Raw genomic sequence first — 72,089 nt, 5'->3', positions numbered from 1 at the left:
CAAAAGAGCACCTTAAGATTCAACTATCCTGTTTCTCAACTACACACAGAACTCAAGCATCCAAATTGAGAGAGCTTTCCTGGGGCCACTTTAAACACTCTAAGGGGCCATTTTGGCACGGCCCCTGTCTCAAAGAAGTCAAAAGGTGATCCCTTTCCTTTGGGATCAAATCCACAACCTATAATCCAGATACTACAACTCTCAGATCACTGCTTATTAGTGCGCTAAGAATACCTTCCCTAAAGCTAGGATTATGGTCCCTATAATTAATTACTCTGCTCTTTACCTGATATTGAAAAGGAGAACCTTAATGCGCTAATGACCATATCGTCTGTTATGACGATATTGTCCCGCGCATCTCTCCAGAAATAGATTCTCCACAGGAGATGATTTGGTGCACTGGACTGAAGAAACAGCAGAACATATACTGGATCATTGGATGCGCCCATTTAAACGGGTCCTCCCCGTAAAGCCAATCAGGACACGGGGCTCAAAACTGTTGTAAGACCGGTTTCAAAAGTTTAAGATTACGACTGCACAAGCCATACTGTTAAATAAAGGTTTTACATTTATTCCATCTTTTAAAGGGGCAACCACAAAGGAAATTAGAGACACCCTCAGAGCTGATGTTCAAGATTACCATAGACAATTAAAATTGGCAGTTTATTATAAAGATAGGCCTCAGGCGCACACAACCCCTTTCACTTCCAAATCAACCTGGTCTCCAGCTTTGGCTTCATTACCTCCAGAGGTCTCAAAGCTTATACACTTAGACTTGGATACTTTCCAAAAATTATAGGGTGGGTTTCAGGAAACCCAACCTTTCGGATTCGGAAATCACAGCATTGCAACAGCTTAGTAGGAACAATGACGTAGTATATAAACCCGGCTGATAAAGGGAGTGCAGTCGTAATAATGGACAGGGAGGATTACCTTTTGAAGGCCACAGGCAGTTGAATGACTCCAACTATTATTCCGTAAACTGGCGGCCCCTATATAAGGACACAATCCTCCTGAAGTAGAAAAAATTGTTACCTCGCTCCATAACAAAATTCATAAACAATAAACAGAAAACTTACCTTCTCAGCAGCAGGGAACCTCGAGGCCAGCAGATTTTATTTGCTTCCAAAGATACATAAACCTGAGTAAAATGGACACATTCCTTCTCAAGGTGCCCCTAGGACCGATCGTCTCTGATTGTGGTAGTGGGACCTACCATACAGCCAGATTTATTGGAATACTATCTCAATCCCCTTTCAATCAAACACAATAGTTATATAAAAGATAGCGTACCATTTTTACGCAAATATCCAGGGACTTGTGAGTCCCTCCTACAGCCTTTTTATTCTCCATGGATGTCTCAAATTTGTATACCAACATTGAGACTCCGGCGGGCATTTTGGCAGTAAAGAACATCTTTCAAAGTACCCTGATAGCAAAAAGACCAGAAAAGAGATATTGCAGCTTCTTCACATCAATCTTACCAGGAATGACTTTGAGTTTAATGGTCAGTTTTATCTTCAGGTAAAGGGACCCCTATGGAAAGGTGTTTTGCCCCTCCTATGCTAATATTTACATGTCCCAATGGGAATCTAGTGCACTGGCTTCTTGTCCCAAACAGCCTTTACATTATTACCGTTATCTAGATGACATATGGGGTATCTGGGACCACTCAGAGGAAGGAGTTTCCACCAGTTCCTGGACCAAGCTTAACTCATATTGCACTTCAATTCAACTTACAGCTACTCTTAGCCAGACCTCTATCGATTTCCTGGACACATCCACCTATAAAAGGGTCCTACAATTTAATGGAACACATAAACTTGACATAAAATTTTTTTAAAGAGACGGACAGCCACCGCTGTTATACAGGTCAAGCTACCATCCAAGGCACACTTTTGCCGGCTTGCTTAAGTCTCAGCTTATCAGATTCAAAAGAATCTGCACCAGGGATGCTGACTTTAAGAGTGCTGTAAAATCCTCTTCTCATCTTTACGCCAATAGAGGCTACACTTTTTACTATGCTCGCAAAGCACTGAGAACCTTTGAAAATACTAAACCCATATGCTTGGACTCTATCCTCCCTATTATTGTTCAATATTCGAAGACAATGTTAAGTTTGTCCAGAGGCTGAAGAAGAACTTTCTGCTGCTCGGAAGGTAACACTTTCCTCCCGGATTACAGGCTTATAGCGGCCTATAGGAGGAATAAAATTTGCAGGATATATTGGTCAGGTCTAAACTTAAACCCCTAATCCTCCCAAAACTGAGGAGACTGGATGACTTTTTACAGACATTATAAGACGGTCAGAATCAGACCACAAAGGAAGTTTTTTAGAACACAAACAGGAGTCAATGCCACAATAAAAAGCGCATTTATCTTATCAGGTGCCACCAGTGCTCCATTCAGTATGTAGGTGAATCAGGAAACAGTCTTTTGACCCGTTTACGCAACATAGATATAATATTACAAGACAAAAGAATCTTAATAACCCCTTAGTAAAACATTTTGTGGAGCATAGTGGTCTAATCTTAGAGCAACAATCCTTGAGGCTGATCCAAACTGGGCCGGTTAGACTCAGAAGAAAAACAGAACCGCACCTGGATTAAGAAACTGGGCACCCACATTCCTAGAGGTCTCAATGAGAAGTAGGTTTGAAACAAAACTACTTTTTTTTCCCATTCCTCCCCCCTCTCCTTTCTCCCCCTCCTCTCTCTCTCTCTTTCTTTCCTTCTCTTTTCCTCTCTCTCTTTCTCCCCCTTCCTCTTCTCTCTTCTCCCTCTTCCCTCTCCCGTGGGTCTCTCTCTCTCTCTTTCTCTCTGCTTCTCTCCCCACACTCTCTCTCTTCCCTCTCTCTCTCTGTTCTTTTTTTTCTCTCTTTTTTTTTTTCCTTAGCTTTCCGCCGTCTCCCTCTTCTTTTTTTTTTTTTTTTTTCCCCCTTCTCTTTTCTTTTCCCCTCCTCCTTTCCCTTTCCCTTTTTCCCCCTTTTTTTTTTCCCCTTTCCTTTCTTCTCTCCCTCTTTTCCGCTTCCCTTCATATTTCCGGCTTTTATTTTTACTTCTTTTTTTTTTCTTCCCCCCTTCTTTTTTTTTTCCCTCCACCTTTCCATTTTTCTTTCCTTTTTTTCCTCCTTTTTTTCCCCTCTCTTTCTTTTTTTTATTTTTTTTCTTTTCCTCTTTTTTTCCTTTATACCCCCCTTTTTTTCTCCTCCTCCTCTCCTTTCCCACCAAACTCCCCCACACCCCCCTCATGTTTTCTTAACCCTAACCCAGTGCTCTATCCTCTAATCTTAACCTCAGTCTTCTTATTCCTAATCCTAACCCTAGACTTCTATTTTCCTAACCCTAACTCTCTCCCAGCCTCTAACCTTAACCCTGTCTCTTGTCCTTCACTCCTAACTCGTTCTTTTCTAATCCTAACCCAGTGTCTCTATCCTCTAATCTTAACCTCAGTCTTCTTATTCCTAATCCTAACCCTAGACTTCTATCTTCTAACCTTAACCCCTCTCCCAGCCTCTAACCTTAACCCTGTCTCTTTTCCTTCATTCCTAACTCAGTTTCTTCTTTCCTAACCCCTAACCCAGTTTTCTATCCTCTAACCTTAACCTCAGTCTTCTTATTCCTAATCCTAACCCTAGACTTCCATCTTCTAACCTTAACCCTCTCCCAGCCTCTAACCTTAATCCTGTTCTCTTGTTTTCACTCTTAACTCAGTTTCTTCTTTCCTAACCCTATCCCAGTTTCTTTTTCTCTAACCTTAACCTCAGTCTTTTTATTTCTAATTCCAACCCTAGACCTCTATTTTCTAATCTTAACTTCAGTCTTTTAGCTTCTAACCTTAACCCAGTTTCTTATCTTTTAACCCTAGCTTAGTTTCTTCTTTCCTATCCTAACCTAGTTCCCTTGTCTCTAATCTTAACCTAGTTTCCCCCTTTCTCTCCTGTCCTATTCTCGGGTCCTTTATTCTCTAACTTTAATCTTAGTTTTTAGTTTCTTATTTGAATTCAGTTTCTTTCCTATATCTCTTTCTCTCTCTCTCTTCTTGCTTTCTCTTTTCTCACCTTTTTTCCCCTTCTTTTTTCTTTTTTTTTTTTTTTCTTTTTTTTTTTTTTTTTTTTTTTTTCTCTCCTCCTCTCTTTCTTCCCTCTTTCTTTTCTCCACCTCCCTTCTTTTTTTCTTTTCTCTCCATATGTATGTGTGTGTGTATGTATGTGTGTGCATGTATATATGTGTGTATAGGTGTATGTGATGTATGTATCTATGTATATGTATGGATATGTGTGTGTGTATGTATGTATGTATGGGTGTTTATATATGTATATATATATATATATCTTCCTCTTCCCTCTTCTCTCCCTCTCCCCTCCTCTTTTTCCCCTCTTCTCTCCTCCCCTTGTCCATTCCCTCCCGTAGGACTCTAAACTGACTTACCTCTATTTGTCATCCAGTCTCCTTCAGCTGTCCTTGATGGGGTGAGAGGGGGTGGGGACCTGCCTGGGATCCGGTGATTGGGCCGGAGTTCCGGACCTCCCGGTGGGAAAGGACGGGGCTTCGACGCCTTCGGCGCCGAGACTTCCTTTATATCTCCCCTAACCCCCCTAACCCCTAACCCTAACCCTAACCCTAACCCCTAACCCTAACCCTAACCCTACCCCCCACCCTCATCCAAACCCCAACCCTGACCTTAACCCTTATCCTCACCCCAACTTTCATCCCCATCCTAACCCCAACCAAACTCCTTTTCTGATCATTCCGTTTGTATCCACTTACTCCCAACAGACCACCAGATTACATCACTACATTAAACACAATTACAACATTTTGCAAAACACAACACCAAGCATTTACCAACCATAAAACTATTTCCGCCTATCGGAAAACATAAATCTTAAAGACATACTTGTTCATTCCCAATTCACAGATCATAGACCTCCCGTTAACACTCAACACAACACTTTTTACAAAAATAGAAAATTTATTTTTAACCCACATAGCCGTACATCCCACCCAATCCTCCAGTCTTACTCCCTTCATACAAGCAATACCGTCTACATTATTACATGCACTGTCTGCAATAAACACTACATAGGTGAAACCAAGCATACAATACTCATACGCCTTAAACAACATCTTTACAATATTGAACAAGGTAAACTCACCACACCATTAGTTGCACATTTTCAGCAACACTCAATCAATCACCTCATCATTTCCGGTTTGGAATCCAACGACTGTTGGACTGTGGGCAGAGGAAGAGGGCAGAAAAAAATTTGGATTCACCTTCTCAGGACCATCACACCCACAGGTTTAAACGACAAATAAATTTCCATGTACATCCCTTCTGTTTTCTATTCTCTACCCTAACCCCCTTTTTTTTTGTGGTTTATTTTTTCTGCACTGGATTTTATTACCAATTATTAGATGTGTTTTGCATGCTTCTCTTTGAATTTATTACCAAGCACTTATTTTATCTCCTTTTTTTATTATATTCCTAAATTATGTATAAATTATGAATTATCTATGAATTATTTATGTATTTATTGTTTATCATATATTTATTTTATGGCCAGTTTTATATGTGATTGCATGCTTTTCTACTGACCTTTTTATCCAGCACTTATCAATTTATCTCTCTTTTGCATGATCTCATTGTATGCATTCATTTGTGGTCATTTTTTTTTTTCCCAACATTCTCATTTGCTTCCCTTCCTGGGGCCTTGCACCCCTGTCCCCCGGATTATGGGTTAAGAGAGCTGCCTCTATACCAAGAACCTAGTCTTCTCATCACACCCCTTCCAACTCCCTCCTGTTTGGTTCAGATCAATAGGCCAGTGCCAGAAAATTAAAACTCTTAACTATTAACTCTAACCCTACCCCAACCCTAACCCTTTCCTAAACCTAACCCTTACCCCTTGACCCCTACCCTAACCATAGTCTCGTCCTTACTCCTGCCTCTCCTCTTGAGTCCCCTTCGACACACAGGTTTGTGCAGCCTTTAACGCATTTTTTGCTGGGGGGTTCGCTGCCTGGAGGGTGCGGGGGGGCCCCCGGGGTCTTGTTCCCGGCCAGTGGTTTGTGCATTTAAGACTTTCTTTTTTTCTTCCCTAACCCCCCTAGAGGCCCAGAACCTGTCAAATGAGATCCCGCCTACGCCTCCACCGGGAGTCCCACCAACCTCCTGACCTGTTCCAATCTTTGATCTGGAGACCGATTCTCCTGAGCTCTCTAAGCTGAGGGAGCAGTTTGGCGCCCGCCGACCAGCTATTCTAATCTTTACAAAAAAAAATCATACGAGCACATTACTTACCTGGGTTCTGTGGGTTTCCCCTCTGGGGGGGCTTTGATCCGCTCGAGTTGGCTCCGACTGGTGGTTTGCGCATAAAGTCTTTTTTATCCTTAGCCCCCTAACCCTAACCCCTCACGTATTCCATCTTTCACAGATCCAGACATACAGGTTGACAGTTACCCCGGAGCAACTTTCCATCACATAACAGCCATTTTAAAGAAACTACAGCCACAAACAGACACACATGTCATACTCTCTTTTGGACTCAACTGCTTATCAGAACACGAACAGACTACCATACTTAAACAGCTACAGCAGATGGTAAAAACTGGTCATACTACCTTTCCTAACGCCACCATTTACATCCCTGTAATAAACTTCTCCACCAGGTTGAACAGACGCCAACAGGCAGCACTACTAACCACTTTGAATGAAACAATAACTTCAAAATACACCTTTCTTGCAGAAATTAATCCACTTCTTTTTCAAACAGCCAGAGACAACATACATTGGACTGCAGACACGGCCGAGATGTTGTTGAAGTACTGGAAACAACAATTAAACTACGAAGGGGGACAAACTGTCATAATACAACCCCCATTCACTCTAACATAACAAATCTTTCTGCTGTTTTCTCCCTTACGCCCACACAGCTGGAGATACTGGAAAAGGGACTCACCTTTATTCCAACACCAAAACCCCCCACCCGGCCAGAGCTCAGGGGGGACCTACACACCTTTCACAGGAGGCTGAAACTTCTGGACCATTTTCAGGGAACGCAGAGGCGGGAGCCTGTGCTCTTTACCGGGCCGTCCTACTGGGAACCACACAGACACATTAACACCACAAATTGCACAATTAATCAATAAAAACAACCAAGCACTCACATATTGGCGCCCCTTACCACACAAAACACCCAACATTAGTCAGGAACACAAAGACATTATTAAAACATTGGGTAATAACAAATACATAGTCATAAAACCAGCAGACAAAGGGGGCCAAATAGTCATACAGGATAAAAACAACTACATTTTAGAAGCCAACAGACAATTAAATAACACATATTACAAACCACTAACTCACCCATTACAGTTAGAAACACAAACACTTATCAAGGACATTACAGACAACCTTTATCAAAACAAATACATTAACTTTAAACAGTCCGGATGAGCCCAGGCCTCGCCTCTTTTACCTCCTCCCTAAAATCCACAAGCCTCCTGTGACTTGGACGGTCCCCTTTGTTGTTCCGGTCGGCAGACCAATAGTAAGTGACTGCGGATCAGAATCATACAATATCACAGAATACATAGACCATTTCATTAACCCACTTTCTAAACTTCACCCTAGCTATATCCAAAATACACATGAATTTGTTAATAAAATAAAAAACCTCCAGGTACCCGGTCACACACTCCTTTTTTCAATAGACATAGACTCATTATACACTAACATAGAAACACCACTTGGCCTCGCTGCAATAAAACACATTTTTGATAAACACCCAGACCCATCCAGACCTGACAGCCAAATTTTACAGTTACTCAATCTCACACTTACCAGGAATGACTTCACCTTTAACAATAAACACTATCTCCAGCTTTGTGGGTGTGCTATGGGCCGGAAGTATTCTCCATCATACGCAGACATCTACCTGGCCCATTGGGAGGAAACAGCTTTCCACAAACTCATCATCAAACCTCTGCTTTACTTCCGGTACTTGGACGACATCTTCGGCCTTTGGGACAACACCGAACAGACCTTTTTTACTTTTCTGGACATCCTCAACTCGCATCACCCTAAAATAAAACTCAAACATAACCTACAACCCGTTACAGTGGAGTTCCTGGACACACAGGTCTTCTTCGCGCCCTAACCGGACCGGACCAAAACACTAGCCACCAAAGTTTATTTCAAGGACACCGACCGCCATGCACTTCTCCATAAGACCAGCTATCACCCCAAACACACGTACAGAGGCCTCATTAAGTCCCAGCTGATACGCTTCCACAGGATTTGCACCTTCCGGAGCATGTGGAGGAGGCCACTAGTACACTTTTTGGTGCGATGAGGTTGAGGGGTTACTTTCGGGCTTTCCTTAGAGGTATAAAGGCGGAGGTCATCGGCAAGTTTACAAAGAAAACCAAAACCACCATCCAGGCGCCCAATTCCGCCCTCGTACCCCTGGTCATTACATACTCAGAAAATCTTAGGAATTTTTTACCAACTATCAGAGCGAATTTCCAGGGGGCGGGGGTTGGTTGTGACGTCCTGAGGAACTGCCGTATGATCTCCGCCTACAGGAGGAATAAAAATCTGAAAGACATTTTAATTCACACAAACCTAAACAAGAATAATGACCCTAGGGAAGCGCTTTGAGGCTCGGATGTTGGTTTTATGAGTCTTCCCCACATTTTTAACCCTTACAGCAGAGTTGGTTTTAACCCGACGCAGGCCCTGCAGCACACAACCATCAATGTGGTTTATGCAATTAGGTGCAGGGCCTGCCACAAACTGTATGTGGGGGAGACAAGAAATGCACTATACTTAAGAATTAAAAACACCAGTATGTTTTAAATAAGGGCGATGGCACAACTGTTTTATATGCACATTTTAAACTCCATGGTTCTGAAAATGTTCAAAGCATGGGCCTGGAGAGTAACAAGGCCTGGACGCGGCTCAGCGTCGGGCGGGGGGGAAAGTGGATCCATCTTTTAAAAACCATAGACCCTACGGGTCTAAATGAAAAATATTAAAATGGATCCACTTCTTTTTTTAACCCAAGTTTTACAGGGTATTTTTAGAAATATTTCCTCCCACTGCTCTGGTCTCTCTCCTCTCTCTCCCCAGGTTTTATCTGGACCTCCTCTGTAGCGCATTATACCCGACCTCTCTTTTCCTTTCCTGCTTTTTCCATCTTTTTCTATTTTAAATGACTTTTTATTGTTTATGGTTAATAACTATTTATTGTAAAACAATTTTTATTATCTAATTTGCTTTATTTTTAATAATTTTTTTTAATATATTTAATTCCTTTATGGCAGGTTTTTTCCATTTTTACTATTCTTCCCTTTTGGGGGTTTTAATCTATTCCTACAGAGGAGGTCCTACCCAATACCTTTGGTTTTATTTATTTTAATAAATATTTTGAAGATGCCTTGGTTGTCCTTTTATAACTTTTATTCTGTGTTACTTACATTTTAAGAATTTTATTGGATTTTTTGTCTGTCTCTAATATATAATCTATATTATTATTATTATTATTATTATTATTATTATTATTTATTTTTACGTGGTAAATTACTTGCCTCAAGATTTTAGCATAACTATACACATGCCATTGGTTTTATGCATTTTACTAACAGTTTGGTTTTATTTATATGATGTATTTTAAATTATGTTATTTATTGTGTGGCACTTTTTTATTTAATTATTTTATTTACTTATTTTTTTACTTCTTAAAGCACTTTTAACATAGCACTTATTATTAACCCTGAATGGTATGTGTATGGATATTTTTAACCTCAAGAGCAAATGCGTGACCAGTATTTAATTTTTCAATTTAAATAACATTTTTTTAAATTATATAGTTTATATTAAGGAAATATTTTTTTTATAAGGGTTTTATATTTATTTATCACACGTTTATTTTTTTATATATTTATAAATAAAAATTTTAATTAAATTTTTATAATCTTTGGGGCTGGGAGAACACAGGGAGTTGTTGTGGAATTTACTTATTCAACCACTGTCCTTCCTTTCCAGTGGTTTTCTTTTCCTACTTCTTTAAAAGCCCCCCTTTTAAAACCATTTTATTTAACCTTGAAACCTGGTTTTTAAGGAGTTTTTGAAGTGTTTTTTTTCACCCCAGTGGTCTCCTACTAACCCTAACTATTTCCTTACCATAACCTCTTTGAAATGCCCCACAGAGATGCAGCTGAACTCAAGAGGACCCCAGGTTCACCTTTCCCCCTCCCCTCCCCCTTCTTTCCTCTCCCTCCTCCCCGCCTCCCCCTCCCTCCTCTCCTACCCCCCCTGCTTCCCTTTCCCTCCTCCTCCCTCCCTGTCCTCCCTGGACACCAGATGACAAGCTGTTCCAGTTCCCACTGCGCACACCATTGCTGCCTTCCTCCTCCTCCTCCTCATCGGAGCTACCTATTGAGCCTCCTATCCAGCCCCAGGAGACCCCTGTCTCACCAGAATCCTATGCTCGGGATTTGGAAGCTTTGGATGGTTTGGGCTTTCAGCGTCCCCTCTCCACACAGTCCCAATCCACCTCCTCTCCAACTGGCCCTTTGACCGATCACAAGGACTTACCTGTCACTCCAGAGTCTGTTACCCAAGATGAAAATCAGAATAGGGTATTTTCTGTGCCTGACATACACACAGGTAATTATTCACATAAACTACGGTCACACTCCAAGGTTTATCAGACTCTCGTTTTCTAACAGGAAAGTGCCTACTGACTTTTCACACCCACAACTACTCCTATGCTCACATAGATGTTGATTTTCACCAGAAAGCAAGTCTGTAACATTCACGTATTTTACACCTTCTTTTTCAATACATAACGATCTAACAATGTAATTTGATGGCATTAAGAAAATAATATTCACTTGAAATCTACAAAGACTACAATTGGTTGGGTTGTTTAATATTTTATTCACCAATAAGGAGCGTTGTTCTCCCATTTATGAAAGTTGTTCAATTTAACATTTCATTTTTGGTTTGAAGACATTAATGCTGTACCTACCTGTTGATTCAATTCATCCATCCTGAGGCCTACTGAGTGAGGGAAATATAGGGATTTAGTGTAGATCTATGGTGAGTGCATTTAATTCTGCTGCCTTTGGCAGCAGAATTCTTTTTCTTTATTCCTAATCACAGGACACCCACAGAAGACCAACCAATACACCCAAGACCCTGAATTTGCACTCAAGACACGCACCATACACAAAATCTTGAAAGCCTAACACCACTTAAGTAATGTCTCCTCTGAGAGTGTCCCACGAGCTATTGCTAAGATAACGGACATGCTGACAGATACAATTAGACCTGCTGATTCCAACCCAATGACAATTTTATTAAGGATAATGCTTTGGCTTGGGAACACACCACACTTTTGCTTTTACGCAACCATTACACAGACACAGTTAATAACAATATACAGATTTTACTACAACTGAAACCGAGCGCCTGGCAAAATAACTTCCAGGTAGCTGTTAAGTGGGCACGTAACCATTACGGCAGGAGAATCACACAACACACAATCAGCACTGTCCACACCAAAATAACAGAGGCCATTCAGTCACATACTTCCACTGCCACCTCATCTGACACACAAAACCACACGCCCACCTTTCCAGGGGAAGAGGACAGGTATGCAGAACTTCATCAGAGGATCACAGAGACCGGGCTGTCTTCACACCCGCCCCAAAGCAGGACGCCACATCCCACCACTTCGGCCCCCCCGCCGCCACCAACTACAACAGACCCACCACCGCAGTCTTCTCTCCATCCCCACCACCCTTCCTTCCCTTCTCTCTCTCCTCTCTTCCCTTCCCCCAATCCTCCCCCCCACACCCATTCCCACCCCTTCTCTCTAACCCTCCCACAGATGCCACGCCACAGGCCTGCACCACGGAACCCCAAACACCAGCCGGCTCATCTGACTTCCTCACAGCCCCCTGGGCTGAACCTTCTACTCCGACACCCTTGAGGATAGTCCTCTCGGACAGTGACACACCAGAAAAAAGCTCCCTTTCCACAACCAAGCAGGTAACTGTCACTGACCATACACTCACCCATCACAGACTTACCCCTTACATATACAAAACTTCTTTTCTGCAGCAAAGTCAATCTTTTTGTCAAGTAAGAGTCACAGTAGTGTAACACCAAATCTAAATCATTTTTCAATCAATTCAGCCACTCACATGTGGTCCTGAATCCCGCCAGATCTGATTTTTTTCAATGCACCGCAGTGTGAACAGCCAAGGCGGATTTGATGTGACTTTTACCTCAAAAACCCTTGCTGCGGCCACTCTCCGGCGGGGGGCGGGCCCACTGCTTTAGTGCGGCTGTTAACGGGCGGACTGTCCTCAGTGTTCCCCAACCGCGTCGCGCTCGCCAGGGCGGGGATAGGCTCACGTAAAAAGGTTATGTCAGCAACCACTCCCCGACCCGTCTGTAAACACGGACCAAGAAGTTTAACGCTCGCGAGTCAGTGTCACCCCGTGGTGCAATGAAAGTGAAAGCCGGCGTGCGCCAGCTGAGGTGGGATCCCGGTCCCTCGGGGTCGGGCGCACCACCGGCCCGAGCCGCCGCACCGCCGGGGAGGTAGAGCGTGTGCGAGGGCGAAGCCAGAGTGGTGGAGGCCCGTAGCGGTCCTGACGTGCAAATTGGCCGTCCGGTCACACAGACCTCTTTAGTGAATTTGCAGCCATAACCCCGCAAATTTGTCTCTCTCTCTCTCTTCAGTCTTCCCCTCCTCAGCACCCGCGCATTAATGTTATGGCTGCCATTACACAAACATTTTAATAAAAATAAAATAAATAAATAAAAGCGAAAATGGTGACTTTCTCCATAACCTCCCTGACTTTAGTGCAACAGCGTGCTGCGTCTGATATCATTGTTAGTGTTCTTTTGCGCATGCAGGTCATTTCAAAACCGTAAACAGTTCACACTGGAATCTGATATAGGACACATTTTAAAAGGTCATGTGAACAGCCAAACAAAAAATTGGATCTGAGCAAAAAAATCTGAATCAGGCATTAAGACTTGCGGTGTGAACGTAGCCTAAGTCACACCAGCCTCTAAGCGTGTTGAGTTCGCACCACACAGAAACCCAAGGTTACAGGATAAAATGAAAGATTGGACACTAGTACCAAATAAAGAATTCATTGTCCTTGGTGATTCCAATGTCAGCAGATTTCCAACGTACACTGATAAAAATGTACAAATTGAGAGTTACCCAGGTGCAACCTTCCGACACGCTGAGGCCATCCTGGCCCGTACTCCGGTTACCCCAAGTGTTGAAAGGGTCATCTTATCTTTTGGTATCAACAGTAAAGCTCATAACCCTGAGAGAGTCTCGATCCCTCAATTTGATCAGATGATAGACATGGCTAAAATAGCTTTCCCACAAGCCAGGATCTTGGCTCCCATTCTGAACTATTCTCGAGCTTTACCACAACATGAACAGAGGAATCTAGCCGACCTTAATGACCATATCGTAGCTTATGATGATATCATCCCTCAGCTCTCCTTAGATGCTTTCTCTACAGGTTCTGACCTCATACATACACCTCATACCTCATATAAAGGAATTGCTCTGAGTTGGTTTAGGTCCTATTTCTCTGATCGATCTCAATTTGTGAATGTTAATGATAAATCCTCCAAGTACGCTAAAGTTAGCCATGGGGTTCCTCAAGGCTCAGTGCTTGGACCAATTCTATTCTCCTTATATATGCTTCCTCTAGGCAATATTATTAGAAAACACTCAATTAACTTTCACTGTTATGCGGATGACACCCAATTATACTTGTCAATCAAACCAGACGAAACCAGTCAGCTAGCAAAATTTCAAGAGTGCATTAAGGATATAAAATCCTGGATGACCTATAATTTTCTGATGTTAAACCCTAACAAAACTGAAGTTATTGTGCTGGGCCCTAAACACCTCCGAACTTCATTATCTAGAGATATAGCTACTCTGGATGGTGTTGCCCTGGCCTCCAGCACCACTGTTAGAAATTTAGGAGTTATCTTTGATCAGGATATATCCTTTAATCGCGAACCTAAAACAAACCCCCAAGAACAGCCTTTTTTCATCTTCGTAACATTGCCAAAATTAGGAATATCCTGTCTCAAAACCCCCGCTGAAAAACTAGTCCATGCATTTGTTACTTCCAGGCTGGACTATTGTAATTCCCTACTGTCAGGTTGCTCAAATAAGTCTCTTAAGACTCTCCAGCTGATCCAGAATGCTGCAGCGGTGTTCTCACAAGAACTAAGAAAAGAGATCATATTTCTCCTGTATTAGCTTCTCTGCATTGGCTTCCTGTTGAATCCAGGATTGAGTTTAAAGTCCTTCTCTTGACCTACAAAGCTCTAAATGGTCTAGCACCATCATATCTAGAAGAGCTCCTAATACCCTATTGTCCCACTAGAACACTGCGCTCCCCAGAATGCAGAGTTACTGGTGGTACCTAGAGTCTCTAAAAGTTAGAATGGGAGCTAGAGCCTTCAGTTATCAGGCTCCTCTCCTATGGAACCAGCTCCCGATCTGGGTTCGGGGCAGAAACTGTCACCTCATTCAAGAATGAACTTAAAACTCTCCTATTTGATAAAGCTTATAGTTAGGGGTGAGGAGTTGCAGTGTTCACCTAACTGGCCCAACTGCTTCTCTTCATAATTGTTAGATTAATAATACATAACAAAGTAGGGGAGGCAGGCCAGCCAAGCCAGATCCCGGCAGGGGAGAGTTCTAAGCCCGAAAAGCTACCTCTCCTTATGACCTGTCTCTCTTAGTTACCTGTTATAGTTACGCTGTTATAGTCCTAGACTGCCCGGGGACTTCCTTCCTTTGACACACTGAGCTGCTCTCTCCTCTTCCCTTTCTATTACTGTTTCTATTACTGTTACTATTACTAACTATTTGTGTGCAGCCCGTCCCAGAAATGCTTGTTACTAATCCTAGCTTCCGGGGAGTTTACTCCCGGAGTCCTTATGCTTTTTTCCCCAGCGTATTTTCGCCGAGAACGTTGGCACCAAGACCCTGGTTGCAGCTGTCGCCGTGGTCCTGCTGCACTCCCTGCTGAGCTCAGCGCGTGCCCTGCAATGTCATGCTGCGTCCTGCTGAACCCTGCAGCTTCATGCGCCCTGCAGCTTCCCGCTACATCCAGTCACTGTTCCATTATTAATGTGACTACTATCGCCACTGTTCATCACACCCCAACCGCGTTTCGGTAGACCGCCTACCAAGAGCCTGGGTCTGTCCGAGGTTTCTTCCCAAGAGGGAGTTTTTCCTCGCCACTGTCGCACTGCTTGCTCTTGAGGGAATTACTGGAATTGTTGGAATTGTTGGGGCTTTGTAAATTATAGAGTGGTCTAGACCTACTCTATCTGTAAAGTGTCTCGAGATAACTTATGTTATGATTTGATACTATAAATAAAATTGAATTGAATTGAATACACTGGACCGAGAGTACGGCAGAATGCATTCTGGACCATTGGCTTTACTATTTAAACGACCCAGCCCTTTAAAGGCCGTACAGGTCACAGGGCTTAAAACTGTACTCAATCTATCTAGGTCACTTAAACTAACCGCGGCACAGACCTCTCTACTTAATAAGGGTCTCACCTTTATTCCGTCCAGATTAACTCAATCCAACAAGGAGATTAGGGACACAGTTAGATCAGACGTCCAGGACTATCCTAGGCACCTCAAACTTGCTGTATATTATAAGGACAAGCCAGACAGCATACAACTTCCTTTCACGCCTAAGTCCACCTGGTCTTCAGCCCTCTCTCAACTACCATCAAAAGTCTCTAAACTCATTCAACTCGACCTAGACTCCTTTGAGCATAGCTACAGAGTGGGCTTCACCAAACCAAATTTATCCAAATTTGAAATTGAAGCTTTGGACAAACTTAGGAACAATAACACCATTGTTCTCAAACCAGCTGATAAGGGCAATGCGGTCGTAATAATGGATAGACAGGACTATGTCCTAGAGGGTCACAGGCAACTTAGTGACACCAATTATTACACTAAACTTGATGCTCCTATTTACAAGGACTCCATACCTGTAATTGAAAAAGTTGTCACTTCCTTGTATAATAAAAAATTCATTAATAGCAAACAAAAAAACTACCTCCTGAACAACAACAAGATTAGACCACGTAGGTTTTATACGTTACCTAAGATCCACAAACCTGGGGATACGTGGACGGTCCCTTTCATAGTACCACCGGCAGGCCCATAGTATCCAACTGCAACAGCGAAACCTACCATACGGCCAAATTTATAGATTTCTATTTGAACCCATTATCAATTAAACATCGTAGCTTTGTTAAAGACACTTATGATTTTGTCAACAAAATTAAAGCTCTTACCATTCCCACTGGCGCTTTCTTGTTCTCCATGGATGTCTCTTCGCTTTACACAAATATTGATACATCTCAAGGCATGGCGGCCGTTAAAAAGGTTTTCCAACTATATCCTGACAGCAAGAGACCTGAAAAGGAAATCCTTCAACTTTTAGAACTCAACCTCACCAAAAATTACTTTGAATTTGAAGGTCAATTATATTTACAAGTCAAAGGCACAGCCACAACAGTAATTGATTTTACTTACCTGTAAAATAGAAGAATAATTACATATACTGGGAAGAAAAAGCCTTAGCAGCATGTCATGAAAAACGTTACATTATTTCCTCTTTTTGGATGACATCTGGGGCGTTTGCAAACATTCAATAGAAGATTTTGAACAATTTATGGTCACCCTAAATGAGCAGAGGGACTCTATTAAACTGACCTCGACCATCAGTCAGGACTCCATAGATTTCCTGGACATGACCACCTTCAAAGATGCAGACTGTTCCGCCACACGCAGACTGGATGTCAGAGTTTTTTTTCCAAAAAACAGATACGCATGCGCTGTTGTTCAGATCCAGCCATCACCCACGGCATACTTTTGCTGGCCTAGATAAATCCCAATTATTAAGATTCAAAAGAATATGCACTAGGGCAGAGGATTTTAAAAGTGCAACAAAAACTTTATTTTCCTCATTGGTCACAAGGGGGTACTCTCACACCATGCTGTGCCAGGCTTTGAGGACATTCACTCAGCCTAAACCAATTTTTTTCATTCCTAACCACACCCTCCCCTAAACCTTAACCCATACCCTTCCCCACTCCAAATCCCTACCATTTTACTCCCATCTCTCTATCTTCTCTAACTTTTAAACCTATCCCTAATTAGATTTAAAGTAGACTAGATTCCAAACGTTTAGGACCCTTAAACGTGAAGAAAAAAACCTCAACCAGGAAGTGAAATTCCGCCTACTTGCGGTTTGCCCACGGATATGTGACCCACACCAATTTGAGCAGAGGACTTAAAGATGCTTATCAAACTTATTTCCAAGTCTTCAGCACCTTCAGAAGCAAATTTATAACGCAAAAAGCCTTAGCCACGCCCATTTTGCATATATTATATATATATACTGACCTGAGCCGTTTCTCAATGTAAAGGAAGGATCCTCCGAAGCCAGAATTTGGAGGATGCTACGTCATCGACATCCGTCGAAGGACCGTTCCAATGTCGAGGATCCTCCGAATTCCACCAAGGACTGAGTCCTTCGTTCGGAGAATTTCCCATAGACGGCAAAGGATGCACATGTGTATCCTTCGCGCTCCCAGATCACCCACAATCCTATGCGCGGCTTTGTCAGCTCGTTAAAAAAAATTCAATGGCGGACCTAAGCGAGGGAAGCGGACTGAGGCAATATGCTTTTAAATGTAAGTATCTTTAGTATTCAACGTTACCGTAGATATGTTAAAACGGTAGTACATAAAAAATAAAGTTTAACGTTTAAATGCCAGTACAAATTGCTATTGATAATTAGCTAGATACCTCACGAGCTAACGGTAGGTTAGCTAGCTAGCTAACTGAACCAGACCTGTCATTTAGCTAACAGTTGTTAGCTTGGTTGCCGTCACCGGTATTTCTTTTATAAATCACTAGATAAGTTGTACAAACTAATGTAACGTTAACATTTTACCATCCACACAGTTATACTGATAGCGTTCTCGTCTTTTTTAACAGGGACTAAGGAACAAACGGAGGCGTTTAAACTCCCCTAAACGTTGTAAACTGTAAAGCTGTTCACCCGAGGTAGGGACACCGCGGCGAACGGATATCGGTGAGAAGCTACACGATTGTTTAATGTTCAGAAGTAATAGCTGTGTAATCTGTTTTTTTATTCCCCCATTCACACAGGGTTATTTTGGAGAAGATGGGGATCGGAGGGAGGGTCACCCACGCCCAGGCCAAAAAGAAGTGGGACAACTTAAAAACTAAGTATAAGGTGGGAGAGATTGTACTTTTGGGTATTAATGTATGGACATAATTGTTTATGCACATCTTAATGTAACTTGTGATTTTTGAAGTTAGCCTTGGATGTAAACATGACAGACTTGGGCCTGCTGACAGTAAGTTTAGATGCAGTGTTGTGTACAATAGTAGTAATAATCATCACAACAACCTCTTGATCTTCACTGTTTAGGAATGCAAGTGTCCTGCCACAGGTCAGGGGACAGAGGATGGGAAGGTAACGGCAGCAACTTGGCCCTGGTTTGCCCTCATGGACGAGGCATTAGGGCAGTCTGCGGCAGTCTCGTCCCCCTGCCTTATTGCCTCGATCCAGGAGGACAAACCAGGGCCAAGCACTGGACAAGAGGTAGAGGAAGGGAGAGATGAGGAGGAGGAGGAGGAGAGAGGCACATGCAGCAGAGAGAGAGCAGGGAACAGAGGAGAGAAGAGGAGAAGGGAGAGAGAGGATCCATTCCTTAAACTCATTAAGGAGGACATCCAGTACCAGAGGGAGGCAGATGAGAGGAGGGAAGCAGAGGCCAGAGAGAGGTCGAATCGTTTTGTTTTTTTTGTTGGAGAGGTTGGCGGAAAAATTAAGTAAATTAAATTTAACTGGTTTTGTCTTTGCCCCTTTTTTATTATTTAATATAAACTCTTATGTCTATTCTTTAAAAACATTATTGTTCTTTAGACTGCAATATAAACAACTTGGTAAGTAACAAATAGCTAGCATGTGAAGCCTAAAACAATGTATTGAACAAAAATATCTTCACCGTTATTTACAACGTTTTGTGGTTAGGTATTCTAAGCTACAACAAATATTTCATTTCATTTCATCTTGGTTACAAAATTATTTTTTTTTAACATTTCAATATTGACAACTATATACATGAAGCAAAACAATTCAAACAACAGTCAAACATTCTCATATCTACAACTATATACAACAAGAACCGGCCATCAGCTGCTGGTGCAGTTATATTGCTTCAAGGCTGCAGACAGAAGAAGAAAGTTTAGGTTAGTCAAGTGGTAATCCAATCAGTCCTGCTGTTGCAGTATATTTAATATTGTATCAAGAAGGTAAATTAAATGTACTTAATGTACTAGTAATGTACATTCTTGACTGTGTATGGGTGTTTACCAATGGTGTTGTTAAATGACTTCATATGTTGGTTACAGTAGTTTAAGGATAATTGTCAACTGGTAACTTTGAAATATGTTATATCTTAATAGTCATTGAAACAAAAAAACTTTATTTTCTTTTATGTACTTTGATGTGTCAACTTCCACACTTATAATTATTCACCTGGGAAAAATAATCGTGGTCCAGAGGTGCCTCATGCAGTGCAGACACCTTGTTGGTCAGCACGGCCCGCCAAGCAGCGCCACTCCGGCTCTCCCCACCATCGCGCTCCAGAGGTGGCTGGTCCTCCTCCTCCTCCACAGCCTCTTCCAGCTCGTCCCCCACACCGACACAAATATTGTGTAAAATTACACACGCCGTCACCACCTGTGCACAAGGCAGAGCAAAAGCAGACAAGACTTTTTTCAGATATGAAAAAAACATGAACACAGAAGATGTAGTGTGACTTTAGCAGTTGTTTTGAGTAGGGTATTATGATTTGATTAAAAAAATGAATTATATAAATATTGCAATGATTTATTACCTTAGGGACAAACACTGGGTGTACTTCAAGTGCTTCTAAAAAGATACACCTGAAGCGGGTTTTCATCATTCCAAAGGCACGCTCAATGATTGAGCGACCTCTGGAATGATGGTAATTAAACCTTTGCTCTGCCATGCCTCTCACTGGCCTCTTATATTGTGTGATAAGGGCCAGGGGTTCCTGTAGACATGGGTAGCCACCATCAGCTAGGAGGAAATACCCAGGTGGAGGGTAAGTCCCCCTAGTGTAGATGGGGCTGTTCTTCCTGGGTAACCCACAAAGATGTCCATGAAGCGACCCTGATGGTCACAGACTGCCTGGAGCACCACGGACGGGAACAGTTTCCGGTTATTGTAGTCGTTACCATCAGGGCCGCCAGGACATTTGATTCGGATATGGCAGCCATCTACTGCCCCTGCTGCCTTGTCAAATGCTCGGTGATGAGCTAGCCGGCCAAAGCCATCCCTGACCACCTGGTGCTCCTCCTGTGTGCGGGGGAAGTGCACAAAATGGGGGAGGACACCCACCACCTCATCCACCATCCTGTGGACCACCCTGTGCACCGTGGGTAGGGGCATGCAGAAGACCCTGGAGAGAACTCGGTAGGCTGAACCGGTTGCCAGCCAGAACAGGAACACGAGTGTCTCCAGGGTCGGCCCCCACCCATGCTGCCTGTCTGTCTTCAGAATTGCCATCAGATGCTGAATGGTCTCTCTTCCCAGCCTGAAGTCTGGGCGGGTGTCCTCCCCACCATAGTACCTCTGGAGTACTGGCACTGTGGCATTGATGGCACAGTAATGCCGAGCCTGCACAACATGAAGAATAGAGGAAGGTTTAAGTTTGATTTCAGTTTTGCCATTTATTTAATGTTTGTTAAACTATTAAACATCTCAACATCGTCTCAAAACTGATTTGAGGGGGGTTAAACCTGGTCCCTTATACTGGTTCATTAACAGCATCTGTTCACCTTGTAATTTTTACTTAATATAGCTATCCTTTTTGTTGTTCATCACATGTTGATCAAATATTTTACCACAGCATTAGTTTTAAAAGCTAGAACGTGAACAGTTAATAAGCTTAACGTTAGCTAGCTACGTTACTTTTAAAAACAGCAAAATAATAGTAACGTTAAATTTAAGTAATAGCTAAGTAATAGCTAGTAGTTAAGTATAACCATATACTTCTATAGCATTTAAGATGTTTCTCCATACGGTGATGACAAATAACGTTAACTCCCACGAGTTTAAAATGTATTAACATAATAGCGGATGTAAAAAAAAAAGAAAAGCTGAATCAGGTGCTAACGTTAGCTTATTAGTGTAATGTTACTTATTCACCCTTTATTCATGTTTAACGTCACTTACCATCCCACGTCTTTGACGGCAGAGGTGGTGACAAATTAATCTCCTCCTCCTGCAGGCAGCCTGTCGCCGATGCTCCCTCACCATCTCCATTTCCATCTCAGCAAAGATGCTGTACAGCACACAAATGATTAGCACATCCATTGTTGACTACTGTTGAATTGCAGCGCCGAAGGCGAGGTTTTTCACTGACGTAATGACGCAGTGACGTGCACTTGGTAGCCTGTTCCATTGTACTAGTTCTCCGAATGCTAAGGAGGACTCTGGCCTAGCCTCTGAAGGATCCTTCCTTGGAAGGACTAGTCCTACCAAGGAAGGATCCTTGACATTGAGAAACAGCTCTGGACTCCAGGACTCTCGGTCCTGTTTGACCTGGGTGATTCTAACTTGCGCTGTTAACAGACACCCTTGTCATTCAGGTGGTAAGTTTAATTTTCAACTATTATACATACTCTTAACTGCCTTTAAATTTGCAGGTCTCTATCTTGTCTCATGTTATTATAACTCAACAACTTAGTTAAATTACAAAAACAATGCTGCAGCAAACCAACAAGGCTTTCTCAGACCTCCTTTATCGCGGATATAGCGACCAGAACAGATAATGAAAAGAAAGAAAAGAAAAGAACAAAAGAGACGACCATGGCAGGTACCAACATTCCTTAAAATTACGCACAATGCCAGACCTTCTGTACCGCAGATAAAGTGACCATGGCAGATACCAAAATTCCTTAGAATTACATACAATGCCAGATCTACTTTACCGCAGATGAAACCACCATGACGGTTACCAAAGTTCCCGAAAATTAAGCACAATGCCAGACCCCTCCTCCTTGGCACCTTGGAAAATCCGTACTGGATCTGACAATATCAGAAACACAAGATTGTAAATCAAATGAAAAACCTTATTGGATATTGCTGGAATTGAGAACTTATCACTGACGTGCGCCGGCCCATGCCCTTGATTCCCCATCAAACTGCTCAGTCGTCGGACGAAGCGGGGGGTTTCATCGTGATAAATTTACCATTCCTAACCCCTAACCATTGCATCAGGAAGATCAGTGTATCCCACACACAGACACACACAGCTGATTACTGATGATGAGTGCTGATGATGTCCTAGCAATGTGTAACAATATTGTGTGTGAAAATATGGTGTGTGTGCAGATATGGAGGCAGACTGAGCTGCCCAGACATGAAGTGCCAGGGTTTGACATTCACGCGGTTGGACTGCCACCTGGTCAATGTGCACAACATGGCAGTAGGCTTTTGCTCTTTTTATAATGAACATATGTTATTGCTTTGCTTTCATTTCGGTGACCTGGTATACATTGACATTTGAGTGGTCCGTAATTTATATTTGTCAGATGCTGTGGATCAGCGTCTCAGCTTATGTTCTGTGTTCACAGAAGGAGGCGAGGACAGCGGTACTGCTGAGCCAGCGAAAGGTTGCCTTAAACAATAGGCTTCTAAAAATCAGAAATGAAAAAAATGAAATGCAACTGATTCAGCAATCGCTGCTCTCTATCGGGGAAGGATCGTCAAAGCCCCCACATCCACCTCAGCCTCAGGTAGCCGGGTCACCACCGACTGCTGGCTGTCCCTCACCTGCTGGCTGTCCGCCACCTTACCAAAGTGAGAGCTGTTTTCATCTGACCGATCCCAGTGGGATGACGACAGCGTTCCAGATTTTTCCTGGCTCATTTAATATTGTGTCCTTTGTTTGTTTGTGTATATATATATATATATATATATATATACATATTACATATATATATATACATACATATACATATATATATATATATATATACACATACATATACATACATATACATACATATATATATATATATACATACATATACATACATATATATACATATACATATATATATACATATATATATACATAACATATAAACATACATATATATATATATATATATATATATATATATATATATATATATATATGTGTGTGTGTTTAGATCTTTTTTTATATATTTTATTTGTATAGTTGTGTATATATGTAATTTAAAATATTTAATGAATGTTATGTTTGTATGAAATGTATTGGTTCCTTTTTTTCGTGTTCTTATCCAAGGTAGGTTAAAGTCAGTAGTAAAACACAGTTCTTTTTTAAACATACCATAACTTTGCCTGGATTTCTGAACGATGAGTCCATGACGTCTTCGTAACTGTACAGATCCACTTTTGCGACACGACTGTCGCGTGGTGTCGCAACGTCATATAGCCATGGTTGATGCTCCACGCCCCTAACCAGCAGCTGATTGAACGAACGCGTGACGTGGGTGTGTCTACTCGAGAATTTCAACAGAGTGTCATGGCGGCTCGTTGAGAATACAATCTCGTATTTTACAAAAATAGTTCACCGAAATGTGTTTCTGAAAACACTTTAAGCGAGAAATAGGCCATGCAGTTGCTGAATATGTCTTCATTTCAGATCAACAAAGATTTTCGTCTACTTCTACTGGATAGTCGCGTCACGTTCAACGTGATTCATTTGCATAAAGCTGGGCATCGGCCAGCTTTTTGACGCACAGCATTTTTTCAAATGTAGCGCCGCCTTCCCGGAATGCTTTGCAGGAGCGTTGAAGTCGCTTGACGTCACCTATAGGATTAGAGCGGGGCGTGACGCGACAGAAGCGTCGCACGGACAAGTGGATCTGCACCGTAATGTCCAATCAGTCTGGTTACGTCCTTTCCAAAGCATCCTCATCAAAACGTCTTCCTAATGCTCAACATCCTCGTCAAAACATCTCCACAACATGTAGGCCGGCCTTCCAAAGGGGGGTGTGACCTGCCTTTTCATAGGCTGCTGGGTCTTCATATAAATGGCCATGCAACTCAACAACCACAGTCCTGGAGGAGATTTGATGCTGGAGAGAGGAGGAGACGCAGCAAACAACTTTTTCTCATTACTATACTTTGGATTTCTGGTGAGTAGGTTTTGTTAGACACTCTTTATACTAATACAGAGTTGTAAAATGATTGCAAAGAAATGCAGACTTTGAATGTGTGTTAATTACTTTTGCTGTTATTTAATGGCATATTATTCAATCTACTTGCTTTTTCTATATTATGTAAGTTATGTTCTCCTGCTGTTACAAGTCAATTTCCCCATGGTGGGATGAATAAAGTGTTATCTAATCTAAACTTGTTACAGTTTCTATCATAAGCTTCACCTGTTGACATATCTCCACAGAAAACAAAAGAAAACAATGAAACCATGCCCGTTGTGCAGAGTCAGCTATGCCAATTGATCGCAGCATCTCAGGGATGTGCACTGTGTGACCGATGGCACAGAGCGCAGGCTCCTGCTTGGAATGGCTTCTGGAAGGTAAGTTAAAAGGCACTCACACACAAACACAGGCTGCCAATTATTGTGCTTAAAATGTACGACTCTGTTTATTTAGATACGCAGGCCCACTAGGCTGCCCAGCGAGACCATGCCACGGACGAAAATACATCCATCTCGACCGGCATTTAAAAGCTCTTCACGATATGACGGTATGCATCTTGCACTTTTGTAAAAACAAATGTTATTGTTTTGCTGTCCTTTCAGAGCGGTGGGGTCCAGACCTGGTATCAATGAATTGAGTGGTCAATAATGTATTGTGTAATAATGATCACTGTCCCACCTAAAGTTCTGTCTTCACAGAAAGAAGACATCAAATTGTTCCTGGAGGAGTTGAGAATTAAAGAAATTGCTTCACAACTGTCTGCCATAAGGGAAAAAATAACAAGCAGGTTCAGCCAGCCCCGTGCCCGAAAGAAGCACAAAAAGACATTGGTTTGTAAAGTAATAGTGTATTCTTATTCATTACTCAGCCTGCATGGCCCCGACATTTCTGTAACACTCTGCTCTTTCTTCTTATCTTGTTTACAGAGTACCTGATTGCAATGTTCGAAAAACATAACCTCAAGAGGGATAAACTCCAACTTAGGAGGACTGGGAAACGCTTCAGGCGTTTTGTACGATACATGTGGGGTGTGGGAAGCGCCCCACCATCACACCTCATGTTTCTATCAAAGACAGGAAAGGTCATCAGGTAACTTTTGTTATTTAGATGTGGGTGTTATGGTTTGGTAACTGCCTACATCAGTGTGTCACTCATTCCTATGCTTTTTTTTCTACTTTTTAGGTGGATAGCAAAGCTAAAAAGGCAGAGGCTGTCACAAACGAGGGATTACCTGGTGGACATATTGAGATTCTTGGCGTTCCTGAGGAGGGAGGGCTTCTCACAGGTAATGGTGCACCCTCACACTGAAAAAAAGCACCATATCACGGTTCAGTCTACAACGTGTGTTCCAGTTCCTCAGTGTATGACTGCATTTCTTCCTCAGGTCCATCTGTCTGCAGCACATATGATGTCTCTGGACAGGTTGCTGAAACAGGAGCTCTCCAACCTCCCACAGCAGACCGGGACACACCACTTGGCGGAGGTTCAACAATGAAGTTAGATTGCCGATGGACCCCCACCCCAAGCGTGTTTTTGAAGCTGTGGTTTTTACCGTGTACTTGTTTATGTATGTATATGTAACTGGTTTATATATGCATGGGTTTTCCTTTTTCATGTTAATGCTATTTATATTTGATATTGATTTAATTGTAGTGTGACTAGTCAAATATGTGTGTGTGTTGAATTTAATAAATGTTCTATTATGTTTGAATTCAATATGGCTTCCTTTTGTCTTTTTACTAGATATGGTTTATGTATTCTTGACATTGTAGCTTTCCTAGTGCTGAATTTACCTTTTCATGTGCACCACTACACTACATTTTTGAGGGGAAATGTACTTTTACTGCACTGAATTGATCTATATAAATAAAAATATGTTTTTTTGACATAAGGGTAGAGTTGTTAAAAAACTATTCAAACAACCAATAGTTTCTTGGTCGTGCCATGGAGGATGCATTTGCTCTTTTTATAATAAACACATGTTATTGCTTTGCTTTCATTTCGGTGGCCTGGTATACATTGACATTTGAGTGGTCCGTAATTTATTTGTCAGATGCTGTGGATCAGCGTCTCAGCTTATGTTCTGTGTTCACAGAAGGAGGCGAGGACAGCGGTATTGCAGAGCCAGCGAAAGGTTGCCTTAAACAATAGGCTTCTAAAAATCAAAAAAATGAAATGCAACTGATTCAGCAATCGCTGCTCTCTATCTGGGAAGGATCGTCAACACCTCCACCTCAGGTAGCCGGGTCACCACTGACTGCTGGCTGTCCCTCACCAAAGGAAAAAAAAGAAATACCACTGATTCAGCAATCGCTGCTCTCTATCGGGGAACATCCACTTCAGCCTCATATATATATATATATATATATATATATATATATATATATATATATATATATATATATATATATATATATATATATATATATATATATATATATAAAGAAAGACCTCAACTCGCCAGCGTGAAACTGAGAAAAATGACGTTAAAGTTATCTTAATGTCCTGACAATTGCCTTATAGGTATAACATTGTTATCCACATGTTGTACTGTACACTGACTGGCTGCTTGAAAGGCATCCTTACATGGACATGTGGTGAATCTACTTACAGTTGGAAGAAATGTATGCACAGCTGAAAATGATACTCGCAAATGCATCCTCCATGGCACGACCAAGAAAAATCTATCTATCTATCTATCTATCTATCTATCTATCTATCTAGCCGACTTTACAAGGCCCACCCCTGGGCACCTTGACCTCCGGTCGGATCCGGGAACCCACACTTAAGCCCCCCTGCATCCAACAGATAATTTCAAAGTGTCAGAAACACACTCATTGCGAAGCCTGCTTTGCTAGATGAGATTGCGAATCCGGCTTTACAATGAAACACATTTTCACACTTGATTCTAGCTGTTGCATTCAGTTTCACCCTTGCGAAGACGGCATTACAATGTCGGCCAACACACGGTTGAGTATCATCACTTGATGATCGTGGCCTTTGGCGGCGAGACTCTTTATTCTCCCCTAACCACAACCCATACCATTGCCCACTCCGAATCCCTAACCCCAAACCACCCACACCCCTACCATTTTACTCCCATCTCTATCTTTAACTTTTAAACCTATCCCTAATTAGATTTAATTTAAATTTGAAGCCAATAAAATAGAAAATAGACTTTTAACCACGGACACGGTATCGATATTAACTCATTAAAAACTCTAAAATTTAAAGTAGACTATATTCCAAATGTTTAGGACCCTTAAACGTGAAGAAAAAAAAAGCTCAACCAGGAAGTGAAATTGACCGTTCGCAAAACCCCGCCCTTGAACGTTCCTCGTCCAATCCTAGCTCAGCAACTGTAACTAAGGAGAAGGACCCCCCGTCAAACATTGCGATTTCAGCACGATGGTGAAACGATGCGCCTATGGCACCTGCAAGTCTTACACCAGGTACCCCAAAAGTTTAGAGGGAGGGGTCGTTTTTTTCGCCTTTCCAAAGCCCAAGACCCAAGCGGAAAGATGCCGACAATGGATTAAGCAGTGTGGGAGACCTCATTCACAGCTAAATGCCTGGAAGATTAATAAGCATAGCTACATATGTCTGCTCCAAGGTAGGTAAAGCTAGCGAGCTAAATTATATCAATTATCAATAAGTAGTTTAAGTAGGTAAGTACATAGCAGTTACAATCTTTAAAACTGGACTTAAGTTAACAGTTGTGGTTCTATATAGTACTATTATCGAAAGTAGTAAAGTTAGAACATTAGATATTTTATTATTCCTTAGGAAATTCAGTCAGCCTGATAGCTGTTAGACTGTCAAGCACATGTTGCTATCGACACAGATAATTTAGCAAGAGGTTGACGGTTATTGAACATATCCCTCCACTGCATATTGCAGCCCTTTCTGTCGTGCCCTGGAGGATATGTCTGCTGCATTACTCCAAAACCAATCACTTATACCAATAGGTATGGAGCTCAACCCAGCCATGGCTATGTGTCTGGTTCTCAATTGTTTGACGGGCATAGTAACAATAACTAGGGGGCCTGGCTTTTGCGAATGGTCAATTCCGCCTACTTCCGGTTTGCCCACGGATATGTGACCCACACCAATTTGAGCAGAGGACTTAAAAACGCTTATCAAACTCATTCCCAAGTCTTTGGGACCTTTAGAAGTGAAGTTATAGCACAAAAGGCCTTGGCCACGCCCACAACCGCATATATTAACTATTTTCACCTTTAAAACTAATTTTCACCCACTTCCTGTGGTCCTACATTAACAAAACTTATATCATTTTACTCTGGGATTCCTGCCCTTCCTTCCTAGTGTTCTTTCATCACCAAAATACCTTGTTTTAAATTTTCTGCCTAAAACCATAATACAACCGACTGTTACGAATGAAGACTACAGGGGCGCAGATTACCTATTCCGATTGGATTTTGATTGTGCCTCCTGTAGTTGTGCGGTGTAAGGAACACAGGAAGGAATTGAAAAAGACTGACCAGGACTCCAGGACCCTCAATCCTGTTTGACTTGGGTGGTTCTAGCTTGCGCTGTTAACAGACACCCTTTTCATTCAGGTGGTAAGTTTAATTTTAAACTATTATACATACTCTTAACTGCCTTTTAATTTGCAGGTCTCTATCTTGTCTCATTATTATAACTCAACAACTTTAAGACTTAACCTTGATCATAGAACTTGAAAACCTTAGTTTATTGATTGAAGGACTATATTATTATTATTATTATTATTATTATTATCATTATCATCATCATCATCATCATCATCAATACTATTTTATTTATCTTAACTCTCAACCTATTAAAACTTGCTTAATTGGACAAGGGACACACGCCGGGACTTGATCAACCCTGGTGGGCCGTCCTCGGCGGAGAGTGTCTAGTGATAATGGCCGAAACACTCAATGATGCTGAGGTACACTACTGATGATGTGTCCTGAAATTTAGCTTCTAAAATAAACTAACTTTTTTTCAATTAAAGCAATAATTTAACCTCTAAACAATATAATAACCCTTTTCACTTAAAACAACTATTCAACCTTTTAACAACCAACTCTCCTCCCCACTCTTCTTTACCGCAGATAAAGTAACCATGGCAGATACCAAAATTCCCAAGAATTGCACACAACACCAGACCTTCTTTATCGCAGATATAGCGACCAGAGCAGATAAAGAAAAGAAAAGAGAAAAAGAGAGACGATCATGGCAGGTACCAACATTCCATAAAATTACGCACAATGCCAGACCTTCTGTACCGCAGATGAAACGACCATGACGGTTACCAAAGTTCCCAAAAATTAAGCACAATGCCAGACCCCTCCTCCTTGGCACCTTGGAACATCTGTACCGGATCTGACAATGTCATAAACACAAGATTGTGAATCAAATGAAAAATCTTATTGGATATTGCTGGAATTGTGAAGTTATCTCTGACGTGCGCCGGCCCGTGCCCTTGCCTTTGATTCCCCATCGAACTGCTCAGTCGTTGGACGAAGCGGGGGGTTTCATCGTGATAAATTTACCATTAATTCGACTGAAGGACTTTTGTCTATCAAAAAAATATTCCAAAAATACCGCAACAGCAGATGTCCAGACAAGGAGCTGCTGCAATTATTAGAAATTAATTTGACCAAAAACAATTTTGAATTTAATAACCAATATTTTCTACAGATTAAAGGGATCTCTATGGGGAAGAAATTTGCGCCTGGGTACGCCGATATATTTAATGTCTGACTGGGAAGAAGGAGCCACTTTACTATCTAAGATATCTGGATGATATATGGGGAGTGTGGCATCATTCTGAAGGGGATTTCAAAATATTTTTAACCACTCAATCATAACCCTTCTATAAAACTAAAATCTACTTTAGATTTAAATTCTGTAGATTTTTTGGACACTGACTTTTAAGGGGGAGAATGTTGAGGAAACGGGTAAACTGGAGATAAGTTGTTGTTTTTTTAAAGACAGACACACACACGCGCGCTCCTCTTTAGATCCAGCTACCATCCCAGACATACCTTCGCCGGCCTGGTCAAATCCCAATTTCTTAGGTTCAGTAGGATTTGCACCAGAAATCAAGACTTTTAATTTTAATCCTAACCCTAATGCCTAACCTAGCCAGAGCCTATCGGACAAGATAGCTCACCATGACTCCAGTATGACAATGATCCAGCCAAACCCATATTCTTTTTCTACCGCAGAACAACCATGGCGGAAACCAAAATCTCTACCAATTTCCGAGAAAGAACCAAGGAAATGGCGAAATTGATCAAAGCCTATCATCATCATCTATGGAAAACTGACCCCTCCGGAAGAACCCCGAGAAATATTAGAACGCAGGAACAACTGATCCGTACAATCACGCCTGCCTTCGCCAACACCAACATTCTCAAAGCAGGGAATGCCCTGAATTGGTCCCACACATCGATGCAGATATTATACGAACACTATGAAACAACAATAGCAGATAGTGTAACCAAACTTTCAAAAGCCCCCAAAGAAGATTGGGAAAACTCCTTAAAATGGCTATTAAGTGGGCTCAAAAAAACGCATAACTCAGATCACCATTAAAAGAAGCCTCGGCTCACATTCTCGACGTCCTACACCCTACTCAACCCACCGCCTCGACATCCAGCCAAACCGAACCAGAAAAAATGCCCATCCCGAATAAACCGGCCCAAGCTGAACCAGACTCCCCAAAATCGGCACGCCATTTCTACTACTGGGCAACTCCAACATGTCCAGAATACCATTTATCAATCACGCCCCGGTACAAGTCGATTGCTTCCCAGGGGCCAATCTCAGCCACCTACTCAAAAATAACACACCCACGGATGAAGGGTAAAAAACGTTATCCTATCTTTTGGGATTAATAACAAACATATCCAGCAGAGTCCACCTCAAAAATGACCTACAGGCTATGCTCACTAACTGACACAGAACAGGAGGCACTATTAGAACTTACAAAAAAAAACACGATCTGGTACTAAAACCAGCTGACAAGGGCAGCGCACTGGTTATAATGGATAAAACAGACTACATTAAAGAGGCACTACGCAAATTGACGGACACCAATTACTACATCCCGCTAACTCAATCTATGAAAGAAAATACTGCCACAGAGATAGCACAGATTCTCGAGACACTAGTGGCAAAACGACACCTAACCAAAGAACAGAGCATTTATCTGAAGGGGCAAACACCCCATAGATGCAGACTATTTTATATGCTTCCAAAAATTCACAAACCACATGAAGCATGGAAAAACAACATACCACCAGGTAGACCAAAAGTCTCGGATTGTAGCAGCGAAAGTTATGGGGTTGCTGAATACCTTGATTCTTTTCTCACACCCCTTTCCAACAGACACCCGAGTTACTTAAAGGATACTGCAGACTTCATTGATAAACTCTGCCAAATAACTGAAAAATGTAAACCATTCACTATGGATGTAGAGAGCCTATATACCAACATTGAGATTCCATTGGGCCTATCCGCAGTCCAAAAATGGTTCCAAAAATACCCTGACCCAAATAAACCAGAGGAAGAAATACTTCAACTCCTTGAGATCAATCTGACTAAAAACAATTTTATTTTTGATGATAAAGTATATTTACAAACCATAGCAATGCATAGGCATAGCAAGGCATAGCAATGGGCAAGAAATTTGCCCCGGCATACGCCAACATTTATATGGCGGATTGGAAGGATACTGTTTTCCCCAAACACAAAAAGAAACCGCTAAGATATTTCCGATATCTCAACGACATCATTGGCATTTGGACGCACTCGGAGGAGGACTTCAATGAGTTTGTTCAAACCCTCAATGAACATCATGCCTCTATCCAACTTGACCCTACTCTACACGACCTGGAAGTTCATTTCTTGGATGTAACAGTTTACAAAGGACCCAACTTTTTGAACACAGGGGAACTTGACACCAAAGTATATTTCAAGCCCACAGATACACGCCCTATTGCACAAATGCAGCTTTCACCCAAAAAACATCTTCAAGGGGATTTACAAATCTCAACTGATCAGGTTTAATAGAATCTGCAGTAACCCCCAGGATGAATTCAAGACAGTTCATACCCTTAACAAAACACAGACAAAGAGGATATCAGAGGTCCTTCCTCAGGGGTATTCAAAAACAAGGAACTACGAAAGTACAACAAAAAAGTGTGTAAGGTCACACACTGACAATCCACACTGTTCAACTCTGTTCATAATTCTGTTTGTGATGGTCTTGCTATTTTCCACAATGAGGTGAGTCTAGTTGTAATTATGCTGTATACATGGTGATGCTTGGAGATGTGTAGGCCCACTTTAATTCCCCCACACTGCCTTTTTTTTCCTCTTAGAGTCATACTGACTGGGGCATATTATATGTTGTCCCGATTTTGGATGACACTCTTACCATTTTTCAACACTATTTATAGTATAATTCGGACTTAACATTTCATTTTCAGACACAGAATGCATTTCTTTGCACTATAGTGGTGTGTTGCCCACCATGAAAGTGGTTGTTGTATGGCTTCCCTGATTAAAAAGTGCAGTTTGTGGCATTTATAAAATGCTTGGGGTGAAACTTTCAATACATTTATGTAACTGATAAAGTGCTGAGTGCAAAGTTTACAATAATTCACATGATTTATTCATTTTTTACATTTAAAACCTTTTGGTTGTAAAGTGCAAAGTGCAATTAATAATGGTTTGATTTTGATGGGCCACATATCCTCCTCCTGTTTTTTTGTCCGAGTTAAAACCAAATTCATTAAGATTAAAAAAATGTTTTCATGTTAATCATAGTGATAATTCATTCCATGTATATTCACAATGTGTTCAAAATGTTTGTTTACAATTGTATATAGGCCTATGTCTATGGTGTGAATACACATATATACACATTCACGGGAGCTTCCAAATTCGCCCTTTCCAGCCCAATTCAATTCATAGGAAAAAAAACATACAATTTTTCTAAAAAAACAGCGTCCTTGAACACAACATCCACAATCATTGGATTTCATTGGTTTCCATGCTAACGCTGGCCGTAAACAGGAAGCTCCTTAGGTGTGGAGTGCTACTCGCGCTTCTTCTCACTTCAGACACCTTTATGGAAAAATACAGTCATTCCTTGTTGTCTTAACAGGCTGATGAAGACTTACTCTGTTGAAACGCGTCGCTGTGCCTTTTTATTTTTAAAATAAAAGTTCTGACAACTGACCATCACACCTGAGGACTTTTCAGTCAACTCCAACTACAGTTTGTATAGTTATTACTATTATTTTTTCCTTGCTACGCTGAGTGGGGATTGCAACGACACACCAACATGGATGGCCGCTGCTTCTACCCTGAGGACGACTGGGACGAGGGACCTGAGTGGTGTACGTTGCGGTACCGCAGAGGCTGAATGATTAGCCGTGATTACGGCGGCCCTCCCGCCCGTTACTTGCCCTCTCACGTCCAATATGAACCAGCTAACTACCGTATTAGCAATGAGCCTCCATATAGCACTACTGTCCAGACTAGCCGCTATGCTAACGAACAAGCTAATAGCTATGGACACTCCGCTAGCAGGTCTGCTAACAGTACTAGCCACAGCTATGCTTATAACAACCAGGCTAGCTACTATAATCATCCACCCAGCGTTAGCTACAGCCGACCTAGCTATGCCGAAGCCGCTAGGCCCGCTAGCTTCAGCCCCCAATGTCAGGTTTACTTTGACCACGAGCCTATCGAACACCGCTCTAACCCTGACCACACCACCCGCGGAGCTAGTGGTGTTGGCGGCCAGCAAAACAACAATAACTGCCACCAGGCCAGCAACAATAGCCGTGCAACTCAAGGGCAAAGCGGCTCTCGTTCACGCTCTCGGCCTAAAGAGGGGCGCCCACAGCAACAGAAACGAGGGTCTGATTGCAAAAATAAGTGGGCTAATAAGAACAAAAATCAACAAAAAAAACCTCGAACAAATCAAAGAAACCAAAAAAAAAAAAACAACACTAACAAAAAGCAGCAACAACCCCAACAGGCTGCACAGCGTTCACCAGACCCGGACTTTACTGTCAAAACACGAAAACATAAAAAACCAAAACACAAAATGTTTGACACAATCAAACCAGCTGACCCTATCGGTCCCACGATGAAACTGATCTCTGATAACGCCACAGTTTGGGAGCAAAACACTATAGAGATCTTGCGAGGTCATTACAAAACAACGCTGGCAGGGAATCTACATTTTTTACTACGTTTTGACATGTCTTCCTGGCAAGAGAACTTTGATATTGCCGCATCATGGGCGCGCAGCCACTTCGGGTGGAGGCTCTCGCACGAAACTGTTGACACTGTATATGCTAAAATCCTGGAGGCATTACAAACCAAAACACAGGCAAACACTCAGCCCAACACACAACCACGCGGCTCTGTCATACCTGCAGCCCAGGACAGGGTGATCGAGATCCAAGCAGAGGTTGAAGGAGCAACACAACACCCACGCACAGTGCTTCAGCAGAACTGGTATGACGCCATAACTGCCAGACAGGATGCACCGCCCACGACAGCGATCCCACTTCCTCAACGCCAGCCTAGGATACATCAACAGGACTCCAGGCCAGCACAAACAACGGGGACGCTACTGGTGACTGCGGACGTGCATCAGGACCCCACCGACCAGGCACAACAGACGGAGACTGCAGGGCCGGATGTCGAGGACGAGCTGGGCTCACTCTCCACCCCCTCTTTCTCCCCCTCTCCCTCTTGATCCACCTCCCCTTTCCCCCTCTTCTTCTCTCTCTGTCTCACCTATCTTTCCCTCCACCTCTTCTCCTGCCCCCCCTCTCGCCCAGGATGTCCTGGACCTGCTGAATGAAGTTCCTCCTACGCCACAACCGGTGCCTCCACCAGCTCCTCAACCTACTCCAGACCCCACGATTGCAGCTGAGTTTCCTGAGCTCACCAAGCTGAGGGAAGAGTTCACGGCCCAACTCCAGGAGCTCAGGACCCCTGCTGCCCCATCCGAGCGGCCGGCAGCCTCTACAGGTAACCTGCCAAGCCTTACTCCTCTCAGACTTCTTCCCTCAGATGTGGGAGCTCAAGTGGGGAGACCCCACACACATCCCGGGAACTGTCATCATGGAGGGTAAGTCGCCCTTTGGTAACCTGGGGCCCCTCAACCAGCCCAGAATACAAAGTAGACTCATTTTTGTCACCACAAACTGAATTCTCTCCACACAGACATCCAAATGTCACAAATAAGCTGAACGACTGGTCTTTAACAGCACACAAACGCTGCCTTTGGATAGGCGATTCCAATCTCTCTAGATTCCCCACTTACAAACGGAGCCATGTCCAGATAGAGAGCTACCCTGGTGCCTCATTCAAACACGCTGAGGCCCTACTGGCTAACGCGCCGGTTTCTTCTAGCATACAAATCTTGGTCCTGTCATTTGGCATCAACAATAAAAATCAGGATGCAGAGAAAATCACTATCCCACAGATTAAAAAAAGCTATGCGTATGGCAAAACTCGCCTTTCCACAAGCTCGCATCTTGATCCCGATCCTCAATTTCTCACACTCCTTATCACACCGGGAACAAGAGAACATGAGAGGGGTCAACGAGTTTTTAGTGTGCTATGAGGACCACATCCCTCAATTGTCCAGATCATTTTTTTCTACCGATAAAGACCACATACACTGGACCAAGTCCACAACCAAGCACATGTTTGACCATTGGATGGTGCATTTAAACACCTTAACCCCATGAAAACATCTAAGGTCTCTGGGTTAAAAACAGTTATCAACCTATCCAAGTCGTTCACCTTGACTGCGGCACAAACTGATCTGCTGAACAAGGGTTTAACTTGTATCCCATCCATCCAGAAACAGACCAAAAAACAGGTCAGGGATGCTCTCAGAATTGACCTACAAGACTATCACAGGCACCTTAAATTGGCAGTCTATTACCAAGACAAGCCCGAGTCCCCTCAATTACCATTCATGCCTAAGTCAACTTGGTCACCTGCTCTCTCTTTACACCCTCCAGAGGTTTCACAGCTGATCCAGCTCGACCTGAACACGTTCCATGAGTAACACAAGGTAGGTTGGACCAAACCAAACCTCTCTCGTTTTGAGAGGCAAGCTTTGGAACAGTAACGTAACAATAGAGACATTGTGTTAAAGCCCGCAGACAAGGGAAGTGCGGTAGTCATTATGGACATAACTGACTACTTATTTGAGGGTCTTAGACAGCTTAACGACTCACATTACTACACAAAACTGGAATGTCCAATATACAAAGACAATTCCTGTGGTTAATAAAATTATTAACTCTTTATGAGAAAAAGTTTATTAACCATAAACAGAAAACTTTCCTTTTGGGTGAGGCAGAGCCTAGGCCCCATAGTTTCTACTTATTACCAAAAATACACAAGTCTAGTGATAAGTTGACTGTTCCTCACAAAATCCCTCCAGGACGTCCAATTGTGTCTGACTGTAACAGCGAGACTTACCATACGGCCAAGTTCATCGACCACTACCTTAACCCACTCTATGTTGCATGACAGTTACATTAGAGACACTTTTGACTTTGTGACTAAGATCAAAGCCTTGGAAATCCCTTCCTCGGCTTTCCTCTTTTCTATGGATGTTTCCTCACTTTACACGAACATTTCCACTCCTGAAGGCCTTGCTGCAGTCAGAGCAGTCTTTTTAAAGTACCGTGACATCAAAAGACCAGACAAGGAATTACTTCAGTTACTAGAACTTAATCTGACTAAAAACGACTTTGAGTTTGATGGCCAGTTCTTTCTACAGGTTTCCGGTACAGCTATGGGTAAGACCTTTGCCCATTCCTATGCCAACCTGTTCATGTCTCAGTGGGAGCAGGGAGCTTTAGCCTCTTGCCCACTACAACCCCTGCATTATTTTAGGTATCTAGATGATATCTGGGGCGTGTGGGATCACACTGAGGCAGAGTTGTTTCAGTTTCTGGATAAGTTGAATGAATATAGTGACTCCATCACTCTCACAGCCACCCTCAGTCCTGACCAAATTGACTTCCTGGACACTACGACCTTTAAAGGGCCAAATTTTACCAATACACACAGACTGGGCGTTAAAGTCTTGGGTTAGGATTAGAGAGAGAGAGGGAGAGAGCGTGAGAGAGAGGAAGAGAGAGAACTAAAGGGTTAGACTCTTTATTCTTCCCCTATTCAACATTCTAAACAATCTTTATATGAATTAACCACTCCAGGCTGTTACATGAAATACAGAAAAGACAATTCCATCAGCTTCCAGATTTGTTACAAAAGTTTAACAGAATTGCAATATTTTTTAACTTTGGACCAACTTTTTTGGAAAAAACACTTTTGCTCTTTTATACTGAAAGAAAAGGAAGTTTATTGTGAAAGCCGTCCAACTTCGTGCCTGCCTGCCTCTGTGGGCTTGAAACCATTGCAGGGATCGGTCTGTACCCCTACCGATATCCAGTCTGTGCTCTTATCCCTGCTAACTTCAACACCGGTGGTGATGTTAGCAGGATACGTCAATGGGCCAATACATGGCCCCTGTGAGGCCACCGGAACCCTGACACACGCACGCACGCACGCGAATGGAGGGTAAGAATAATTCAAAAAGTTTCTCAAATTTATGCAAAGATACCCTGTTATGTTACCAGCTTGGACTTCCTGGACTCACTTATTTTTCATTTCCTATCGCAGAACTACAGACCGCTTGAACTGCACCCTTTGTGGGAAGAAAGATCTTGTCCGCCTTGACAAGCTTCTGCAAGAGTCCCATGACCTGTTTTTACAAGAGGTAAGTGTATTTAATTGTTTTAATTTGGCAAAAAACACGTGTGCAAGATCTGTTGTTAATCTAATGTTTTGTTCCTCTTAAGTTTGTCAAATATTAGAATTTGTCTGATAATAGAATCGAGAACCCATCACAAAGCAGGCCAAGAGAGCAGCCATTGTTAAAGAGCTCGCGGCACTTCGGAGTTCTGAGCCATGATAAGCCCATGGTTTCAGTGTTGGATATGGGTATTACCCGTCAAATTGGTACTTTTAAGTTGTTTTAATATTTTTTGTGATTACCTGGTAACTATTGGCCTGAGAGGAGGGTTTCATCATCATTCCATTAATTTTCCCATCCAACTATATACAAATTAATGTTAATGGATGTTATGGCTTTTCTGTACCAACCAGAAATGTGACTAACAGAAATTTGGAAGCACAGGGTTTTAATTTCAAATTTAAAATCACTTAAATTTCATTACAGATGAGGAAATTCCACGCTTGGAAGTGGAAATTTCAGAAAATTCCGACAAGGAAGATTTGGAGGAGCAAGATCCCGGGCCCTCTTCCACTCTCACCAGCATTAGGGTTACTGCCTGTCAGCCACTTCATCCCACACCTATCTCTGGGCCCCACAACTCCGCCTCTTCCACTGAGGAGACCAGTATTAGGGATACTGCCGGTCAGCCACTTCATCCCACACCTGTCCCTGGGCCCCACAACTCCGCCTCTTCCACTAAGCTGACTGGCCAACTTTATTCCAGCCCTGTCCCTGGGCCCGACCACTCCCCCTCTTCCACTGACGAGACCGGCATTAGGGATACTGCTGGTCAGCCACTTCATCCCACACCTGTCCCTGGGCCCCACAACTACAGCACTTCAACTGGACCTACTGCTGGTCAGCTGCTTCCTTCCACCCCTCTTCCTGGGTCCCCCATTTCCTCTACTATACAAGTTTCAACAGTGTCAAATTGCCAAGGCTGCAACCAGCTCTCTTTCAGGGTGCTGCAGCTAGAAAACCTTTTGATGGCAGCACAGACACCAATACGTAGACCATCTAAACTACCTCTGTCAGCTCAAAAAGGAGAGCATGTCAGCAAAGCGACAAAGGGTGAAAATTTATTTGGTAAGTTTTCCTTTCTTTTTCAGTTACAATTTTGTGGAGAGAGGATAGAGACATTTCCAGTTAGCTAATTCTTTCCCTTTTCACCTTTGTTTCTTGGGGTTGTCAAACTAATATTAACTGTTTTTTAACTGCAGAAAGGATTCTGAAAGACTTTCAGAAGTTTCGCCTGGGGTCAAGATCAGGAAAAAAGGATACTGAAAATGCACGTCAGTCAGCGAGCCACGGCCTTCGATTTTGCCTGTATAAGGCTTCTGGCCTACCTCCGAATGCTATCACTGAAGACCTTAGATTCCTGACCCAAATTTACAAGTTACAGGCGTAAGTATTTTGCATCTGATATTTTTCTTGACCTAAAACCTTTGTGCCTTTAACCAGGCACAAAGTACTATGAAATACAATACAAATACAAATGTTTCTCTTATCTATTCATTCCAAATTTTAATCTATGGTGTTTTGAAATAGATGAGAAATGGGAAGAGGGAGCATGAAATGTGGTAGAACTGGGAGTCAGATTTTGTCACTTGTAACTCCTTTCCTTTTCCCACAGTTTTACAGCGTACCTGTCCAATAAAGGCTATGCCCCAACCACAATAAAAAACATGCTGAACAACGTAATTTTGTTTCTCCCCCACGTGGAGAACTCCTTTCAAAAGGTCAGCAAGCTGAACAAAAAGCACTTCCAAACATTACAGTACGAGCTGAAGAGGATCGTGGCTCATGGATCATGTCAAACTGTTTTCGCAGACAATCAGCTTAGCGCAAAAGATGAAAATAAATTTATGATTACCACCAGGCAACGGATTCAGGAACTGATCGGTAGGTAGACTTTATTGACATTGTATTCCTTCTGTAGATTGCATTCTTAACTGTATTTTTCTGTCTATATCTTGCAATGTTTTATAGAAAGCGTACCTTGCCATGGGGGGAGGACCATTCCATTCTCATGGGATACATCATGGGCTACTTGGGCATGTTGAGTGGACACCGATCCGTTGCCATCCCCAACATGACCAAGAAGCAGGTCATCAACAGAGAGTTGGAAGAATGGAAAGCAATTCCAAGTTCTGGTTAGTATTTATTTAGGGGTGGTGGGTCCAAGCAATGAACATTTCATTGGTGAAATTAACATTAGTGTCTTTGTTGAAGTCAGCATTTCATAGTCCCATAAGCCACACATACAAGTCACCAGTGAATTGTTCTGCTCTTTAAAGTCCACCTCTCCACAGAAATACACTAATGTTCTGCATTTTATATCCTACGGTGGATGACCACAAAACTGTTGCTACTTTTGGCAAAGCTGCACTTGCCCTCAATAAGGAGGAGTATGACTGGCTGGAATTTTTAGCTAAAAGGTAAGCAAGTACCTTTTCCATTCTGTGCTTGGCAAGCAGGTTGAGAAGCCAGGAAACGTCCTCAATCTGGCTTGGGGGGATGCCGGCATGGAGGGAACCTGCAACCAGATCCGGAGCAGCGCCTCCATTCAAGTAAGAACTTAATATAAGTTGGATTCTGGCCATAGATCAGAATTTGGAAGTAGGAATCCTCAATTTGAGGAGCGTTGATTAAGCCTTTTTAGACACAGTTGCTCAAAGGACGGTTTTCATTTCAAACTTTTGTAAAAACTTCTTTGTTCGGGTTTCCAGGCCAGCCAACACCTCTCCGAGAAGGAGCGGAAACAGGTGGCAAAAACAATGTGTCACGACCCCACCACGGCAGATCGATTCTATGTCGCTCTGCCAGACAAAGACAGAAACCTGAGGTTGAAAGTGCTGAAGAGCGCTTTGGATCGTGATGAGGATGAGGATAAGGAAGAGGAAAAAGGCAGCACCAGTTCAAGTGCTGAAGAACCACCTTACGATGACCATACAGAGTCAGATTCATCTCCCTTTGAGAAGGAGATGACAAAATTGAGACAACGGCACAGACTGACTCCGAAAAGCTCCAAAAGGAAACTGTTCATCGGGGATCCGCGAAGTGGATCAAAGACCCCCAAGAAGTGTAAGATATTGGTGCAAAAACTTGGGACTCCAATAGCCAAGTATGGACTTGTAGGAAGAGTGGTGAGTGTAAAGACACTACTTGTTTGGTTTACACTTTTTACATTTTTTTTGCACTGGAACTTTCTTTGCTGAATTAATGGCACTTTATTTTTAAGTCACTTTGTTTAGTTTTCTCTCTTTTTGGGAAGGCTTGGTGATACTTGTTTGGTGGACAATTTATTAAATTATTTTCACTAACCCTACTTTAGATTTTTTGCTTAATTAATGGCACTTCATTTTTAAGTCACTTTATTTTTAGTTTTCGCTCTTTTTGGGAAGGCTTGGTAATACTTGTTTGGTCGACAATTTATAAAAATTTTTTCACTAACCCTACTTTTGATTTATTGCTGAATTTTTACTTTTTACGGCACTTTGCTTTTTGCACGGGTTCAGGTTTTCTGGATAAATGTTCATAAATGTTAATTTTTGTCTCTGTCTCTTGCTTTGAGTTTGTATAAGTACTCTGTATTACACTACACACATTAATACATTGAATATTTCACCTGCTCATATTTTAAAGGCTGTTTGAGGTATCGGGCTGATTCTAATAAGAAATGAAAGCCTGGAGATTGCTGAATCCAATAAAGGGTGCAAGGTCACTCTAGGTACATGTACTGATGAGTTATCATGCTTTGAGTGCTTCCACATTCCAAATCTGGAATTTTTTCATTTGGTCATATTTCAAAGACCGTTTGAGGCATAGATATAGATAGATATAGATATTTGTTCTATGTCTATGGTTTGAGGTATCAGGCTGATTCCAATAAAAGAATTAAAGTTTGGACGTTGCTCTGTCACTCAAGGTATTGAATTGGAGGTATTTCAACAGCTCAAATTTTAGAGCCTGAGGGTTGACTTGGGGTCAATTGTAATGGAAAGAGCATAACAAATTGAGAATTTCAACGTTGAAATTGTTGTAATCCGATGAAATATGGGTACATGAGAGCCATGAGAATGCAGGTAAAAAAATGAATGAAAAAGATTAGAAAGTGGAAGGCCTTCCATATCCCCACCTATTATGTAGCCCACCCCCTTGAGTATGGCGGTATATTGCATGGTTAGCAATGTTGATGAAATTAGTATAAAAAATTGGATAAAAATTTTACGAATTCATCGGCGCAAGAGGGTTAAGCCCTAACCCAGAAAGGCACAACAGCGGCTCTACTTTTTACGAATACACAAAAGGAGCAACCTGTCTGCTGAGCTGCTTAAGATCTTCTTCCACTGTTCTATTTGAGTGGCATAACATACTGTATGAGCGCATGGTATGCCAACTGCACAGGCAAGGACAGGAAATCCCTCAATCGAATTATAAGATCCGCTGAAAAAAAACATTTGACTTCCCCTGCCCCCACTGGACGACATCTTTAAGATCCGCTGCCTCCGCCGAGCGCACAATATTCTGCAGGATAAGACACACCCCTCAAAACATCTCTTCTCGCTGCTTCCATCTGGAAGGCGGTATCGGGCTTTTAGAGCACGCTCTTCCAGGGTGCAGAACAGTTTTATCCCCAGGGCCATCACAGAACTGAACAATCATGCCCCCCACCTCCCAGTCAGCACAGTTGCACTTTTTAGATAGGGATTTTATGAAATGGGACTTAATGCAATATTGGATGCCTTGATAATGTTTTTAATGTTTTTATATTTTATCTATTGTGTGAGTGTGTATATGAAAAGGAGTATTGTTTTAGAGGTTGCACAAGTAAAGTTCGTTGTATGGTTCTGCTGCACAATGACAATTAAAGTCTATTCTATTCTTCAAGTGGTCACTTAGTACTGTTACTTGGCTAAAACAAGTTGTGAAAATATCTGCTTGAGTGAGGGTACGAAAGTATTTTCTGGAGAAAGAAAAACTTGAGTAGATATTTATCTTCAGATAAACAAATAAAAAAAATACACACACACACACACACACACGGTCTTTTCTCCTTGTCGTTTATTTGATGTGGATGTGACGAATTATTTCAGCCACTGGTCTTCCTCGGTAAAGCTAAAGAAGTTAACTCTTATTTATTCGTAATGAAATGACAAGTCATCGTTTCCTGATCAGATAACCTGCCACATTTACACCAGGACAAGATTCCTAGTGAGTAGCCATCAAGTGGGATCAGAAAATTCTGCATTAATATTATAGTCTGTTAACTACACCAATAGTTGTCTCCAGTGATAAATTATGATTTAGCAAACAAATCAATTTAGGAAATAATGCTCTTTCATAATGCATTGCCTATTAAATACAGGTGTGTTCACTTTTACCTCTAGGAGATCATCTGTGGTTAAAACATGATATCAGTCACATCAGTTTGTCTCTGTGTGTGCATAATCTGACCCCTCTTCATCAGGCTAAACAACTGAGCATGCAAAACAGACACTGCTCTGTCAGCTCAGCATCAGCACGGTTTACTGATGGACTGACTTCACAACCAGAGCCCGCTGCACTGTGCAATAAGTGACGGAATAGCTCCTTGCAGTCAATTGCGTGATGGGGTTAAAAAAAAAGTCCATACCTCTTCAATTAGTAATTGTTGCATGCATTGTACTTAATAGTTCAATCTTGTGTTTCAGCTGTTGACTTATTTCTCCACATTTGATGTTTGCTTTTACATTGCACACACAGAAAATGACAAAAACAGTGCCCGTGTGCATGGTGCAGTTTGCAAATTTACCCGGGATCTTAAAAGATCGGCACGGTGTCACGGACAAGGAGGAGAGGAGGCTGATGCTAGGCCTGGCATCAGGAAGGTCAGTGTATCCCACACACACAAACACACAGCTGATTGCTGTGCTGATGATGTCCTGGCAATGTGTGACAATGTGTGTGCAGATATGGAGGCCCCCTGCGCTGCCCATAAACTAACTGCCAGGATATGAAGTTCACCCGGTTGGACTGTCACCTGGCCATTGTCCACAACATGGCAGTAGGCTTTTGCCCTTTTTATAAAAACATGTTGTATTGCTTTGCTGTCATTTCGGTGACCTGGTATACATTGACATTTGAGTGGTCCGTAATTTATATTTTTCAGATACTGTGGATCAGCGTCTCAGCTTATGTTCTGTGTTCACAGAAGGAGGCAAGGACGGCGGAGTTGTTGAGCCAGCGAAGGGTCGGCATAAAAAAAAAAAACAGTCTTGTAGAAATCAAAAAAAGAAAAAAAAAAAGACAGAACTTAATCCCTTGCTCAGGGAAGCCAGCAGGAGCTAAATAATTAATTGAAGAGTTTTACAGAAATGAACTCAAAAAATGCATGGGACACGAAGGTAATTAATATGACACCAGCTCGAAAATGCATCAGTACCTCTGATGACCTGCAAAAAGCTAATGAACTGAATGACTTATCTGAGATTTTAATCTCAGGACTTTTCTGAGTGGAAGAATGTTTTAGAGACAACTTCTGTCACAGAGCAGGACGCAAGGCTAGTGATAGAACCTCAGGAGGTCAGATTGCTTTTTAAAAACTTATGTTCTAAGAAGGCCACTGGGCCAGATGGAATATCTGCGTTCCTGTTAAAGAAGTGCAGAGGAGCTTACACCAGCATGGTGTCCAATCTTTCAAAAATCTGTAGACTCACATGCCATACCCACCTTGTGGAAGAAATCAGTAATTACACCTGTACCTAAAAAACCATGCCCAAAGGTGAATAATGATTTCAGGCCTGTGGCATTGACATCCATTGTAATAAAATGTTTTGAGAGGATAACGGTCACATTTCTTAAGCAAGATACTGGTGTGTTTTTAGATCCTTTTATGTTTGCTTATAGGCAGGGGCGTGGCACAGATGATGCTATTAACAGCATTTCACATCTGTTCAGTTAACCCCTTGAGGACCCCAAGGCCTATGCACGCATTTTGTTTGTTGATTTCAGTTCAGCTTTTAACACTGCAGCCTCACATGCTCATTCAGGAGCTGAAACACATGAACATTAACTCTTTTATTCTTAACTGGTATTTTTCCTTTTTAACAAACCATACTCAACAGGTCAGAGTGAATAATGCTCTCACGGAGCACAGGCCAATCAGCACTGGTGCCCCTCAGGGCTGTGTCAGCTCTCCAGTTCTCTGCAATAGACTCCACACTGACAATTATATTATTAAATTCTCAGATGATACAACAATCCTTGGCCTTATGCACAAAGATAAAAGCCCAGCAGTGTATCATACGGAAATTGAGGAATTTGTCCAGAGGTGCGACAACTATCTTGTGCTGAATGTGACCAAAACTGAGGAGATGGTGTTTGACCCAAAGGCCATAGGAGACACCAGACCTGTTGTGATCAACAACTTACCCATTACCCAGGTTAGCTCCTTGGTGTACATATCGATAATGCACTTAGCTGGAAGGACCACGTGAACACACTTTGTTCTAGACTTCAACAGAGGACGCATTTTCTACGAAGACAGTGTATGGAATCGAGCAAAAATTATGTTGTTCTATCATCTAATACTTGAGAGTATTTTAAGATATGGCATCACAACCTGTATGGTAACCTGACAGAACAGTCCAAATCACAGATTGCCCATCAGGTACAGACAGCTATCAAGATTATGGGGGTCAAAAACCATCTGTCCCCCCAGACGATTTATAAGCAGTCGGTTATCAGACAGGCAAAAGAAATAGTTTCCGACCCGACTCACACACTTCACCCAGAATTTCAGCTTTTACCCTCTGGCAGAAGATTCAGGATTCCTAGATGCAGGCTGCACCGACATAAACACTCATTTGTGCCTATGTCCATTAAGCTTGTTAACACTAACATGTAGGCTGGTTAGGTTGTGTCCTATGCCGTCGTGCAATAAGTAGTGTACCGCATGGGCTATGTGGAAATGTGTCATTTGTGCAATATGTGGGCTATTGGGGTTGTGCAATATGTTAGTTGTGCAATACGTAGGCTATTTGGGGTTGTGCATCATGTCACTGTGCAATACATTAGGCTATTGGGGATTGTGCAATAGGTTAGTTGCGCAATATGTAGGTTTTTGGTTGTGTGTTATGTCATTAGTCCAATATGTAGTGTATCGCGATTAGGCATTGTCAGTGTATTGTGGAATTTGTGCGATATGTAGGCTATTGGGGTTGGGCAATATGTTAGCTATGCAATATCGTACTGTGCAAGGGCTGTGCCACACTTATTGCAGAGAATACAGTAGATGGGGTTGTTTAATGGGAAGTGCCAATTAAAGGAGTAGTTCATGTGCTTATTATATGTATATGGAAGCATGTTTGTGTTGCATGAGAGTATGTGTTGAGAGATACTTGTATTTGTGTTGTCTTTTCTGTATTTTGTGTTGTTTTTTCTGTATTTGATGTCTTTTTTGTATTATGTGTTGTCTTTGTAACACTGCAGAATGTACAGAATCCAAAACAAAATTTTCCTTTGGGGACAATAAAGTATTTCTTATCTTATATCTTCCCGAAGATGAACATCTTGTTGTGCCTTTTCTGATTGCAATTGTAGCAAGAGTAGCTGTTTCTGCTCCTCAAATGACAATGCAGCCCCAAAACCAGCCAAAACAGGAGCTATGAAAGACCCTTTAACTTCCCCATTTACATCAGACAAACCAGCCACTACCACAGGCACACTAGCAGTCTCCACTAGGACAGGCAAAACCTCCTTCCCCACTAATTTTGCCTTTAGGGTGTCTAACAACTCATCTTTGTTTAACCTCTTGGAGAGCTCTACGCTGTAATGGTCAGCCACTCGAAAAAACTGCTCTTTTTTGTAAGAATTAAGCAACTTTTCACTTGGACACTGAACAAATTCCTCAATTGAAGCCATTTCCCTAAACCGACAACTTTCTCCCAACAACAAATACTGTACCCACACAGTACAGGTGGGCAAAAACACCAAGAGACAAGGATGACAGGCTGCTTTAATTATGGAACCTCATTCCTCTGGCTAACTGCCTAACCAATACTACCTCTCTCACTCACCCCTAGTCTTCATGCAGGCTAGCAGCGGGATAAATTAAGCACAAGACCAGTAACCCGGTTAACTTTCAGCATGCTGAAAATCACCTAGACAGCCATGGAGTGCACCCGAGCAGCTCCTGGAACCGCTCTAACCACCTGCTGCACAAAAACAACAAACTAAAACAAAAAAGGTCAATGGGGACAACGGGTGCCCCTCACTGCTTATGCCTATCAGGAATAAAAGGTTCCAAATGTCTTACCAGCCCTTAACTCTGCCTAGCAGTACAGGAAAACATGTTATTATCAGGCCAAAGACACCAACACAGACCCACCGGAATATAACAAGTCCTGCAACATAAAGTCAACTTGTTAACACCTAAAGATACCAGAGCAAGCCAAAAATCCGTGTGAAACTCTCCCAAATTATTACCAGTTTCCCAATACAAAAAATCCCAGACGAGCCCCCATTTGTTAACGTCTGGCTCAAGGCCGGCAACAAAAGGGAGGTCAAGTGTGCCATGTGTGGATGAGTGAATGAATGGTGTAATGTAACAAGCCAAACAAAAGAACAAAATGGTGGATGTGTTAGGGTTATCCCTGCTGTGTTTGACAATAAAGACACATGGACTCTGTCGAGACCAAAAGCCATATTTTGCTAGACCAGTGGCAGTCAGAAACCGTGACAGTGAACCGAGACGGGGCTTTCGTCTGTCGTCTTCCCAACGTGATGTAATGCAATGCATTGTGGGGGAAAAGAGAATCATTCCAAACTGCAGTGTTTTCTATCCCCCAAAAGGGGGCGCGGCCGGTACGTGGCGTGGCATCCTTGGCCCGTAATGCCCATTGGTTAATCCAACTAAATCTCTGACCAATGAGCGAGCAGCTGTGTTGTATTTAAACCTAATTCAGGACAGCTTTCTTGCAAACATGAACAGAACCGCAAGGAAAAGAAGTGGCCGGTGACAGAGAAAGAGACAGAATGAGCCAGAGCCAGAGAAAAGAAAGAGAAAGAGACCGAGCAAGACAGAGAAAGAGACCCAGACAGAGAGAGACAGAATGAGCCAGAGACCCAGACAGAGACAGAAATAGACACGGACCCACAGCCCTCTACCTCTAGGGATGGTAGGCCAATTTTACATAGGTACTAGAGCAGCACAGTAACTTCTGCTTCCTCCAGCATACAGTCATCCCCATCTCCACGTAGACCGGGTGAAGACAAGACCAAACTGAAGCGGAGAGTCAAGAAAAAACTGAAGGCAAACAAAAAAGCCAAATCTGCAATATACAACAGTAAGAAGAATAAGTACCAACTCTACAAAATGGCACGTGCAGAGGTGAGGGTGACCCAACAAGAGGCAAGAAGGGCTATGAGGGCGGATCATCGGCGAGAGAGAGAGAAAGATATAGCGGAGCGAGAAAAGGAGAAACTGATAATTGAATGGAATAGATTCAAAAGAAAGATTGCATGCCCTCCTCCTTGTCCAGGTGGGACCCGTTTACACACCTGTTTACACACCTGCAGGTGGCACGTCATATTTACAATATCTCTTACTAAAAGGCACAAATATACTGTGCTTATCTTTGACCTGTTAAAATCTATTATTGCTTGGTATTTTTCCTCATTCGCCTACCATATAACTCATAAGCCCCACACGGAAGCGGAGAGTCTTAAAAAAACTGGAGGAAGACCAAAAAGCCAAAAATGATATAAGAAATAAGTACCGACTCAAAAAAATGGCACGTGCAAAGAGGATGATGCAAAAACAGGCAAGGAGAGCTATGAGGGAGAAGGATTGGCAAGAATGGGTGACTGATAAAGCGAATGGAGAAACAGGAGAAAGTGACGATTGAATGGACCAAGTTCGAAAAAAGCACTATATGCCCTCCTCCTCGTCCAGGTAGGACCCTTTTATTCATGTTTAAACCGTTTGCTAGAGGTGGGGGGGGGGAAAACAATTCTTAGATGCATCGCGATGCGGGACGTGGACGATTCTGAATCAATTCACAAATGTCAAAAATATTTTCTGAAAAAAAAGTGTTTTCTAATAACGTAATATTGACGGAATGCAAAAGGCGGAACTCTGAAGCGCGGAAGTGCAGCACCCGGACAGTCTGTAGCGTGCACATAACAGACAGACGCAATCCGAATCAATGGCTGAGCGAGAAATACGAACACCCTCCTCGTTAAAAGCTGACGTGTGGAAATATTTTGACTTCTATGAAGGCGGAAAGGAGCTTAGACAAGAGCCACATTATTTGTAAGTTATGTCAAAAGGTGCATGGTCGACGGGAAGAAAACAAGGGTTAAAACACGTTCTTCTACATTTCCTTTCCCTGCTCTCCTCAGTCTCTGTCACACACACACACACACACACACACACACACACACACACACACACACACACACACACACACACACACACACCCGTGCGGTGTTTGGTGTTTTTAGTCCCCAACGTCGTCTTCCAGGCTGCTGGAAGACGACAAGATGTCCATTCCACAGCTACCAAAAAGCTGTACGGATGGCCAAACTGGCCTTGCCCAAAGTACATGTCCTGGTACCCATCAAACTTTTCAAGAGCACTTCCCCATCAGTAACAAGACAACCTGAGAGTAGGGCTGCAACACTGCTAGACACACACTTATTCATTAAATTATTACCATCATTGTAGTAAGTGCAAGTTAAGTTCATTTAATCACCACACACTAATATATTTGTCAACAATAACTGATATGGGACAAAGCACAGAATATATATGACAACAGATTGACAAATGAATGGGCCAAAAAAGGCGGGTGAATAAAAACGTGTCTTTAGTCTTGCAAACTATACCACCCCTGCTTTATTACTGTTATTACGAGCTAACGCTAGCTTGTCATGCTAGTCAGCTGGATAACGAGTAAACACCAGCACCACAAGAGCTACTAGAGGGACGGTACGTTCCTCACTTCAAAACGGAACAGAAGTAGGATAGTGTAGAGACTTTACCGTGCTGTTGAACTCCCTTCCTCCTTGTCAAGGACTCCAATGTTTATGTTTTAGGTGCTGACTCATCACCGTGGTGTGCCCGTGCCATGCCGTGTCGCTTTTGCTTATCTTGCAATTAACACGTTTTTGATTTATTTAGTGTGAAATGCTCCCACACCTTGGATGACTTAGGTCGTACTGATTTCTCTGCCTCCGCCGTGTGTTTCAGAACAACGTTACGGGTCTCTCCGGTCTCTCTCCGTATTTCCTCTACCCCCGCTCTGCTCTTTTTCTTTTCTTTCTCTCTACACTGTGCCGCTCCACGCTGCTTCTCTCTGCGCTCAACTAAAAAAAATGTTTATCTCCGCGACTGAGTGGCGTAATAGTTGCGCGACACAACGAATCGATAATGAAATTCATTGCCAACTTTTTTAGTAATCGATTTTTATCGATTTTATCGATTCGTTGTTGCAGCCCTACCTGAGAGGGTTAAATAACCACATTGTAGCCAACCAGCAATACTTAACATGATTAATTCATATATTTCAAAAACGTTTCTACTATTGTGCTTTTTTTCTTTCCATGTACTGACAGAATATGGATGGTGATGAGCCACCTCCACCTCCGACTTCCACCTCCAAACCAAAAGTCACCAGAACTGGAGATGAATGTCAAATTTGTGGGCTGAAGTATACAGACTTAAATCAGGGGAACAGGTCTGTAACAAAAAAAAAACCAATTGGACCTCCTCTGCAAACTTGCACACAGACAGTAAGTGTCTTATGTATTTATACATCTACAGTGCAGGCCAAAAGTTTGGACACACCTCATTCAATGTGTTTCCTTTATTTTCATGACTATTTACATTGTAGATTCTCACTGAGGGCATCAAAACTATGAATAAACATGTGGAATTATGTACTTAACAAAAAATGTGAAATAACTGAAAATGTCTTATATTTTAGAATCCTAACGTTAGCTAATCTCCCTATTCTCGCCTTGACCTACCCGCATGTGTGATTCATGTCACGTCGTATGAACAATAATAGCGGGAGTGAGAAACAAGACAACGTTACGTACCAAGTAACGTTAGTACAACATCAGTGCTAACGTTATGTACCGAGTAACGTTAGTACACGGGGGAGTGACAGGCTGCAGCTGGAAATTGTAAGGAGGACGGGAAATAGTTTTAACATGACTCTAAAATCGCCATCCACCGAGCCAAAATGCTAATGTTATCAATAGTTAGCTCGTTTTGGTTTCCTAACTGCGTTGGGAGGCAACGTTAGCGTAGCTGGGAGCTTCATGGAGAAAGCTAAAGTTTATGTTAGCTCCCCTACAGCTGTCAGAGTTAGCTTCCACGTCAAATATTATCTTCTTACAGCTCTATTCTCAGCAACGTGACAATCTGCTGGAAACCGGTAAATCACTAAAATAGTAGTGGCAGCACTGTTTGGCTTGGTTATTAATGCAGTTAGCATTGTTTCTTACTTACCTAGTTTATGACAAATGGTTTCGGCTGTGCTTTCTGTCATTGTGCTAACCGAGCGCAGTTAGCCTTTACAACAGAGCCGCTTCACTTGTTAAATCATATTTCATTCCAGAGTTCTCTGTTGATTTGTGTTTGTCGCTGTGTGCTCGTGGTGGAAAATGAATGTTAATAAAGTTGCGTGCAGGTCTCCTCAAGGTCAGCCTAATGTTAGAAGTCCCTCTAGTGGACAGAACGAGTAACAACAACCACATGCTTGTTGCATTGACAATGTATAAGCCTGAGCAGTGTAGAACATATGTAACAGGCTGCAATTGAGCATTAAATATTCAAATATTTGAATATTTAAAAATAAATCTCAAATGTAATTCGAATAGTATTATAGAGGAAGACTGACAGCTCTACAGGATACTATGAATCCTGATAAAGTTCCCTTAGCCTTTGGAATTAAAATAGCCCCACATCATCACATACTCTTCACCATACCTAGAGATTGGAATGGAGTACCTTCTAGGGCTGAACGATTTTTGAAAATAATCTAATTGTGATTTTTTTCAAAAATATTGCGATTGCAATTCAATATGTGATTTTTTAAGCTCTTTGTCTTCTGTATTATTCAACAACTAGCAATACATCATTGTATAGTATAAACAACACAAGCTTAGATAGATTAAAACAAACTGTTCTTTCCTGGAGGCCAGGCCTGTATGTGATGATGAAATTAGGTGATGCATGAATTTATATGAATGACATCTTTTATTTATGCAGACCGAACCTACCGGGTAACTTGGAGAGGATCTAGCTCAGAACCTTGCCCACTCAAAACTGGGGTTCCCCAGGGATCAGTCCTGGGTCCCCTCTTTTCTCTGTACACCAACTCTCTTGGGTCTGTCATTCAGTCGCACGGCTTTTCTTATCACAGCTACGCAGATGACACCCAACTATTTCTTTCCTTTCCTGAGTCTGAAACTCAAGTAGCGGCACGTACCTCGGCCTGTCTGACTGACATCTCTTCTTGGATGTCCGCACACCATCTGAAACTCAACCTCGACAAGACTGAGCTCCTTTTCCTTCCAGGGAAAGGCTCTCCTACCCAAGACCTGACTATAACAATTGACAACTCTGTGGTAGTACCCACCCAGACTGCTAAAAACCTGGGTGTGACACTTGACGACCAACTCTCCTTCACTGCTAACATTGCTGCAACCACCTGATCATGTAGATAAATGCTGCATAACATCAGAAGGATACTTCCCCTTCTAACACAGAAGGCGGCTCAGGTTCTGGTTCAGGCTCTAGTCATCTCACGCCTAGACTACTGCAACTCCCTCCTGATTGGCCTGCCTGAGTCATCCGTCCTCTGCAGCTCATTCAGAACGCAGCAGCTCGACTTGTCTTCAACCTCCCCAAGTTCTCTCACACTACACCGCTCCTCCGCTCTCTTCACTGGTTACCAGTTGCTGCCCGCATCCGCTTAGTATTTAGATTATTTAATTACTATTTACATAGACATATGTAAACATGTGGATTGCACTTTTTAAACACTGTCTTTGAACTTTACTGGACCGTTAAGTAAAAATATACATAGGTGTATTTTCTTTCACAGCACACAGAGAGGAGCTGCCTCCAGACCCTCCCTCCCCTCATGAAGTTGCGTGCCGTGTGCATGACAGCGTCGACGCTGCACTTGCTCAGAGCGGCTATCGTTACGTTAGTAGTAGCATGCTGGTGTTGCCGTGGGATTAACTGTACTAATAAAACCGTTGAAACGACGCAGCCACGCTGCTGTGAAAGCTCCCGGAAAGTCATTTATCAGAGTCTGGTTGTTAACCCTCTCCGCAGCAGTCTCCTCCACTCCATATCTTTATAACGGAGCTAACCGCTAACTGGAGCTAACCGCTAATCAGAGCTAATCGTTGCTAACCAAGCCTTCAGTTCTGTGTGTCTGTATTCATTAACTGCATGTATGGACTGGAGCCCAAATAAAACCCTTACAAGTTTTAAACTACAACTCAGAGTTGTTTGAATGACAGGAAATCTGCTCAAGGTGTAGGTTAAGCGTGTAAGTTGATGCTTTCTCGCGGAGTGCAGACCAATTGTCTCGCGTGAGTCCAAATCGGAGCCTTGCGATTAGGAAATCACGTAACATATCGCATATTATCGCAAATGCAATTAATCGTTCAGCCCTATCGTTCGATAAAATCATCTCTCAATGCAAATCAAACCAGCTATTAGGCAAACTGACATAACCATGCCAATCTCTAGGTATGGTGAAGGGTATGTGATGATATGGGGCTATTTTAATTCCAAAGACCAAGGGAACTTTATCAGGATGCAAAGTATCCTGATCCATGAAATAACTGGCCTTTAAAAATAAAAATCTGCCTGCCTCTATGGAATTTTAATATAGGGTGTACTCACTTTGTTGCCAGCTGTTTAGACATTAATGGCTGTGTGTTGAGTTATTTTGAGGAGATACACTGTTTGTTATACAAGCTGTACACAGTGTAATTGCTCCTGTTGTCCCATTAAAAGATAATGAAATATTTACAGCACATGTGAAGGGTGTACTCACTTTTGTGCGATACTGTATTTGTGCTCACATTATATGTACATTTTATGTACTGGTGTTATTGTTTAATACATTGTGAATACATATTTCTAAAATGGTATGATGTTTTTGTTGAGTTATTACACAATACTTTTTAGCCCTTTTGAATCTTGCCCCAACAAATAACCCATATTACAAAAACTAACACTAAAACTCATAAAAACAAAAACTAAGCATTTAAAAACTAAACTGCAAGCAGTTATGATGGGGACCAAGCCTCCATGCCATTCGCCTCCGACACCCCGAGGTAGCGGTAGTCACCCTGATACCCGTGGAGCAGCTAATCGGGAACTGAAGCATTACGGGGGTGGGGGTGGTGGGCAAACATTGGTGAATACCGATAGGTTTGATGCGCAAGGTCAGCGGTACGCTGTGAGTTGCGACGTCTGCGGTACATTGCCATTGCAGATTATTTACATGGAGTCTGGTGGGGATATGCTGGCTCTATACACGCTAAAAGTCCTGATTATTTACATGGAGTCTGGTGGAGATATGCTGGCTCTATATATGCTAAAAGTCCTGATTATTTACATGGAGTCTGGTGGAAATATGCTGGCTCTATACACGCTAAAAGTAGTGATTATCATGTTAAACTTAAAGAATTTTACTCTTTAACTAAAAGTTCTATCTCTGTAGGGATCCATTCCATAATGTTGTCAGACATTTAAATAATAATTGGAGTCTGTCAGCAGCAACAACAGAACTTTTAGTGGATGCTAAGTGACAGTTTAACCTTTTTTTCTGTATTTGAATAGATGTGTTAAGTTATTAAAAGAAGATGGTTTGAGTCTGTCCTTGCTGTGTCTGCTGGTCTTCCCTCTTACCAGCTTTCTTAAGTGGTTGTATTGCTCGTCCTGATTGGACACGTCTCATGTGTGTGATCTTGTCCTCTTGTTTGTGTTGCTCCTTGTCTTCCTGTTGGCGCTTCTCCTGCTGTGTCTGCTACTGTTTCTTTCTGAAAGCCTGTTTCTCTGCTGAGCCAGGTGAGGAAACACACAAACATTGTTAGTAATAAATAGTATTATAAGGGTTGCTCTGTCATTATAAAGCACCCAAGTTGAATGAATGTAAAATCAAGTTGAGTATTAAAATTAATTCAATGTTTTTACTTCTTTGTCAAGTTGAATATTTTTTTATTTTTGAGTTATATGTTCTAATCCAATATTTGAGACATTTGTTTTCTTCAAAACCTGATTATTATTATTATTATTATTATTATTATTATTATTATTATTATATGAATGTTTCCATGTTGGGCAGTGCAGTTGGAGTGTGTGTACAAGACTCTGGTTTATAATTTTTTTTAGGACGTTTCTTTTTGATTTTTCTGAGGTTTTTTATGGCATTTATCTGTTAAAAGAGTCTTTCACGAGTAGATTGTATGATAAGATAACATAAGATAGACTTCATTCATTTCACTTTTGTTGTAGTAACACATAAATGAATTTCTTATTATATTGATGGATCATCACCTTGGTTGTATGAATTTTGCTGGCATTGCTGTGTCTCTCCAGCGGGGCCTTAGAGCTTGGTTTAGGGCTGGCTTTGGGCTGTCTCTGTTTGCAGATGTGAGTTTAGCCTTGCTGTGGTTTTGCTCCTTGTCAAGCGCTTTGGACCTGGTTCTGCTTTAGTCTTGGTAAAAATAGGCACTTTATTGTATTTCACCTGAACAGTAGCTGCAGGAAACATATTTATCAGGTGTTTCTATCTGGATGTGTGAGTAGTGATGTTGCATTTTATAGTGTATTTCTGCCATGTCATGTTTACATCTCTATCTGGAAGACAAATACAGTTTAGACAGTTTAGGTTAAAAATATTTTGAGAAGCATGCATTAATATCAACAATCTCAGAGACCAAAGGCTATTAAATGATACATGTTATGTAAAAAAGTGGAATTCATGGTTTAAATGTAAGGTTTAGAAAGCTCATATGAGAGGTTTGAGCTCCACTGCTAATGTTTTTTAATCAGATAAAGGGATTAGTATTTGATATTCACTTTTGTTGTTTTACTTGTTTTTAGTGCCCAGACACAACACATGAGTGGCAGCAGGTATACAGTGGATTTATGTTTTAGTGGAACTTACTAAATTGCCTGATAAATAAAAATCATATCAATCAAATTGGCTGTATCATTACCACCATAAAGTGTACACAGTAGTGTTATAGATGTTGGAAACATAATATATAGTTTTTGGTCAGAGGATAATGAATGTACAAAGTTTATTCATGATGTTCTCCTAAATCTGCATTCATCAGTATCAGGACCAGTGGAGTGGAACACTGCTTAGCCTTCATTCAATGTAATATGGCCAGTTCATGATCTATTATAGAAGACAAACAATGACTAGCTTTCATTCACATGCAATATGAGCAGTTCATGGGCTATTTTTAGAAAGCTGTCTTGGTTCATTTTTCCACTGTTCCAACAATCACCACTCTGGCTTGGTTGAAATAAACCCTTAATTCATCCATTTACATGTGGAAATATGCTGGCTCTATACACGCTAAAAGTCCTGATTATTTACATGGAGTCTGGTGGAGATATGCTGGCTCTATACACGCTAAAAGTCCTGATTATTTACACGGAGTCTGGTGGAAATATGCTGTCTATAAAGGCTAAAAGTCCTGATTATTTATATGGAGTCTGGTGGAGATATGCTGGCTCTATAGCTGTAAAAGTCCTGATTATTTACATGGAGTCTGGTGGGAATATGCTGGCTCTATACACGCTACAAATCCTGATTATTTACAGGGAGTCTGGTGGAAATATGCTGTCTCCATACACGCTAAAAGTCCTGATTATTTACACGGAGTCTGGTGGAAATATGCTGTCTATAAGGCTAAAAGTCCTGATTATTTATATGGAGTCTGGTGGAGATATGCTGGCTCTATAGCTGTAAAAGTCCTGATTATTTACAGAGTCTGGTGGAAATATGCTGCTCTATACACCTAAAGTTGTTTGCTTATATGCTAAAGTGATTATTTACATGGAGTCTGGTGGAAATATGCTGGCTCTATACACGCTAAAAGTAGTGATTATTTACAAATTCAGGGCAGAAACAATATTGGCTTGCGATGCGTCTCCCGTTTAGTCTTGTATAACGGAGATTGTTGGTTTTATCGGTTTCTTGCTGAGTGCAATGATAGTGTTAGCTAGCCAACAGTAGTAGATAGTGTGGCTAACGTTACATACTAGCTAGCTAACCTACGCTAGCTAGCTAGTTTAAGATTAGCTAGCTATCATCCAGATCAAAATAGTCAAAATATCTTGATACTGAAGCTCAAGAACGATTTACGTTTCACTTGTAAATATCATATTAGCTCTGGGATCATTAATGTTTTAACGATCTGCCTATATTGTCTTGTCAAAATACAGCATTGTAAACATAGCTAGCTACTGTTGTGGGTATTGTGGTATTTGGGTATATCCCATAATATGCCGGGGGAGTTTTTTTTTTAAACTAGGTTGAGTTCTTACATAATTCTACAGGATCATTAACTTTAATTTCGTAACAATGCAATGCGTGGTTATTCTTCTTTGGATGGTTTAGAATTTATGGTTGATGATTAAAATATTTACTATAAAAATCAATCTGGTTCTGTTTCCCGGAAATGGATTTACGTCAGGACTGTTGATGTTATAACGGGAGGTTTGCGTTTGAACGTTGCCTTTCGTTACTAACACCTTAGTGTACAGACGTGGGTTTTGACTCTACAGTATTTGTCGATTACAGTGGATTTTGGAGAAAGGATTCTTTTTTTCACAGAACTACAGAGCTTTTCTACAAGTTTAACTACTTGTCTCACTAAGGTAAGGTTACTTTTATTTGCGTTGGTTGTGTTAATGGATTTGAACGTTACTAGCTAGCTAGACAACGTGAGGTTCCTTTGTTATCATGATAGCGTTAGCGAGATAGCATGTTTAGCATTATTTCAGGTATTGTCTGATTTATGAACACGTGGAGAGCTATGTGTTAAGATTTACAACTGTTGTTAAAGCGTATCTCTTGACAAAATGCAACATAGTCTTTGTTTTTGAGTGTACAGGAGTCAAACTAATCGTTTAAGGCGAAACACGGCAGGCAAAAACATCGTTTTTTTTTCACTGGTCAATTTTGAGATTTTTGGCTATTTATGTTCAATTACATATCTTCTTTCAGACTTTAGGTGATAAAAAGTCAAAAATACACATTTAGGTCTTTATTTTACTACACTTTGTCAGTTTGCGTCGGTAGATTTCTCCTAAATTCAACAGAAGTTGGCGTTCTAAATCATCCCGCTGTTCGCATACGCTGTCTGCACCCTGTCATCTCATATACCGTTGGAAAGCTCTCTCTCTCCTCTACAATGCTGTCGGATCCAAATATGGTCATTTCCTTTTCATCAGCAACCAATCGTGAAAGTAAAGGGGGATTTAGCGCTAAATGCGCAATCTCATTGGCTGATGACAATTCCTGACAACGTCATTCGCTTAGAATGGTCAGTGACGCGCGCTCTGACATTTCCCGGGGTAGTTCAGAATGTCAAAATAAACGCGTCGAAAACGGTCGAAAATCACCTCAGAGAAGACGAAAACAGTTGTTATTAGTAAGAAGACCCAGGGGATTACACACTAAGACCGCATATGATGAAATGCCTTCACATAGTAATGCGTCGATGTGTCAACTGTCGTTCAGAAAACAGGAGTTTTCGGACAGCGGAGGTAATCAGACCCTCTCTCTCTCTGAAAGCAGTTTACACAAAGTCATATAGCCTACATGTCATATGTGTCACATATATACTAACTACACTGTACTGATCGCGATACAACACACTATATTACAAAACAATTACATTACACAACAGTTAAAATGGTTGTATAATATAATTACTATATAATAGGCTACTAAACAAATCTATAATTTTGGGATCCTAAGTGGTTGTGAGTCCCTCAGGCTGTGGCAGACAGATCCATATTTAGCTGTCAGTAGCTGCTGTCCCCTCTCCTAGGAGAACTACCAGCTTCTTTTCTGGTGGTAACTTTGGGAAGTTTTATTTTTTTGGCTATTTTTCCAAGGTGTAATTCTCTTAGTGAAGATAGTTTTTCCCAGTGGAGGAGGAAATGCATCTTTGTCTGACCCAGCTGGTGGTCAGTGAGCCTGTCTCTCTCTCTCTCACTGACTTGTCTGTCTGACCTAGTTGGTGGTCAAATAATTTAGTCTACTTGGTTTGCTTTCTCCAATGTTCTAAATATTGGTCTTTTGAATGATTCATAATTAGTTTGGTTCTGTTGTGTTGTTATGAACCGGTGCTGATGGGAGCCTGGTTAGTTAGCTTCTCCATCGGCTGACTGAGGGGACTGTTTTGTGGGGAAAGTAAGCTTGAGGCAGCAGCAAGTATGGCCATCTTCACCTTCAATGAAGGGGCCTCTGCCATGCTTTCTGTTAAGTATGGCCATCTCCACCTTGATGAAGGTGCCTCTGCCATGCTGTCTGTTATGGAGAAGTTGTGGCTTCAGAGCACAGTTGTGATGGTCAATTCAACGAGAGAAACTGAAATGCTCAGGATCTCGAAAGCTGAGGCTATCACAACTGCAGTGTAAAACATAGGCTCAAGAGTCTAAGCACAGCTAAACTAGCCTACATATGGTGCTGGAGTGGACAATTAGACTTTAGAAAGCTGTGACATCTACTGTTGGTCTTGTTCTGTCCATACAACTGTCTAGCGTGGGTTTTGTTGGCAACTTTGTGCATGATACGCAAATGTTAATTCAATGAGTTAGTGCACTTGTAGCCCTTATATGCCTGCCATTTTATTAAATAATCAATTTTCATGAGCTTGAAATATTCTGTATTATTATTACTAAGGGCCTGGGCATTTATTCTGTTTTTGAGCAATTTTTCCAATAGAAATGTATTAAATTCCCCTATTTAAATCTTTAAATGCCGTTTTCTCAAAATGAGGTTTTTGTCATTCTCCAGTATAAACATCTCAGCCTATGTAGCACCTATGTACACCAAACTTTCCAGGAATACACTTAGTAGTATTCTGAAGATATTTACAGAGGGATTTGTTAATAAATCATTCCTGGCCTGATTTGTGACATTTTAAGCAAAAAAATATAGCTAAAATCGATTTTTTAAGGCTATGGACAGTATATTTGGATTTTCTAGGTAATGAAAGCAGATATCCTGAAATCCCTCTGTAATTTTGTTTTCATCTTGTGTGTAAACAAAATGAAAAAATAATTTTGCACCTGGCTTTATCATATGTTCAGATCTATCTACCGAAAATATATGCAAAATCACGCATATTTAATGAGATAATGCCTAATTTGCATAATTAAACATACACATTTCAAAAACTTGTAATACATTTTTTTATATACTTATGTAAGTAATCAACTGAGGAAGTTTCATGGTGATATCTATTATTTTAAAATTTTACCCTATTCACCTGTAGTGTCTCGCCTTAAGAAAGCATATTTAGGACAGAAGCGCCACTTTTAAGATTTACCGTATTTTCTTTTTTCGGTCAAATGGCCTTTTGAATGGGAGTTATAGGGGCGCTTTTATGCTAGTTTCAAAGTAGCTATTTTTAAAACTATGAAGGCTCAACACAACATGAGACTTTGCTCAAGTACGACCAGGGGCTCTACACCTTAACGAAAGGTTTTGAGCCACTCAAGTCAAGTTAGCTGTAGTTTTTCCGGTTGCCGTCTATCGAGCCAGTTAAAAATAGTCCAGGGAGGAGCGTAAAGATTGAAAGCTCCTAAAGTTTAGTTTCGTATAAATGCACGGATAATTCGTTGTTTTGCCGTTAGTGAAACACAATATTGTGTAGTTGAAACTTTTAGTTGAAAAAGGTGTGTGTGGGGGGGGGGGGTAGAAAGGACTGTGTGCTGGCTGTGTGGTGTGTGGGGGTCTGCGTTTGTGTGTGTTTGCATGTTTGCGTGGTCTCTTCATGTTTGAATATGGCTGTGTGTTCTCTTGGTTATTGGGATATCAAATTAATGTTATCATGTATTTGCATTGCTGTGTGTGGCTGTGTCGGGCTGTGTGTGTGGGGGGCTGTGTGTGGCTCTGTCGTTTGTGGGGGAGGGTCTTGTGTGTGGGGTGGCTGTGTGTGGGGGCTGCGTTTATGCGTGTTTGCATCTTTGCTTGGTCTCTATGTTTGAGTATGGCTGTGTGTTCTCTTGGTTATTGTGATATCAAATTAATGTTTTCATGTATTTGCATTTCTGTGTGTGGCTGTGTCGGGCTGTGTGTGTGGGGGGGAAGGGGCTGTGTGTGGCTCTGTCGTGTGGGGGGGGGGCTGTGTGTGGGGCTGCATTTGTGTGTCTTTCCATGTTTGCTTGGTCTTTTAATGTTTGAATATGGTTGTGTGTTCTCTTGGTTATTGAGGTTATTGTGATATACATCTTTTTTATGTATTTGCTTTTGTGTAGATGCCGAGAGGAAAGGGATATCGCCGGTCTTTGGCGGCAAAGTTGAAGAATGCACGGCGCAACACTCCTCAGCTTCCCACTCCTGAAGTGATTCTGGTACCACGTGGTGGCGCATGTGAGCCATGTAAGTATTCATATTCATGTGTTTTGCCAGGGTATACAATCTGGTTATTTCATTTTTTTTTTCAATTGCTGCTTTATAAAGCTGAATTAAATGTTAATTTGCTTATTGTTGCTTTTCGTTAATAGGTTGTGGAACAGGGGTTCGTCACAAAGTCAACAGATGGGACGAGTCAGAGGTTACTGGAAAACAACACAAGCTCATCATTCCTCCAGAGGTCCCAGACAAGAAGGTATTTTAAAGTTTATTAAAACGTTCTATATGTGATGAGGTATTATTTAGGAGTACAGGAGTTTGTGTTTAACCAAATCTTTCTCTTGTTATAGTTCATTTTGATTGTCGCCGATTCCCATCTGCGGGCCATAGTTGACGGGATCGTTCCGATGCCGAAGTCAAAGGACATCCCGCTGTCGTTTGGCTTCCTGTCTGTGCCTGGGGGCTGTGCTGCCGACCGGAGGGCAGAGTTGGTCAACGCCTCTCTTCCCCGGACCCCAGATGCTATCTGTGTCTTGGCACCCAGTAACAACCTCACTGCAGACCAAACCATCAGTGAAGCAGCGGCGGATTTTCGCAAACTACTGGTCAGCTCCCGCATCATTTGTGCTGAGGTAAGCTCTTTTTATGTTGTATTATTTTTTATAATTTCTATAATACCATTCTTGTATTTGTTGTATAAGTCCTAACTCTATTGTATCTGTTAAGGTCTTTGTTGTCGACTTCCCGCCGCGTTTGAACGTTGCCCTGGACGTACAACAGCGTTATCTTGAGGAGTACCATCGGGTTGAAGCTTCGTTGGGTATGTGAAGTCAAATAGTACATTTGTGTACAGGTATACAGGATGACATGCATTTAAGCAGACATTTTAAATAAATGCCTGATTATTGTTATATTCTTCATTTCTAAGGTGTTACTTGGTACCTTGTTGAGGATAAGTTCCCTTTAATGAACAGTCAGCTGTGGAGCAAAGATGGCGTAAGTTTGATCCTTTTTTTATGGTATATGTATAAGTGTGATGTTCAGTTCCCCGTATTGGATTTAACAAGTTAAATTGGACAGATGCAAGTTTATTGTGGAAACTTGTCTAAAGTGATTCATTTATTTAGATTCATCTCAGCGACAATCATGGAATGCCAATCCTGGTGCAGCTTCTGTACATGGCCGGCTATGTCCATCTTTTGGAGCCAAAGCAAGCAACAGTTGGGTGGAAAGGACCAGGCAGGAAGGTAATACCGTGCACATTTTTTGTAGTATTTTCATAAATTTCCCAGTGTTTGTTGTTAAATATATTTTTCAGTATTGTTACTAAATATATATTTATATTTGCAGAAGTCACGACCAGCTGGCAAGTCAGGTGTTCCTGCCAAGAAGAGGCAAGTTCAGCAACAGGTTAGTTGAGTTTTGTTATATAGTGAATATCTATTTTTGTAATATGATGCAAGTTATTAGCTTTTACTTAAATGTGATCTTGAGAAACAAGTTTAATAACCCAGTCTTGGTGCTTTGTGTTTATGGCGTCCTATCTTCAGGCTTTTGTGTCGGTTCCAATGGTCCGTCGCAGGGTTCCTCCTTCCTCCCCAAGGGTTGGTGTGTGTGAAGATGGCTGGACAGTTGTTGGACAAGGCAGGAAGGTAATTAAGTGTTGGTTAATGTTTTGTTTTTAACGGTTTATGTTAAACATATTTTTCAGTATTTATTAGAAATTAACCACAGGTTTTTAATTATATTTGTCTTTAGAGGTTCCAACCAGCTGACAACTCTGGTGTTTCATCCACAAAGGAAGTGGTTCAGACGGAGGTTAGTTCATTTTTTTTTTATTGTGTTATATATTTTTCTCAAATTTGATCTTGCGTAACAAAATGTGTATCCCAAATTTTGACTTTTTTTTGGTCCTTGTCAGGAGGACATGGTGGACTGTTCCATCGTGCTAAATCCCGTGTGGTTTAGTAAGGAGCTTCTTCAAACTTTGGGCGATGGCACCGTTCACATCCCAGCCCGTGTCTGCACCTGGTCCAAAGGGCCCAAAGGTTAGTTCCATATTGATTTGTTTTTCTTTTTGGTTAATGTTGACATTACATCGTCAAACACATTGTGTATTACTAAAAAGCAACATTGTTTATATTGTTTTTTTCTGTCTCTTAGAAGGCACCAAAAGAATGTCGCCACCATCAGTTTGCTACCAAGAAGACAGCGGTTTTACAGCAGGTGTGCCTTTTTACTCCTTTTGAAAATGTTTTTGTACAGTTACTTTAGTCGGTTAGACACATGCAACCTCTTTTGATTGTATATAGTTATGTGTCTAGTGGTTTAACTCTTGATTATGGTTTATAGGAAAAGGCTACTACATCAGTGGCAGTTCCTGGTCCATCGTCTGCCAGTCTTCCCACAGTGGCTCTGAAGGAGGGCAGGACCCCTTCATCGGATCAGCCACTGGAGCAGCCTGGAAAGGTAACACATTGTAACTTGGTTCTAAAAGATATTGATACATAAAACAGTTAGTAGCTTTTATTGTATTAAGTGGATAAATGTGTTTTATGGTCGTTTGACAGTCTTTGTTTTTATTTTAAGGAGAAGGCATCAGTGACATTGCCCAGCCCTTCCCTTCCTGATGTTAGTGAATGGCCTACACTACTGGACACCGTGAAGGTAACATTGTTGTTGATGATGATGATAGTGTGTGAAAATGTTTGAACCCATAACTCAATTGCTATCTACATGTACTTAACCAACTTGTTTATTGTTTTTAGGATCAAGTTGCAAAGCTGCAGTGGACCAAGAAGGAAGTTGATGTACAACAGGTTTGTTTTTTGGAGTTACTTGTGTAGTGCCTGTTGAAAATGTGCTGGTTTTGAACAAGTGACTGCTTGGCCTGTGGTATTGGTCCATGTAGAACTCTTCAAAAATGTAATTGTAGCCCAAAATGACTTACAGAAAGACCCCAAACCACTTCATATGCAACTCTACTGTATAGCATACTGATTTAAGGTGTAGGCTAGTACTACTGTATTTACCTGACAGAACGCTGCCGATTCAGAATGTATTCACAAAATATCACAATGAAAAGGTGGAGTATTTAGAAATTAGTGTCATGGGCAGTGTACTATCCAGCTTATTAGCATATATCTGCGTTCATCAACCACCAGAGAGAGAGAATTTATACATAGATATATATACTGATTTTGTGTTAGTTAAATTAGGTAGAAGGTTTAATTAAACAGTGTGTACATTGATTTCTGTATTTTAAATCAAGTTGTTAATTTAAATAAAAAATATTGGTTTATTACCGGGGTGAAATATACACATTTGTATGTGCATATGTCCTATGTATTGTAGCGATTATTTGCATGTCATGGATTTGCTAATTTGATTGTATTTTTTTATAAATGGTTTTTTTTCTCTTATTTTAGGAGGAGGCGGCATCGGTATCTCCCAAGCCGTGTTATTCTCATGTTGCCGCAAAGCATCTACTTGACCTCAAGAAGGTGGGTAACCCATACTATTTGGACCGTAATGTTGTTGGTCCATGAAACAGCAGCTGTAATTGTGTTAGGTGAATACATGTGTTTATGGTGGTGTTAATACGTTTTTTTCTTATTTTGAGGAGACTGCAACAGTGACATCGTCCAGCCCTTTCGTTGCTGGTGTAAACGAATGCCGTGGACCACAGGCCACTGTAAAGGTTTGTATTAATTTTAACTAATGTGTGAAAATATTTTTATTTTTTTATATTAATTACGATATATGTACTAACAACTTCTTTTCATTGTTTTAGGCTCATACTGTAAAACTGCAGGAAAGGCTTCTGATGTCCCAGAAGGGAGATGGAATGCAGCAGGTTTGTTTATTTTTGGATTCATTTATTTTCTTTCTTTTGAATTAAATTGTGTTGCCAGTGTTTAACTTAAGTGAAAGGTTTACTTATAATTTTAACATTCCCTTCTTTATTTTAAATTAGTTACTAGTCTAAAATTTTTGGTTTGTATTACAGGGAAAATATACACATTTGCATATGTTTCCTATATGTATTGTAGTGATTACTTGCATGTTATAGAGTTGCTAATTTTACTTTAATTCATTGTCTGTTTAACAGTCCTGTGAAGTACATGAGACGACAGTGGAACCTGTGAAAGTCATCACCCCGGCTGCGTCTGCTGTTCCTGCTGCTACTCCTACTGACCACCTGGACCTTGTGAGTCTTGACAGTGTCCATTCTTTTACTAGGGGTTCCTTTCATCAGGGTCACAAACGTTTTCGTAGAAATGGGAATAAGCAGTGTGTAACGAACAGTGTCATAGCAATCGTCACACATCTTTCAAAGAGTGTCTTGTCCTGGACAACAAAGGACATTGATGAAATCTTGGTCCGTGGTGATGAGTTGTACAGTTGCATGAGTCGACAAAATATGATCAGTGATGCTGATCGCAGTGGGTACATTTTTGTCGACGAATTACCCAAGAAGCTTAAGTGGAACAATACGACTGTCAGTTTAAACTATTTGAACCCATACAGTGGAATTATTGGCATGGAACACTATGATCTAGCTGTTCAGGATATAGCCATGCCTCTGGACATAGCTATCCAGAAGGCACTGTTAGATGCAGATGCATGTTTGCTGAATATAAGAAGAAACACATGTGCTGTGTTTAGGTTGGGGTCAAGGTTTGCTGTGTTTGATCCGCATGCTAGAGGTGAAGATGGTGGTTTGGAGCTTCATGGTACCAGCATTGTAGCATGCTACGACACTTTGGAGATGGCATACGAACATGTCACTAACCTTGTTTATTCACTATATGGTGACGATGTGTCTAACCAAACTTTTGAAGTCACTGGTGTTAAAGCTGTTTTAGTTGACCAGGTGTCAGTAGATGATAGCGTTATTGATCTTGAATCAGAAACATTGGCTGTTGTAGGCGTCGAACATGTTGCTAGTGTTTCTAAATCCATGGTTTGTGACCAGGTGTTGGATGAAAATCCTATTAATCTTGAGTTGGAGACAATAGCAACAACCAGTAATGATGAGGCAGGTGTTTGTTTAGTGTCTGAAACAAGTGCCACACCAGTCACATTTAAATCTTTGACATTAGCTGATAAGAGGAGGATCTGTTTCAAACTCGATATTGTGCCCAGTTTATCTCCTGAGGATGTTGTTTTAGATAGAAAGGAATTGGAGCAGCCTGTACCTTGCACAACCACTGACATTAACTCAGATGGTAACTGTTTTTTTAGTGCTCTGTCTCATGTTTTTAGTGGGGTACAGACATATCATAAAAATATTCATCGGGCTGTAGTAAATAATATTAAACAAAATCCTCATGTGTACCGTGACCTTCTCAGGCAGCAATATACATCTGTAGAGCAGTATATTACAAAATCTAAAATAAGTTCTGTTGGAACTTGGGCTACCGAAGTCGAAATTCACGCGGCAGATGATTTTTTTCGAGGTAGATATCTATACATATAGTCAATATAAGTGGTTAAGGTTTAGGTCTAGGAGTGAGAAAACTGAAAACAAAGGGATTTATCTTAAACACTGCAATGAATGTCATTATGAGCCAGTTACATGTGTGAAGGATAATGTATCTAGTATGTGTTATAGTGTAAGTACCCTCTGTGAAAATGATCACTCAAAAGGCAAAGAGTGATATATTTTCAGTACGTAAAATTAGTAACGAAAGCCAAAATATGAAAAAAAGACAGATATGCTGAATATAGCCAACTCAAAAAAATGAAAGGACAACAGAGATATGCTAGTGACAGAGTACAAAGAAAGTAAACAAGCAAGTGTTAATACCTACGCCACTAAACCTGAGGTCAAAGAAAAACTTAGAGAAACCTAACTAACTATGCTAAACCTGAAGTTAAACAAAAGGTTTTACAGAGAAAGAAAATTAACTATTCAACTAAGCCTGAAGTCAAACGAAGGATCCTACAGAGAAACAAAATTAATTATGAAACTAAACCTGGGTTCAAACAAGGTCTCATACAAAGAGACAAAACTAACTATGCAACTAAACCTGACTTTAAACAAAAAAAATCATACAGCGCAATAAAGCTAAAAAAGTTCAGCAATTACTTAAAAACCATGACATTAATTTTGTAATTGAGCAGTTTAAAGAAAAGGTAAGACACGGCCCAAAATTTGTTTGCATTATAATTCTACCTCCACAAAAAAAAAAAAAAAAAAAAAAAAAAAAAAAAAAAAAAAAAAAAAAAAAAAAAAAAAAAAAAAAAAAAAAAAAAAAAAAAAAAAAAAAAAAAAAAAAAAAAAAAAAAAAAAAAAAAAAAAAAAAAAAAAAACACACAAAAAAAAAAAAAAAAAAAAAAAAAAAAAAAAAAAAAAAAAAAAAAAAAAAAAAAAAAAAAAAAAAAAAAAAAAAAAAAAAAAAAAAAAAAAAAAAAAAAAAAAAACAAAAAAAAAAAAAAAAAAAAAAAAAAAAAAAAAAAAAAAAAAAAAAAAAAAAAAAAAAAAAAAAAAAAAAATAAAAAAAAAAAAAAAAAAAAAAAAAAAAAAAAAAAAAAAAAAAAAAAAAAAAAAAAAAAAAAAAAAAAAAAAAAAAAAAAAAAAAAAAAAAAAAAAAAAAAAAAAAAAAAAAAAAAAAAAAAGCTGGATAATCAAATTTTTTTTTTTACAACAAAAAAAAAAAAAAAAAAAAATTTAAAAAAAGAAGTTTTTTTATAACAACAAGAACAAACAAAACCTAAAAAAAACAAAAAAAAAAAAAAAAAAAATAACAAAAATACACTTTCTCACAAAAAAAAAAAAAAAGTATAAAAAAAAAAAAAAAAAAAAAAAAAAAAAACAAAAACAAAAAAAAAAAAAACCCCCCCAAAAAACCACCCAAGCGGAAAGAACCCCACAACAACCACAATTTAAAATCCTTAAAAAAACAACAAATTTTATACAGATGTGAAGTTTAATGAGAATTGGAAAAATCCCCTGGAAAAACAAACAAATGATGAGAAAGATAAATGTGATGCAGTTGTAGATGATATTGAAGAACATTTAAATGACAGACAGCAGCATGGGATGTACTTGGATACGTGTTTGCAACCGGTGGATATAGCACAGGAAATAATGGATCAAAACTTTGACAGTATTTTATCAGTAGCTCCAGCAGAGGGAAACAATCCGGTAAGATTACTAACAGACATAAGTAATGAGGCTAGGTGTTTTCCAATTCTATTTCCAAAGGGAACTGGAACATTTCATGATGTCAGACAGCATAAGTTAACACCTGCCAAATATTTCAATAATAGAATTCTTCATGCTGATGGTAGATTTAGCAAAAATTTAGAATTCATCTTCTATGGACAATCTTTTTGTGACACGTATCAAATTGTTTCAAATGTATCGATAGCATTGAGGAAAGGCTACCATGCTAGGGAAAAAACACAAATTACATCATCTATGCTTGGAGATACAGATTTTGTTAAAAATCTCTTAAATTATGACATGGGGTACAAGTTTTTAAAGCCTATCAGAGGTACACCTGTCTTTTGGCAGGGTGTACAAAGAGACTTGTTTGCTATGGTCAGGCAGCTTGGTATTCCAACTTGGTTTTGTTCCTTCTCGTCTGCTGATTTACGATGGACAGAGTTGATGGAAACATTTATGCAAGTGCAAAATGTAAAAGGCAATGTAAATGACATGGACTGGTCGCAAAATTGTAATCTGTTAAAAAATAATCCCGTGACAGCAGCAAGGATGTTTGATTATAGGTTTCGTACTTTTTTAAAAGAAGTAATCATGTCTCCCGCTTAACCAATTGGCAAAATAATTGATTATTTCTACAGAGTAGAATTTCAGCAAAGAGGTTCCCCTCATGTCTTTTCTGGGTGGAGAATTCCCCAAAGATAGGAACAAACCCAGATCAAGAGGTTGTTGATTACATTGACAAATATATTACATGTGATCTTCCTCCTGAAAGTGATGCTATGCATGAGGTTGTTTCTGGTGTTCAGATGCATAGTAAAAAACACACAAAGAGTTGTAAAAAGAAGGGCACAGTATGTAGATTTAATTTTCCACGACCTCCAAGCAATAACACATTTATTTGTAAAATAGAAGAAAAGCAGCAAGAAAATGAACCAAATAAAGAGGAGCAAAAGCAACAAGATCAGCCTAGTGCAGAACAAAAGCTGAAACTAGCAAAAGATATCATGGCAAAAGTAAAAGCAGCCCTTTCAAATGAAGAAGCAACCTATCACAGTGTCGACGCTTTATTCAATTCAATTGGAATCAATCAGGCAATCTTTGAAAAGGCTTATCGATTAACTACCAAGAAAACCAGTGTTGTGCATAAAAGAAACCCTAGTGGGGTTTGGATAAATCGGTACAATAGAGACCTTCTGCGTTGCTGGAACGCCAATATGGACATCCAGTTTGTTACTGATCCGTATGCCTGTGTCGTTTATATAATATCATACATCTCTAAAGCAGAAAGGGAAATGGGATTGTTGCTTTCACATGCACAAAATGAAATTAAAACTAATGGAAATTTAGATGCAAAACAGGCTCTAAACAAGTTGGGTAGCGTGTTTCTACACAATCGAGACGTTTCCGCTCAGGAAAGCGTGTATCGACTCACAAATATGAGATTAAGGGAAAGTTCCAGAAAAGTACTATTTGTTTGTACTGGAGACAGCATTGTTCGAATGAGTCTTCCTCTCAGCGTTATTCGAAAAAGAGCAGAACATGAAGATACACACACAGGGCAAATATGGATGACTAGCACTACTGATCGTTATAAATGTAGACCTAAAACTAATGACTTTAAAGACATGTGTTTGGCTACTTTTGCATCAGAATACAGGCAGGTTTATAAAAACGAAAGCTCTAAACCAGGTGTAATCACGTTGGATGATAAATGTGGCTTTGTTAGAAAGAGGACGAGGACAGATGTGGCTGTTGTGAGATATGCTCGGTTTTCACCAACAAACCAGCCTGAGAAGCACTATCAAAGTTTACTTCAGCAGTTTTTGCCACACTATAATAATCAAGAATTGAAACCTCCATTTATTTGTTTTGAAGAGTTTTATGATGCAGGCTCCATATCTAACTGTAAAAGTGACATTGTATCTGTAAAAGAAGTAGTAGATATGAACAGGTCTAAATTTGAAATTTGAAATAATCCTGAACCATTTCATGTTTTCATTTCTGGTGGAGCAGGCACAGGGAAATCTCATTTGATTAAAGCTGTGTATTATGAATCATGCAGATTATTAGCAAGACTGTCTAATTATCCAGATGATGTTCACGTTTTACTAACCGCACCTACTAGAGTAGCTGCTTACAACATTAATGCTACTACAATACACCACAGCTTTGCTATAAGTAATGTCTCTTTACCCTATCAACCTCTAAGGGAGGAAAGAGTAAATACTTTAAGAGCCAGTTTGAAAGACCTACAAATATTAGTGATAGATGAAATTTCTATGGTTGACCACAAACTTTTGACATATATCCACGGCAGACTACGGCAAATTAAACAATGTGGTGATTTTTCTCCCTTTGGCAATGTGTCAGTAATAGCTGTTGGCGATTTTTTTCAACTGCCACCCATTAAAGGAAGACCTCTTTACTCAGAGCAAGCAGGGATGAACCTATGGCAGGATACTTTTAGACATGTTGAGTTAAAAGTAATAGTTCGGCAGAAAAATCAAGACTTTGCTATAACACTGAATCGCATCAGAAAACATGAGAAAGGAGAAAAACTTAATGAGCAAGATGAAAGGTTGTTAAAACAATGTGAGACAGACTTGGGAGAAAACACAGAGGACCTTCACATTTTTGCAACAAACAGTCAAGTAGACATGCATAACTTCAATATGCTGCATAAAGTGTGTACTGATATAGTCCAAATCAAAGCCCAAGACTTTGACAAAAATCCACAAACGGGTCGTTTTGCAACAAAAACTACCTGCCATACCTTTGATCAAAAGACCTATTTAAACAAATTAAGTGTTGGTACAAATGCAAGAGTCATGCTGATTAAAAATATAGACATTTCAGACGGGCTAGTTAATGGAGTTGTTGGTACCGTTTGTCTTTTAAAATTTGATGAAAATGCTACAGTCCCCAAAACAATTTGTTACTTTTGATGACAAAAGGATTGGCAGTAATTTAAGAGCAAAATGTCCATGTTCATTACCTGGACTTGAAAATGCAACACCAATTGGACTTGATAAAGAC

The 72,089-nt window shown here is 40.9% G+C and overlaps 2 protein-coding genes and 1 long non-coding RNA gene across 3 annotated transcripts; 2 read left to right on the top strand and 1 right to left on the bottom strand.

The window, feature by feature from the left end:
* Positions 1-19,285: 19,285 nt before the first annotated feature.
* Positions 19,286-20,268, bottom strand: LOC120566851 (putative nuclease HARBI1). The gene is made up of 3 exons (XM_039813511.1): positions 20,050-20,268; positions 19,689-19,892; positions 19,286-19,374 (listed from the first exon to the last, which is right to left on the bottom strand). Exons 1-3 carry the CDS (start codon positions 20,182-20,184, stop codon positions 19,369-19,371), a joined length of 345 nt encoding a protein of 114 aa, XP_039669445.1. The 5' UTR covers positions 20,185-20,268; the 3' UTR covers positions 19,286-19,368.
* Positions 20,269-28,860: 8,592 nt separating this feature from the next.
* LOC120566858 lies at positions 28,861-34,482 on the top strand. Its single transcript, XR_005640476.1, has 3 exons — positions 28,861-28,977; positions 29,497-29,624; positions 30,616-34,482. It is a non-coding gene; the product is annotated as an uncharacterized LOC120566858 (long non-coding RNA).
* Positions 34,483-34,670: 188 nt separating this feature from the next.
* LOC120566589 (mucin-2-like) lies at positions 34,671-43,133 on the top strand. Its single transcript, XM_039813105.1, has 9 exons — positions 34,671-35,117; positions 35,260-35,452; positions 38,691-39,332; positions 39,467-39,650; positions 39,880-39,985; positions 40,077-40,148; positions 40,236-40,399; positions 40,724-40,816; positions 40,976-43,133. Exons 1-6 carry the CDS (start codon positions 34,671-34,673, stop codon positions 40,113-40,115), a joined length of 1,611 nt encoding a protein of 536 aa, XP_039669039.1. The 3' UTR covers positions 40,116-40,148; positions 40,236-40,399; positions 40,724-40,816; positions 40,976-43,133.
* The last annotated feature ends 28,956 nt before the right edge of the window (positions 43,134-72,089 follow it).

Source organism: Perca fluviatilis, chromosome 10 (assembly GCF_010015445.1).
Source record: "Perca fluviatilis chromosome 10, GENO_Pfluv_1.0, whole genome shotgun sequence".
NCBI classification, from domain to species: Eukaryota; Metazoa; Chordata; class Actinopteri; order Perciformes; family Percidae; genus Perca; species Perca fluviatilis.
This window is presented reverse-complemented; position numbering and strand designations above follow the sequence as displayed.

Coding starts and splice junctions, on each gene's coding strand:
- LOC120566589 (XM_039813105.1), top strand. CDS start 34,671: ATGTCTTCCTGGCAAGAGAACTTTGATATTGCCGCATCATGGGCGCGC. Junction 35,453..38,690: donor GCGGCCGGCAGCCTCTACAG/GTAACCTGCCAA, acceptor ATTTCATTACAG/ATGAGGAAATTCCACGCTTG. Junction 39,333..39,466: donor AAAGGGTGAAAATTTATTTG/GTAAGTTTTCCT, acceptor TTTTAACTGCAG/AAAGGATTCTGAAAGACTTT.
- LOC120566851 (XM_039813511.1), bottom strand. CDS start 20,184: ATGGCAGAGCAAAGGTTTAATTACCATCATTCCAGAGGTCGCTCAATC. Junction 19,893..20,049: donor ACCCAGTGTTTGTCCCTAAG/GTAATAAATCAT, acceptor CCTTGTGCACAG/GTGGTGACGGCGTGTGTAAT.